This window comes from Mesoplodon mirus (genome assembly GCF_964341445.2).
Source record: "Mesoplodon mirus genome assembly, chromosome: 3".
NCBI classification, from domain to species: domain Eukaryota; kingdom Metazoa; phylum Chordata; class Mammalia; order Artiodactyla; family Ziphiidae; genus Mesoplodon; species Mesoplodon mirus.
Genome location: NC_138978.1, coordinates 68,807,792 through 68,879,880, shown reverse-complemented (window position 1 = coordinate 68,879,880; position 72,089 = coordinate 68,807,792). Strand labels below are relative to the sequence as shown.

The window sequence follows — 72,089 nt, the reverse complement described above, 5'->3', positions numbered from 1 at the left end:
GTGTGACTTTGGTAAATCACTTGACCAATCTAAGCTCCAATCCCCTCATCTTTAATGTGGAAACAGGAAGAGTATTTTCTTCAAAGATGTTTTGAGGACTAGATAAGACAATGCACAGGTCTTGGGGACACTTTTGATAAATGACAGCTATAGCTTTTGCTGCCTCTTGCAGTAAACATACAGGAGCAGCCCCACATGGGGGAGGGCTAAAGCTTTCCAGTGATGCCTGTGACTGAGGGGCCCAATCTGTCTAATTCTGGGGCCTATTACTAGGAAGCCTGTTGCTGTTGCACATATAACTCAAGTTCTCTAATGATAGCAGAGCAGAATGCCTGTTCCCTAAGGGCAGCTGGCTCCCAAGTGAAAACCATTCCCAGCACTCCTCCTAACATCATTCATCTAGTATCCCTATTTCTGTAGGGAGGAGTAAAGGGTGGGGCAATCAGTCAGAAGAATATAGAACAAGTTCCTTCACATGAAAACCAGGAATGGTGAAAAAGAAAAAAGTAAGAAAGGAAGGGAGGGAGGGAGGGAGGGAGGAAGGAAGGAAAAGAAAACCAGGAATGGTGAAGACACATTCTATCTGCTGCCATGTACTGTAGCACTTTATCATGTCCCACCTTGAATAAGGAGTTGCTGGGGTAGAGTTGGGGGGATTTCTCTAGAGGAAATGTCATTTATCCTGAAACAAGAAATAGGATGGATTTTGAATCTGAGATTTCAGTGCAGAGTTATGGGAAGGAGCTGACTCTAGGCTCCAGGACGTTGCAGACATGTCTTGGGGAAAATGGTTATAGGGTATGTATATGTGTGTGTGTATGTATGTGTGTGTGTGTGTGTGTGTGTGTGTGTGTGTGTGTGTAAAATAGAGAAGCTATTGAACCAGGCATATAAAATGATTTAGAACCTGGCTTTATGGGGGTAGGGAGATTCTATAACTGAGTACACCCAGAGTAGGGGTTCAGAAGAGAGGCATCCTCTTCTCCTCTATACTGGGAGAACCCTCAGCTGCACCAGGGACAGGAGCAGCGGCCTGATGTCACCGCCCTTCTTCAGTGCACAGGGGTTGTGTGAGGCTCCAGGACTACCAGGCTGGGGGTGGGAGTTCAGGACCAAATCACTAGGCTTCAATGTTTCAGTGATGTCATGTGGCACAGCAGCCAAAAGAATGGGAGTTTTCAACAGAAGAAAAAGTGTTCTCTCTCCAGAACCATACTAATAGAGAACTCCTTAGACTGAGGAAGTGTAAGTGAGATTCTAGAAGCTACCATGATAGGAAGGAAGAAGGACACACTTGTTGTATTTAGGATGAGGTATCAGAGTTATTTCATTTGGATACTTAAAAGATCAGATCCTTTTTTTAAGTTCCCTGAGTTGGTAACTTAGGGTGGTTTCTTATTTACACCTCAGTATTTTGGAGACAGGATAGCATAATGATTAAGAATATATATTCTGGAGCTAAACTGCCTGGATTTAAACCCTGGTTCTGTCACTTACAAGCATTGTGACTTGTGCTTCAGTCTCCTCAAATGTGAAATCAGACTGGTAATAATGAACTCATGGGATGTAGGGAGGAGTGAAGAAAGCTAATGTATATAGTGCCTGACACATAATAAGTGCTCACTAAATGTCAGGTAGTAATATTGCCTTGTTATTTTTTTTTCCCTAGAGATCTTGCTTTCCCCAGTGGAAACGGAGGCTCCCAAAAGGTTCCCAGAACAGGCTTGAGTATGCTTACAATCAGCTCTTAATGATGGAGCCCTTTCTTCAAAAGAAAGAGACTGAGATGAAAAGAAACAGAATGCCAGAATTCAGAGTTTGATATTAGTGTTTCCAGCTGAGGGTTATTTTGAAGTACAAGCAGATAGTGTCACAAAGGCTTGGGAGCAGCTCAGTGATCTCACAGAGACATCACTGGCAAGCATATTATTTAGCAGAACCAGGCAGGGGCCCCAAGAGATCCAGGTGGGGGCCCCAAGCTAGATTATTTTTGTTTCCATTTCTAAGGTGAAGCTGGAAGGGAGGGGAACTTGGATTCAGAGTAAAATGAGGGCACTGGATGGAATGATTTCTAAAGACTGTTCCAGAATTCTGCAAGGCACTGAGTCTGCGATCATGACTAAAAGAAGGGAGATTAAAAAATATTCAAGGCAGGAGAATTGAGGCAGATGCTCAGGAAAATATATCCCTACCAAATTCCTGCTGAGCCTCAGAATACCCTTGTAAGGGAAATGATGGGACTTTCATACTCAGCGTTACGTAAAATAAAGTGAAGCACATAAAGTTGGGGGAAAAACTTACACTGGTAGAGATAAGATTTTTATCCAGCTAGTCTCTCCTCATTTCACCATGGCTTAAAGTTATGTTCTATCAAAGGAAGCTTTAAAAGAATTTGGATGGACACGCTCAACAGTGGCTATAATCAAATTATTCCTATTGTCTTTTCAAATCCCCTGTTTGAGCGATAGCTATTAGGCCTAGATTTACAAGGGTAAAATAATTCATGAAATATATTCAAGTGTGACTGTCAGGAGATCTTAGGACTAATGTAATGGTCCCACATGTCTCTAAAAAGCAGTCCAAATAGTTGTGATATGCAGTATAGTTTGTGTGCTATAAGGTAATGAAATTAGATTGTAAAACTCCATATGATGGATAAGGATATTAAAATGGAATTAAAGTATTGTTGCAAGAGAGGAATTCTTGTGCTTCAAGAGATGAAAGATGGGGGAAGCTTTGGCAAGTCCAGGGATGAGACAAGCAGCTGCTATACAAATCTCTTCGCTATTACTCTATCAGAGCAACCCTCAAGTTTCCAGTTCAGGATCTCTTGCCCTACACAAACACCAATAATTCTGCCAAGATGTTGGCTCAACATTCAATGTAAGAGCTGAAGCCTCTCAATTCAGTCCCTCAGCAAAGCCTCAGATTCATCATGCTCCTTCTCTCTTAGCCAGTCTGTGTCCCTAAGATGGTCTTTGTCACCCTGCTTATCATTCTTTCTGTGGAGGAAAGGAAGGGAAATCTTATAAGGTATCAACTGAAATCTGAGATAAGATAGCAGTCTTTTCCTAGTGCTGGCTTTCTACTCACACCAGACTTCAGCATCTTAAAGCACAGCACATTTTTAAAAAGCAAAGTAAAATTGTTAATTGTTAAGCATTAATGTTATAACTCCAGCTTGGGCAATCTTGAGGCACAGAGGACATGCCTGTTAACACTGATTCCCTTTATCTCCAGCTATCAGCCTCTTTGGGAAAGGGATTCTCATGTGAGAATGACCTCTGACAAGACCAACTATACTGGTTCCTTACCATTTTGGAAGAAGTGGTTATACCCACGCAGGTTAGCACACCAGGTAGAGAAAATACACATTAAAAACAAAAATGGGCCCCACCTCTCAGTCACTTAGTGACTCAGATTTCCTACCTGAAAATTACAAAACTGGCACGAGCCAGTGTCTCTGACTCACCAAAATGTCTGAATATTTGAAAATATGTGGATGTGGGGCACCAAGTACACTCATCCAGAGGACTGACTCACATTTTTGGCAGCTGGGTAATGCCAAACAGCATCTCGGTCAAAGATTTCATGGAATTAAAAAAAAGTCAGCAAAAGTGATTTTTGGCATAAACAAAACAGACCCAATTGTTTGTTATAATTTTGTGAACCCCCGGGGCTGATTTAGCTCTGGGTGTGCCTTGGTTGGTTTGCTTCCAGGACACCTGCCTCACTTCCTCAACCTTTACTATAACACGTGCAGTAAAAAAAAAAAAAAAAAAAAAAAAAAAATCTAAAAGCTGGGTTCAAATTCCAGCCTACTAGGAAAGATTTTTGGCCACGCTGAACCTCAACTGTATCATCTGTAAAGTGGGAATGAGAATAACTTACCCTGTGGTACTGTTGTGAGGAGTAAACACACAACACAGCTTTCCCCCTCACAGCATACCCTCAATAAATAAATAGTAGCTTAATGAGGGCAAACACAGTGTGAATTAGCACCTGCAGAGGCAGAATCAGTTATCAGGAACCTGCTGTTTAAAGTCCCTCCTACTGTCCCAGGGCTTGCCAAAAGTGTGATCTCTGACCATTTGCTGCAGAAACCCTCAGGGTGCGTATAAGAGAGACTTCCGGTCCCCATCCCAGATGTGGCAAATCAGAATCCCTGGGAATCACCATTTCTAATGTCTCCCTAGTCTTCAGATGATTGTTTAGTATCTTAAAATTTGAGAACCACTGAATTAGAGTGCTAGTTAAAATGTATTACCCCTTTTAGTCATTGGTTGGTAAAGAAATAGACGAGTTATAAGTTTCAATGATTTTAAAGCACTCTCCGCAGTTCCTGAGTCCTGAGGTCCACAGATCCTTTGAAAGATTAGATAATATGGTCAATTGAGGGATGTTAAAAGCTAGTCAAGGTAGTTCGTAGGGAAGCTTTATATTTTTCCTTGACTTGCTGGTCAACTGAGTAATTCTGGGCTATTATTTAGGCCCAATGGGCAGCACTTACCCAATTCCCCAGACTATTAACCACAGTTTTATATTATTTGCTCATTTAGCTTGCTTAATAAAACTCCAACTACTGTAGAAGATGCCTGGTCTAAAATCCACTTACTCTTAGACTCAATAGTCCTAAAGAAACTCTTGACCCAGGATCACTGAAGTCTTGAACTTACAGTTGAACAGAGAAAAATTATTTAGCAGCCATGAGACACTGGGCTAGTGCAGGTGCATGTTAGCACAAAGGTGAGAGTCTGAACAGCAAACACTAGCCATTTGGTCGGCAATGGATAAGTGTGGCCCTGGAGTATCTGATGAAAAAGTAAAAATAGAGTTGGCAGAGCTGTCAGGCTACCACTGTTCATCTAGCAGTGAAACCAGGGAAGCACCACGAAGCCTGAAAAGTGAGCCAGTTTCACTGGCAAAGACTAGGAGCTCCCCCTCAGCATTAGTGGAGCCTTTATTAAATGGGCCCCACAGCTGAGTAGTGATATGGAGAATTTGGAGAAGGGCCATGAAGAGCAATCAAGATCAATCAGGCATCAGAGGAATAAATTCTTTGAGGGTTTGTCTTCCTTTAGATCACAGTGAAGGAGTTGTGGGCTGGGAGGGTGAGTGTGAGGGGGAGATTAACAGTGCATTTAGATGGCTAAGTGGCAGTTAGGAGTGAAAATATTTCTACTAAGAAGATCAAAAGAAAAAGCTTGGGGTGGACTTCAGCAGAAATTGGGCCGAAAATTGAAGACCTGGTTGTGAGGGAGAGGGTTATTCTCTTTGAGTGTGTTAGGGAAAGCTCTAATGCCGCTTTCCCACTTCAGAGCACCCTCTCTCCTCCACCTCCCTCTTGCCTCATCCCCTCACTCCAGTAGCTGCCACCCGTTCTTCATTTAGGGCCAACAATATGCCAAATATGGGGCTAACTGCCTTACATTTCCATCTCATTTAATCTTCACAGACACCCTGCAAGGAGGGGAGCGGAGTGCTCATTTATAGAAAACAGGTTCCATGAGATTAAGCAACTTTCTCAGAGTCATACAGTCAGAAAGTGGCAGACCCCGATGTGTCTTATTCCAAATCTCTAAGCACTTTTTTACCCTGTCCACTTGCCCATAGCCCAGAAGGCTAGCGTGGCTGGAAGCAAGAGAGTGAGGCAAGGGTTGGAAATGAGGACAGAAATATGATGGGGTGGGGGTGGCCACCTGATGGTAAGTGCCCTACAAGGCCATGGAGGATGCTGGATTTTCTTCTGAATATGAAAGGACTGGAGGGTTTTGAGCAGAAAAACACTAATCTAGGTTTTAAATAGATCTGTATTTTAGGGGAGAAGGGGCAAAAACCAAGAAAATAGTTGTGTGTATACTTTAATAGTCCAGATGTGAGAAGGTGGCTTGCACTAGGTGTGAGTGGTAAAGACGTAGGGAAGTGGGTGGATTCTGGAGACATTTCAAGAGTAAAAACAGCATGTGATGACTTGGTAAGTGATATGCCCAAGGTCACATAGGTAATAAGGCTGGACTAGGCTGGAGTTGGAACAAGGCTCTATCTGACACCAAACCCTGTGACCTTTCCCTAACTACAGTGAGCCATGCCACAGGTTCCTGAGAAAGGGATTTCCTGAACCTGAGGCCAAAATATAGTTTCTAGCTTGTAAAACTTACGACTCAGTTGTGTGTGAGTGTCTGTATATGTAACCTGTATGTCTATGGCCTCTTCTCCTCACATACCAAAAAAGAGGAGAGGTGACAGCAGATTATCCAGAACACAGATAAAGAAACAATTACCAACCCTCTATCCAAACATTTTAGCCCACTCTGATGACTACTAGAGTGAGGTCAGCTGACGCCTAGAATAGCTACCATGGGCATGGTGAAAGGTAAATGTTATGTTTTAAGCTGTACTAGGTAGAGGATGGGAGGAGCCACTTAACAGAAATGAAGAGACCCCGTGGCCACATTTACACAGCAAAAGCCAAGTGGAAGATTGAGCAATTACTCAGTAAGTGCAGGCTGGGGAGTCAGCCAATTTGGGTAACTCCGATAAAAGCATGTGCTTTGGATGCTTTCTCTTGCCTGAATTACTCAATAATGGTGCAACTGTCTATTTTGCTTAGTTGAAGAGAACAAGAAACAGGTCCATCTGAGTCAGAGACCTTCCGTGGACCATGGTGCAGCCCAGGCTGAGGAACCAGCAGGGGAAGGCTGCCCACAGGAGCCTGCCTCCAAGCTGGGACAATGTAGTGAGCCTTGCTAAAGAGCTTGCCCTGTCAGTGTCCTCTGCTAGGTTCTACAGACCCTAAAATGAACAGACTTTATTCTGATGTTTCTCAAAGTCTAGTCTTGAGACAAACTTGAGAAAGAATAATTGTAATAATGTGTGTGAAGTATAGAGGTAGTCTTTTAGGAAATGACAGGAACACAAAGGCGGCAACTGACCTGCACTGGGATGGGCTGGGGAACAGTTGGGAAGGCTCCCTGGAGGACATGATGCCAGGGAGGTGGGGGGGGGGTCCTGCAAGATGAAGAGTTAGTAGCTAGGAAGAGAGAAATGGGAAGGGAGAGGGAAGGCTAATGTGAAAGCTGGTGGCATTTTTTCCTTTGGTGATAAGAGTTTACCCCAAAATAATATTCAACAGATAATATTCAGGCTTTACTATGCAGCAGACACCTTACTAAGCACTTTATAGGCATTGTCTTATTGCATCTTCACAATAACCATTTGGGAAGGGCACTGTTATAATCTTATTCTGTTTTGTGTATGAGAAAACTGAGGCACAGAACAGTTCAATAACTTGCCCACAGTCACACAAGTGGGGTGTAGCAAAACCAGGACTTCAGGCTATATGACTTCAGAGTCTTTGCGATGCTTGTCCCTGTCCTGGTTTTGTCTGTAACATGGCTTCTGTAGCCCTCGGTGCTGCCGTGCAGTTTCCACACATGTCCATAACAGATCAGAATAAACTCATGCTTCACTGAGGCCAGAAGTCTGCTCTCAGGGTAGAACTCTAGCAGGCAAATGACACACAGAGGCAGCAACTTCGCCTTTGACCTGCCTGCTCAGCACCGCCTCAACTCTGCCCTCTTTGCTGCCTGGTACCTTGTCCCCTGCCTTATGTGAGCTCAGGATGCTCCTCAGCACCCATGAATTCCTGGCAGACTCAGGCTCTCTCCACTTAGTTTCACCACAGTCTCTTTCCTTCCATCCTAACAGGAATACAAGCCCATCGGAGGGTGGGATCTGCGTCTTGGTTAGAATTTTCCTGATTCCTCTCTCACCTTCCTTCCATTACTGATCTCCTACAAGTGCCATGCTCTGCTAAGGAGTCTGTGAAGCCAGCTTTGCCCACCAAGACTCCTGAGACATGTTTTTATCATTTTCATAAAAAGCACCAGACCATGTTCCGAAAGATAAATGATTAACTAAGAATTACACATGGTCTCACTTGGAGGAGTTTCAACCAAAGATGAAATTTTGTGGTTCAGAACCATGCTGGCAAAGTAACAGACTTACTCCAGTGCATCTCAAAGAAATGAGCTAATAACTAGTAGTGGTTCTCTAGAGACTTTACCCTTGTTCCAGGAAATACATATTCTGAAATTGAATTTGTAGCAATGATTTCCATTTTCACATGTAGCAACATCATTCCTTTAGATTTAAAAACTATTTTTGGAAACATTCACATCACCTCTGCAAGATAAGTTATATATAGATTTCATCTACCCAAATCACAGAAGGTGACATCTCTAGTTGCCTGAAAAGCTTTCTAAGATGAAGAAGGGATTCATGTGGACAATGAAAGATGTTTTCCATTTGTACTGAGGTTAAGAGGAAAACTTCATTTGAGAATATGGAACTCATTACCAGTATAGATGCTCCACCTCTGACATTATTTAAAGAAATGGATAGGGCACTGCCCTTCTGGGGTTGCTTGGGGTTGGGCAGTGCTTGCCAGACTTGCGGTGCTCTAATAGCCCATCCTCAGTTTGCCTGACCTCCTGCTACTAGCCCCACCCTACTAAATTAATAGATCATGTTTTTACCATGTCTTTTCCATTTATCATCTCACGTTAGTCTCATAAAAATCTTCCTTTTACTGTTGAGGAAACCGGCATCCAGGGAGGCTAAGTGTCCTTGTTCTACAGTTCACTGGTGTCAGAAATTGCTAAAACCGGGTGTCCCACATCTTAAGCTAAATGGTGTAAAAAGAATATAAAATGCAAAAGGTATATAAAAAATATTTGCTGAAGGAAGAATATTTCGAGAATTTAAGAAGAGTTCTTTTGGAATTTGAAGTTATTCTAGGATGCTCAAGCATGAGTATTATGCTAATTATTTTCCTACCCACCTCATTCAATCAATGAATTCAGTGAATGTTTACTACATTACACTGTGAATGCAATGGGAAAGCAAGTCCCTCGCAGGACTCACTATCCCTTACTTCTTAACATGCTCCCTCCTTTTGTCCTGTGATATCCCCCCCCACACACACACACACGGTCCACCCCTAAACTCTGCTCTTAGCCCCCACCAAGTACAGATCCTTGGTAGATCCTTAGTAAGTACTGTTGATACAATTAGAGAGGGAGAAGGGCATTTCCTGCAGGGGGCTTCACATCCTCTCAGCCTATGAAAGTCTATCTTCCTTGGAGCTGCTTATGAAACTCAAGCAATTGGGAACCACTTACAAATTTATTCTCCTGAGATCTCTACAGAGTTATAAAAACAATCTGATGCTCTGGAGAACTCTTGCATATTAAAACTAAAGGCCTAAATACGTTAATCAAAGTTCCCTAAATTTTAATTCCCTCGTCTGCTGAATGGGGACACAATGATGCACAGAAAAACATTTGAAAAGCATGAAGGGCTTTGTTAAAAAAAAAAAAAAAGAAGATACCAACAAAATCATCAACAAAGCTAATAGAATATGTTATAAAGAGTTCCAGGTGCTAAAGTAAAATATTTGATGTCAAGTAAACGATACCTCAGCTGAACAAATGCTAAAGAATGTTCACTTAGCCATGTATGCAGAACAACTGAAGGAAGAAAGGTCATAAAAGTGGTTGCTTGTGTTTAACTTTACCCCTTTTACAAGAAACTAGATCTCTGAAATGTAAATTAAAATTTCTTATCAAGTAATAAATAAGGCTTTTAAAATTATCTTTTTGACTATCATATTGGAAAAATAATCGATATTAATTCCACTGGTAGGCAAGATGAACAAGTGCTCTGGAAAACACCTCAAACACTGCTAGTGGACATGTAAATTAGTATAGCATTCTGGAAACAATTAATGAATTTCAAGAGTCTTAAAACTATTCATGCACATCTATTCCACTTCTAAGAATTCATAGTGGGGAAATAAGAATATGAATAAAAGGGTGGCTATCGAATGCTCATCATGGTGTTACCTAATATATAGTGAATGCTTCAATTACAGAAGTTAAGAAGATGGTATCTGGAGTCACTCTGCAGCTAGATTCAAATCCTGGCTTTGTTACTTCTCACTGATATACTGGACGTACTACTTTTAATTTCCACAATCACAAAATAAGGGTTATAGTAACAAAAACTGTTTCATGAGGTGGTTGTAAATATTGAACAAAATATATTTAAGGCTCTCAGGACAAACTGAAAGTGCTCACAATGTTAGATTATGTTCATTATAATGAAAAATTATAAACAATCTACATATATAATTGTTTTTTCCAAGCAATGTAGTGCTATGTATCAATTAAAATGATGTTGTAGATGAGTAGTTCACTTTGAAAGATGATTATTATATTAAAGGGGAAAAGCAGGCTATAAAATAGTTTCTACTATGTGATTGAATCCAAGCAGATATTTATTAGACATTATCCAGTGTACTTGTTTTGAATTCAGGTCCATTTCGTCTCTAAAAATTTGGTTGTATTTCAAAAGAGCAAAATCAAATAGTGCTAATTTCAGTTCCTTTATCTCCTGGAATGGAGATCATTGAGAATTTTTCCTGGGCTAATATACTTTTGGTACTTAGTGTATTGCAATCCAAATGACTTCTCTTCTAAATAATAAAGTAGAATCATTTCTTTCACTAACAGGTAAAGTCCTTCATGCCACAACACAGTCCCAAGATCCCATTTAGTCTCATAAAGCTACTAGAGTAATTATATACATAATTTACCAAGTCAAGAAATACTACAGCTATAAGTTTTCAAATGCTCATAACAATTTTTAACAGCATGAACTATAATTCTAACAATATGTATTATGAGATATTCAAAACACATGTACTTTAAAGTAATGTGGAATTTAAGAATGACATTTGCATAATGTACAATTACTGCTAAATGTTAAAGCTACCCTGTCTTACTAAGAAGAATCACTTAAGGGTATTGACTTAGTGTGACTTCACTTTTAATGTCTGTATTGGTGAATTCAATTGATTGCAGAGCAAGAAAGTTATCTTTACCCTCTTACAGCTCATGAATCTCTGAATGCCTAAGAGAAAACTTATTTGTTACCCAGGTCTTTGCTAGTCAAACAATAAAACGTCTTCCTCCAAGCCTCACAATAGTCGTTTGATCACCCTCTAATTTCAAGCAAATAAGTACTGTGCCTACACACTTACACTGAGTATTACTAATATATAAATAATTCAGTTTTTCCCTAATTTAAAGTTATAAACTAGGACCTCTGACTTCCACTGACAGAAATGAAAACATAGTCATATATTTGTATCACATGCAAAATTTTTTTTCGTATTTTCTTATCTATCATATTTTATTATTAACAACTTTATATGCTGGATATATAAGTCTCATTCATTTTGACAGCTTTGAACCTTTCTGTTATGGAAAGTTTACTTCAACTTTGGGCATTCATCCTTGGAACTAAAAAGGGTAGTGATGTGGTTCGTAAAATTTCTCTGAACACTCAGAGGGTGGTGAGCATAGGAAAAACACAAAAGAGAGAAGAGGAGGAACACTCACAATCAAGCACCTCCCAAGCTAAATGGTGCCAATTATATGCAGCTGGGAAATGCTATAAGCTGATAACAGTGCAGAGGTTGGCTAGACTACAAGTGCTTTCCTCCACATCTGGTAAAGGTAAAGCTGACCTCACCACTTTGTGCCTGGGACAGGTAAACAAAAACACAAGGAGATTAGCATCAATTTCACAAGATCGGATGGAGTGACTACTGGCTATGTTTTTTGTTTTTTGGCCAGAAGGATTCTAACTGGAGTAGAAAGTTTAAAAAAAAAAAAACACTTTTTTTCCTCCTTTCTCCCATAGTATAGTGAAACTTAGGATTGTTGCTTCTGGTTTGAGGTAGATAGTAAGTTACTGACATCCACGTGACTGCTTTCTGGTTGCTTTTATGATTACTAGAATAGAATTACAAATACTCCACTATTACTTCCAGTCCTCAGCCAGATGTGAATTCGCCAAGTTAAAGATGCAAACTTAAGATTCTTAAGATTTTTTTCTCACTACCTTTTTTTTCCCTGATTGGTATATAAAAGACAAGAAGTGAATATTGATTAAATTCTTTAAACCCCAAAATTAGTGAGGGTGGCACTACTTACTTTTGTATTTCCAAGACAAGTGTCCACTGCTACATAGGATAAAGTCCTGAGGTTTAGATTTCAGCTCTCAGAATCACAATCCCTAAAGAGGGTTCACTAGGAAGAAAAAGTAAAGAGTCTCTGCTCTAGAAGCGTTGATCACAAACTCCAAATATTTCTAGTCCTCCTTTTTCAACCCTGAAGAAAAATATTCCTATGGCCCACATTTCATTTCTGATTTGGTACAGCCCAAAAGGTCATTTTGAAAAGTGCTCTGCCTTTTCTTTCACATTAATTTTATTAGATAGTTCAAAAGGGACAATCTGCCAAATTAGAGATTTTCATGTATTCTTTTGTTGAGTAAGTGCAACCATCTACAAATAAGTTTTCTATTAAAATGTACTCACAACACAGCTCAAAACAAAATGACTTTTTAAAATTAAGAATTATTATATTTGAAAGAGGCTAAAGTCAACTTACTGCTGAAAACACACACACACACAAAGGATTAATTGGTTGAAACTTTCACAAGAATGGAAAATGTTTAATAAACTTAGAATGATGGGCTTATTAAACTATAGTGTTATTTACAGCCATAGTTCATCAACCACAAACACAATAATGTGTTTGCATGGCATGCTACAACAGAAGCTTTATTCAGTTCATTCAGAAAACATTGGCAAAATAAATTTCAGTTGCAAATTCACAGATACAAGCTTCAAAGTATAAAGCTGTATATAACAAAAAATACAGGTAATATTTAAACAATAACTTACAGATACAAACTAATGATACACTACAATTTCACAAAGGATTGTAAACATTTTGCACACTTGTCAGTCCTTTCTTTTAGGCAAAGTGCTCTTTTGATGACAAATAAATTAACAGATACATACTCGAGTGAACTATTTCCGTACAATACAAAAAAAAGTTTTGATTTGTTTTCTTCTTGTAAACATAAGTTTTACAAAAAAATGAAGAATCAATAAAAGTGTCTTGCAGGCCAACTAGAGATACATACCTGGGCAGCAAACTGATGTTGGAAATGCTTTGGATGTTAAATAAAAAATTAACATTAATATATTTTCAATGGTATTTTATACATAATAAATGACAAGTTTATATACTTAATCATTTCTATCCCTGAAAAAAGGAATTAGGTATGACTTATTGGCAGTTGTGTCATTGAATGGGGTAACAAGGGCTGGAGTCCAAGGGTTGTTGGTGAATGAGCTACAAAATAGAAAGAAATTTGTGGATCAGTTTTGTAGGGTAAATAAAACTGATTTTAAAAACAAACAAAAAACAATCCAAGGCAATGTTCTCTCACTACTGATTTTATAGCTGAGGGCACTAAGCTACACTCATTCCACTGACCTCAGCAGGAGCATTAGCTTATTCGGCACACTGAGTATAGTATTAAATGAGAATCCAGGAATGGTTTACCCCAAAATCTTTATTTGGGGTCACAAGCTTTTGCCACTTTACTGTCCTCCATCCATACCCCATTCACTGCACTTTACCCTGCAGCTAGAAACACGTGAGCTTTGCCTGCATAGACGTTGCTAGCTTTCATATGAAGGTGCCTCTACAGGGTGACCCCTACCCCAAATTCTCATTTATGAATGCTGAGCTGCCTCTTCCCTAAACATACATCAAAACACATTTGACTTGGGCAACACTACAGTCATTCATGTGAACACACACAACTTTAATCCTAGTATAGGTAAATGCATCAATGGTACAAGCTCTGCTTTTTTCTTTAATCAAACCTTAAAATGAACTTTCCACTCTCAGTATGAACTATGTTGCTTCAAACCAAATGTCCCTCTAAGAGCAATTAAGAAAGCTGGACAACATTTTTGGAAATCTATTTGAAGGCATCTGAAAGATACCCAGGTAGTGAGAACTTGCAAAGTCAAGTCCCAGAGAAGGAGAGAAATAAAATGAGGCTACATTTCCTCCACAAGTTTAGTGACAATTTTAAAAGAAAAGGAGTGTGAGAGGCTGAGGCATTTAGCAAAGTTTTCAGGAGTTACACTTTGGGTGGTGGGGAATAAATATGAAAAATCAGGGACCACTGAAGAGAAGTCCTCATTAAAAGTGACAGACACAAAACAAAACGTAAGCTTTTTTGGGGATCCCAAGAGGCTAGTTCCAAAGAGTAGTGACCCCGAAATACACCAGCCCTTGTGAGGACTGATGCCTGACTGGATATACAATGGAGAAAAGACAGTCTCTTCAATAAGTGGTGCTGGGAAAACTGGACAGCTACATGTAAAACAATGAAATTAGAACACTCCCTAACACCATACACAAAAATAAACTCAAAATGGATTCAAGACCTAAATGTAAGACTGGACACTATAAAACTCTTAGAGGAAAACATAGGAAGAACACTCTTTGACATAAATCACAGCGAGGTCTTTTTTGATCCACCTCTTAGAGTATTGGGAATAAAAACAAAAATAAACAAATGGGACCTAATGAAACTTAAAAGCTTTTGCACAGCAAAGGAAACCATAAACAAGACGAAAAGACAACCCTCAGGATGGGAGAAAATATTTGCAGACGAATCAACGGACAAAGGATTAATCTCCAAAATATATAAACAGCTCATGCAGCTCAATATTAAAAAAACAAACAACCCAATCCAAAAATGGGCAGAAGGCCTAAATAGACATTTCTCCAAAGAAGACAAACAGATGGTCAAGAAGCACATGAAAAGCTGCTCAACAACACTAAGTATTAGAGAAATGCAAATCAAAACTATAATGAGGTATCACCTCACACCAGTTAGAATGGGGATCATCTGAAAATCTACAAACAATAAATGCTGGAGAGGGTGTGGAGAAAAGGGAACCCTCTTGCACTGTTGGTGGGAATGTAAACTGACACAGCCACTATGGAGAACAGTATGGAGGTTCCTTAAAAAACTAAAAAAAGAATTACCATATGATCCAGCAATCTCACTACTGGGCATATACCCAGAGAAAACCATAATTCAAAAAGACACGTGCACCCCAATGTTCACTGCAGCACTATTTACAATAGCCAGGTCATGGAAGCAACCTAAATGCCCACTGACAGATGAATGGATAAAGATGTGGTACATATATACAATGGAATACTACTCAGCCATCAAAAGGAATGAAATTGGGTCATTTCTAGAGATGTGGATGGATCTAGAGACTGTCATACAGAGTGAAGTAAGTCAGAAAGAGCAAGACAAATATCGCATATTAACACATATATGTGGAACCTAGAAAAACGATACAGATGACCAGTTTGCAGGGCAGAAATTGAGACACAGATGTAGAGAACAAACGTATGGACACCAAGGGAGGAAAGCAGCATGGGGAGGGGGTGGGGGTGTGATGAATTGGGAGATTGGGATTGACATGTATACACTGATGTGTATAAAATGGGTGACTAATAAGAACCTGCTGTATAAAAAAAATAAATAAAACAAAATTCAAAAAAAAAAATGACAGACACAAAACAAAACAAAATGTAAGCTTTTTGGGGGGATCCCAAAAGGCTAGTTCCAAGGAGTAGTGACCCTGAAATACACCAGCCCTTGTGAGAACTGATGCCTGATTGGATTAAGTTGATCTTACTCTGACCTAACTGCCTGCCAAAGGCAAAACTAAATCCTCTCTGGTGGAAGATATTAACCAGAGCCTCAAATTATTTCTAGTTTTCATACCTAACATCTGAAGTGCAATAAAAAACAACAAGGCAAATAAGACATGACTTGAATGAAAACAAAGAGGAAAAAACAATAGAACAGACACACAAAATACTGGAGTTGTCAGATATGTCCCTTAATGTAACTATAATTAATATAACAATTTTGTTAAGGAATAAAGTGATAAAATAGATAATTCTGGCACAGAAGTGGAAACTATATAAAAGAATGAAATGGAAATTCTAAAAATTGAAAACACAATAACTGAAATTAAGAACTCAGTGGATGAGTTTTACAGTATAGGCAGAGAGAGAATTAGTGAACTGGAAGATAGGTCAGAAGAATATCTAGACTGGAACATGGATGGTCAAAATGCTGGAAAATATGGACTTTTTCAATAAGGGTAGAAACCATAGTTGAAGAGACAAAATCTGATCCTTTTGCATAGTGAAATACATCAAACTACCTATTCAAGAAGCATTTTTAGGCACACTATACTAAAACTGAAAACCAAACATAAAGAGAAAAGCTGGGGAAAAAAAGAGATTCACTTTTACAGGGGCAAGAATAAGACCAACAGCTGACTTCAACAATAAGTGGTATCAAGTTAATTAACTATCTATATTCCAAACAACAGAAACAATGGAAGCAAGAAGACAATGTAATTCATACTGCCGAAGTGTTGAAAGAAAACAACTGCCAACTTAGATTTCCACATACAGAGGAAAAACCATTTACAACTGCATCAAAACAAAAACTTATGAATAAACGTAACAAAAGATGTGCAAGATTACTAAACAGAAAACTCTAGAATATAAGAAAGCATTTGAAGATGACCTAAATAAATAGAAAGACAGACTAAGATCATGGTATGGAAGACAATATTATTAAGATAGCAGTTTCCTACAAACGGATCTAATAGATTATATCAAAATCTCAATTGTTTTCTCTTTTTTGGTGGAAAAATTTATGGCAATACAAATAAACAGCAAAGTAGGACAAGGTTGGACTACTGGATATCAAGAATATAGGCCTAGCATTATTAAAACAATTAGGTATTGATATAAAAATAAATAGACCAATAAAACAGAACAGAGGGTACAGAAATTGACACATAAATTATATGGACACTTGATTTATGAAGTGTGGCACAGCAAAGCAGCTGAGAAATTGGTACTTTCATAAGCATAACAAAAACTTTGCTCTTTATTTTACACCACATACAAAATTCAGTTGTAGATGGACTGTAAGTCTAAATGTCAAAGGTAAAACAAATTTAACAAAATTTCTGGAAGATAACATAGGAGAAATATCTTCATTATCTTTGAGTAGGAACAATTTCTGAACAGGTCACAAGAAAAGCACTCCCCATGAAGGAAAAAAACTGATGAAATGAACTACATTAAAATTAGGAACTTGTGCTCAATTAAACATACTCTTAAGAGAGGAGAAAAAGCAAACCACAGAATAGGAGATATCTGCAACACATATAATCATCAAAAAACTTATTTATATTCAACATATAGCCAAAACTAGAACAAATCAAGGAAAAAACAAAACAGACAAGCCAATAGACCAACAAGCAAAAGACATGAATAAGCTCTTCACAAAAAGGATATACAAATGCCCAATGAAAAAATGCTCAGTCTCATCAGTGATGAGGGAAAAGCAAATGAAAATAATGAGATAACACTACACAACTAAATTGGCTAAATTAAGAAGTCACACCATACCAAGTGTTAGCGAGGATGTGGAGCACCTTGAACTCTCATGTGCTGCTGGTCTCAGTGTAAACTGGTTCAACCACTATTGGAAACTCTTTGGCAGAATCAACTAAAATTGAACATATGTGTAGCCAGGACCCTATGTTCTACTCCCAGGTATATACCAAATCAAACTGTGAATTAATGTGCACCAAAAGGCATGTACAATAAGGTCCATAGCAGCATATACATAACTGGAAATAACGCAAATGTCTATCAACCCTAAAGTGGATTGTGGTATATTCCTACAGTGGAATTCTGTATAACAATGAAAACAAACATATCACTGATTCTTGCAACAATACAGATGAATCTCACAAACACTGTAGTTGAAGGAAGTGAGACACAAGAATACATTCTGCATGGTTCGATTCATATAAAGCTCAAAAACAGGCAAAACTAGAACATGATTTTAGAAGTCCACACAATATTACTTTGGAGGAAGAGCATAATGATCGGGAGGGGACATAAGAGAGGCTTCCAGGGTGCTAACTGCGTTTTACTACTTCATCTGGGTAGTACTTACACGGATATGTTCATTTTATTAATTCATCAAGCTGAATACTTATGTGTGCACTTTTCTATATGCATGTTTTGCTTCAATAAAAAAGTTTCTTTAACAAAACTCAGTAAACCCCAATCTAAAAATCTGAGTGTGAATACTTTCTCTGACCATAGGAAAATAAATTATTTAAATATTTATCAGGTGAAAACAAAAAGAATGTTTTTCCTAAGTTAAAATCAAGCACTATGAGTCATTATCAATATTTGTATTTTAGCCATAAGGTGAGTGTTAAACTTGTCCCTTAAAAGGCAGTCACAGAAATAAGAATGTTGGGTAGTTCTTCTCCCTACTACACCCACCCCCGACAATATTTTTCAGCTACTACTGAGGTAATAGTTAAAAATGTGAATAGTATATCAATAATATACTATTAGAAGGTACCAGTAATTGATTGCTTGGGAGGCAGCTGTTAAATATTAGGATACCTACCATCCATATAACTATGCAGCGCAGTTAACATTGTCCCATCTTGGGGCACATAGGCAGAATAAGCCATTTCTTCTAACATGGGTGGAGACAGCCTGGAGGGCGGGACTGCTGTGACTGGGGCAGAGGAGGAGTGATTAGGACTGACGTGTTTCTTGTGGCGTGCTCTACAGTTCTGAAACCACACCTGAGGGAGGAGAAAAGCAATGTAGCTATGTCACATTATCAGTTGAGTACATTACCAGTTCAGTTTACCAAGGAATGCAACCTCATTCTACCATATAAGTGCAGCATAAATCTAAATAAGCTTTCTAAAAAAGAATTCTGTAGACACAAGAGAAACAATTTTGCACAGTTATCAATGGTCATTTTCTTTGCCCAAATAATAATTATTTGTTGATTTACTTAAAAACTGATTCTATACTAAGCCAGCATCTTCCAAAATAAAAATGGGGTAAGGGATTCAAAATTCCAGAAAAGTTTCCTTGGTTTTACTACTGGCATTTGGGACAAAAAAGGAAAACAGAAAAAGCCCTTTCATCAGAAAATTTTTAAAAATGCGCTACTAAATGTACTCTCAGACACCTGCTGGACTTATTTTAAATCTTTTTTCAAATGACTAAAATCCCTACTGAGAGCTTAAAGCTTTCTACAAACCTCTTGATTCAGTTATTCCAGTCACACTGTAACCTGCTGAGTTCAATTTCTCTTAGTAAATACATAGGCTATTCTCTAAGAAGCAGGTTAAGGTCAGGCTTATAATAAGAAACAACTAGTGATATTTAAGCAGAATAAAATAACAAACACATCCACTGGTGAAACAGTTCACCAAATGTAAAGAGCTAACCAGCCTGTCATCCACTTTATCACAGAAATAAAGGAAGCATATTCTGGGTAAGCAGAGTTTTACGTGCAGGTCAGGGTAAGTAAGGCTAGACTGCCCAGAATGCTTCCAGTATCTAAGCTACGTGCATTTGAGCTCTCTGCTCTTAGATAAAACTTGCCTACAGAGTGTTTCTCTATTAAAATATTATAGTATTTATTTGCTATCACTCAGAACAATTCTGTCATAAGAAGCCAGAGAAGTGGAGGGATAAAAACTTTAAGGAAATTAGGGTAAGAACATTTGGGGATCAGGGGCGAAGGCTAGGGGCATAAGTCTCTACCTAGGGCTGGTAGGTAGGTACTTGATGGCACTAGGGAATCAGGGCTGAATAACATGGAACAGAAAGAAGCTACAAAAAAGATTTATGTGAAAAAGTTGCCCTGATATCAAAAGGCACACCTTGTCCTTGGGACTCACAAACAGAAGGCTGCAAAGTATAAACTCAAGGGGTTAAAACCAAAGGAACAAAACCCAATAATACAATGGCCTCTGAGCACGTGGCTGAGTGGTAGCACCTGAGGTATATTTCAGGAACAAGCTTAGGCATGTATCAAGGAAAAGGAGTGAGAACTCACAGCCTTCTCCCCCATCTTCTGGAGCGTTAGTTAGACTCTTAGGTACCTATACAGAGACTTTACCCAAAGTCTTCAGTCACAGTTCCTCCACAGGCTCCTTAACAGGTGCCACTGCTGTCACCCACCCAGCCAAGAAGACACACTCACACATTCTCCAACTTGTAAGCAGGAACTGCTGTCACCTGCCTTTTCCCCTGACAGTGCCCAGAAGACAAGCACCCCAGAGGACTACATATAACCTAAAACACATGGTGCTATGATTCCCAGAGTTTCTTCAAAGTATCTTATGTCTCCAATAAATTATATATTGGATGGAAACTGTTCAGTTATTTTTAAAAATCTCAGACTTTGTAAATAAAGATGAAGAAAGCATGACATAAACAGTAGAATGACTACCTTAATGCTAATTCAAATAACTCCTTGGAAAGATCAACAGGTAATTAAGCAGAGAGAGATTTGAAAACACAAAGTGTCATGTAACTTGCACAGCAAAACATAGTTGAAGATTCCAGACATCAGAAAACAACTTCTGACAAGAGGACTACCTAGCTTCAGGAATAAAATACAGTCCTTTTGACTCTCCTCACTGACTTAAAATTTCCTCCTTCTGCTTTCAAACCTCTAACAAGGGTTACAATTTCTTATGAGCAACATACTCTTTTAAAAAATTTGAGTTCTAAATTGAAAAATACATAAGCTGAAAGCAGGCCATGTAGGCATTCTGCAAAAGAAAAGACTAATGCATAAGATGAATCTCTTAGAAAACCCAAAGAGTCAAATATGAGAACTTAATGTATGAAAAAGATGGAATTTTAAATTATTGGGAAATCAGTATTGGCATAATATTGATTTAGAGGAAGCTGGCTAATAGTTTGGGAGAAAAGAAATAGAAAAATCCCTACTTTACAATGTGTAACCAAAAGTAAATTCCAGATAAATTAGGGTTTAGGTGTAAATAATTGTGACCGTAAATGTTTAAGGAAACAAAAGCCAATGTTGATATACTCTCTAGGTGGAGCCAAAGCTATGAGAAGAAAATATTAAGAGATTTGAATACAAAACAATGTAAAATTTCTATGTGGAAAAAATAAGTGAAAGGGAAACTGATGAACTATGAAAGTTTAACTATGATAAACAATAAACATCAGTACGATAAAGAGAAAATAAATAACCCAATAGAAAAGAGCACTAAAAAATACAAATTTTATTTTCAAAATAAGCACACATGTTAAGGTTTACTGACAATAAAAGAAATATACATGAAAACAATGACGTTTTCTGACTGCCAGATTGGAAAGGATGTAAAAGAATGACAGCTTTTAGGATTTACGTGCGTTGGGGAAGGGGAAATTTCACACATAGGTCCTGGTAGAATACATTAGTCATGAACTTTCTGCAAGGCGATTTTTGTACTATCAGTCAAAGGCCCAAAAATGTTTTATCTTTTGACTCAACAATCCCACTTTTAGAAATTTATCCTACAGACACTACCGAACAAACGTGCAAGGTATACACACAGTGTTGTTCACTACAGCATTTTTATGATAGCAAAAAATTGGAAATAAATAAACTGTGCTATGCTCAATATGTGTAGCAATAAAAATGATGTAGATCTTAATATGGAAAGAGAACTTTGAGCACACTGACTGGAAGAAATAGCAATGTTTTATCATGTTTCTGTAAGATACACAATTCATAATTCACCTCTCTGAAAGGGTATGTGAACAGTGATTGTATCTGGATGCAAAGTGTGAAAAGTAAAATCATCCATCTTTATTCTGTGATTTCAGCTCAATGACGATCTGCTCTGTTATAATGTCTCACTATGCAGCCTTTAGCTAGTAAAGGTGAGACCTGTACTTACACCCTGTATAAGAACATTACTTCTACCTAATCTTTGGGTAGCCTAGTTTGTATATTAGAATCAAGGCCTAGTAATCAAATCTCTTTTCTTTAACTTTTCTGAAGTGTGCCCAATACTAGGAAGTAGGCTGGGCCAAGAGGTTATGACTACTATTTGAGATCACTGTAATTAATCCTTCAAAAATACTGTGACGGACTATATATTTGAATTGCTAGTACTCCTTCCTTTGCCATCTTATCAAAAATATTTAAATTCAATCCTCACATATTAAAAGCCACCATCCAACAGCATATTCTCCAAGTTCTAGTGCTTGAAATGAAGTTAACTTGCTCATAATACTGGTGACCTAAATACCTGGAAATTACATGACAGATGTCTGTCTGCGGTCTTTATTTCTTCAAATAATAAGAAAAGCTCTCAGAAAACCCTCCATTTTCCTTTCCTTCCAACTTCAAAATAATCTAAAACATAATAATCATGAATCTGACTTAGCTACAGCAGTCACTGTCATTGAATGTATAGAGTCTTAGATTACAAGGACCCCTCAGACCATTAAGTTTGAACTACCTCAACAAAGAAGCTTCACTTCCAGGTACAGGGACTCACTACCTCGATGGTAGCCTATGCCATTTTTGTAGCTTTACATACTGAGAAAATTCTTGATAGTGAGTGAAATCTGTTTCTTTCCTACATTCCCTTGCAGACACCCGATCCTGCTGCCTGTGGGACAGCCTTTCACATACGTTTAAAGACACCTATTCTGTTTATACTATTCCTTCCCTTACCATCTCTGGACCTTTTTTCCAGATAAATATCCCTGTTGCTGTTAATACCAGCACATAATTTCTAGACTTTCATGACCTTAACCTTCCTGTAAAGGGAGCACTCTTTTCACATTGGTTCCCTGTTAGTCCCTTTCTAAAATTTGGCACTCTGAAACAAACACAATACCCTGGACATTTGAAAAATACTGAGGTCATGGGACTTGCCTCTTCAGAGAGCCTCATTACACTGCACTCAACCAAATCCACTGGGAATCTAGGTCTTTGGAGAAGATACAATATCATCAGGTCTTTCCCACTGACTTCTTGGTATAAATGATTTAATTATGAAATACTTCAGGCTTAATAAACTGAAGAATGAATACCTGTTTACCAATCACCCAATTTAAGAAGTAAAACACTATATGTGCAGTGTTGGACTTAACCTTTTTTCTCCCCACTGAACTTCATCTCGATAGTTATGGTCACTAGCATTATTAAACCTTTACACCTTTTTTAACCTTAAATATTATTTAAAATTATTTTCCACTTCCCTGACCTGAGGGAAGTAGAAAATCTTGACAGTTGACCACTTCCATCTTGAACCCACCTAACTCCTTGGCCCTCCATGATGCTTCTATGCCAGATTCATTCCTTGATTGACTATAATGGTCCAATTCAAACAGCTCTCTCCATAAAGTCCGTTCTTCCCTTTTTATTGTCCATGATCTCTTTCTAAAGGATCTTACCCAATTTCATGGGACTGGATCTCTCTGTTTGAGTCCTGTTCATCCTTTAAAATACCTGTTTATATGCTCAACTGCTACCATCATTGTCTGATTATCACAGCTAGAAGGGAATTCAACTCCCTCCCAACTACCAAACCCGTTTTTAAAACAACCTATAATATTTCTGTCAATAGCACCACTCCCATGGATACTTTGACTTCAAATTTGAGTCATCTTTGATGTCTCTCTGCTTCCCCATTACAGTATCCAGGTCCTTTTCTTGTCTCTCTAGCATCCAGTACCTGGCATCAGTGTTCAGTCAATAAAATGTTTTCGGATGAATTCTAGGCCACTACCTCAGTTAAATCTCTTTTCAAAAAAATCACTATTTTGCTGGGCATCACTCCGAATCTGTCAATCTCTATGCAGGCTCTCCCAACTCTAATTCTTCCCACGTACTGTCACCAGACCTTTCTTCCTAAACCCATGTAAAATCTCTTCCTAAAATCTCTTCCTGCTCAAAAGAGAACTCTACATGTACAGCCTCTCCAAGTTCAGCTCCAATAATTCCATCCCCCACAATCTGCAAACACAAATCTTATCTGTCAACAGATTTGCTCTAACTCATCCTTCCCTAGTTTTGTTTACATCACTCCCTCTACCAGGATCTTTAACAAAGGCCAGAGATATCCCACCTCTTGCCCACCCCTCCCCCACTCACTCACATACAAAATAATAGAAAAGAAGAAAAAAATTCTGGCCTCAGAACCAGATCTAGCTTGGAACCACAGTTGTCTTTTTAGCCTGAGGATCCTTAGGGTTGCTCTGAGCAATGAATGAATGATCAACAAATGGAAGCCTAGACCAAGCAGGCTAATTATCAGGTTTAAAAAAAAATTGGTTAGAGTGTGAAGAGACCTAAAATGGCAAGCTAATACTTTGATGTTTCTTCACAAAACAAACAATGACAACAACAAAAAACTAAACAAAACTCCCCCCAACAATTTACACTTTTAAAGACCTACAATAACTGGATTGTTTGTTTTTTTGATATTGAGCTCCATGAGCTGTTTGTATATTTTGGAGATTAATCCTTTGTCTGTTGTTTCATTATGCTAATATGCATATATAGAATCTTAAAAAAAATATGGTACTGATAAACCTAGTTGCAGGGCAGGAATAAAGATGTAGACATAGAGAATGGACTTGAGGACATGGGGTGGCAGGGCAAAGCTGGGGTAAAGTGAGAGTAGCATCGACATACATACACTACCGAATGTAAAATAGTTGGCTGGTGGGAAGCAGCAGCATAGCACAGGGAGATCAGCTCGGTGCTTTACGATGACCTAGAGGGGTGGGATAGGGAGGATGGAAGGGAGGCTCAAGAGGGAGGGGATATGGGGACATGTGTATGCATATGGCTGATTTGCTTTGTTGTGCAACAGAAACTAACACAGTACTGTGAAGTAATTATACTCCAATAAAGATCTATTAAAAAAAAAGCTAAACACAGAATTACCATATGATCTAGCAATTCCATTCCTAGGTATATATCTAAAGGAATTGAAAGCAAGCGTTCAAACAGATACTTGTGTGCTGATACGTACAGCAGCATTATTCATAATAGCCAAAAAGTGGAAATGACCCAAATATTCGTCCATGGACAAATAAAATGTGGTACATACATTGGAATATTATCCAACCATAAAAAGGAATGAAGTACTGATACATGTTACAACCTGGATGAACATTATGCCAAGTGAAATAAACCAGATACCAAAAGGGGAAAAAAAAAAAAAGACCTAGAACTTTTAACATCTCTTGATTAACCTTTAAAATAATCACCTGTATCACACGTCTGCTCAAGCCTGTCCTTTCTGCCAGTTTCTGGAGGGTCTGTGCATCTGGGTTGTTGTCCTGAGCAAATTGTGCTTGCATAACCTGTTTTTTAAAAAAGTGCAGGTAGTAAATAGCTAAAAATAAGAAGCTCAATCTTATGCATTTTGATGACAGGAGAGATAAGACATGCACAAGAAAATGGGATACTTGCATTTTATTACTTGAAAATCAATATGGGGAAGTATGTATAAAAAAAGAATGCATATTGTGTACATTTATACACAAGTTGCTATGTTGAAATCTTTAAAAAAATCTATTTCAACATAAAAACTTGTCTCTCAACTATGCTGTTAAAAATAAGCTCAACTTTTCTTCCATTCTGACAACCCACAAATAAAATGCATAATAGTATAAGTCTCTTTACTATTTTTTCCATTTTGTTAAAAATTGCTAGCATTAAAAAACTTAAAAAATATTTTTTTTATCTTCAGCCTCTACTGAGCAAAACAGGTTCAAGGCCCCTACCACAATTTTTATCAGTGCAAAAGTAGACAGTGCAACAGATGGATTCCACTTAATTGTAATGACTCCATCATTAATTGTTTTGAGCACTTGCTTTATGCAAAGGAACATCTGGGATCTTAAAAAGAGACACCCATCAGCCCACTGAATAAGAATTTCCTGAGATCTAACATTTATAGATGGAAAAGCTCCCAAGTGATTCTGGTCTCAACTTCCTAGGAGAAGATATACACATGCCAATAATTAGCAACAATACAAGCTAAAGTGAGAGGTGAGGAGTTGGGATGGGAGGAGGGAGGAGGAGTACCAGAATAAAAGCACACGCCAAGGGCTTTGGATTCTTTCAGAAAAGGAGATCACGGAAATCAAGTGGGATATTTGAATTTTATTACTTAAAAGTCAATAGAGGGAAGTATTATAAAATATAAAGAAAGTATTATAAGAATGAGAAAGGGCAGTCTGGCACCCAACATGATTGTGCATGTCTGTGGGCATGTGATGGGGGTAATCTACCTAATGACCTTAAGTCCTGCTGACCTTGACACCATTTCCAGGAGGCAAGATTAACTGCATTCTCCACTATGCTCCTCAAATAATACTATCTTTTGCCACTGCACTTGTCACTGGGTAGCTAGCTAATGTGTTAGCAAGTCGAGCTCTCCATAGCAGATAGTGAGTTTCTTGAGGGCAAAGGGACTGTCTTATTCTTCATATCCGCAGGAGTTAATCCCCCTTCCTGTCACACAGTGAAGACTTTGTGACGTGATGAACCTCGACAATGTGAGGAAAATCTGAAGATAGTGTGGAGAATAAGACCGATGTTGTTCCAGGAAACCTTATGAAGTTTACAAATTATATAATTTTTTTCAGTTAAGTTCTCGCTGACAGTGACTCTTCCAGAATAAGGTATTCCTGGCTTCCTATCCAACTACACTTGTCCACACACTCGCTGTAAACAGCACATGTATTTTTGCTTTAAAAAAAGTGGGCAGAATCAGCCTAAAAGTTTATAATCTCGCCCAGCTCACTTCTTTCTTCCTCTCCTACTCCAAACGTGTTAACTTTAATATCTTCATGTGCAAACAGAGTTGTGTTTATACGTAGTTGAACATGTAACATCTCAAAGAGAAAACAGAATGAACAAATTAATTATCTTTGTTTTTTAATTTTTCAAGCAGAAAAGCTGAACAGATATTTGAAGATTTGTTTGTAAGGCCATTATTGATAATTTATAAAACAAAAACAGCATGGTTTTCACAAATGCATTTCAAATTCACAAGTTTAATAATGGAAGTAAATTACATTTACTAAAGCAATTTCTCATTAAGGAATAAAGGAAAACTTAAATCAACACTGATGGTTTAAAGCTGGAATATGCTAAAGGAAAAGTAAGATGTGTTCATCAGTGTTGAGTCTCACAAAAGAACCCTTTTTAATTTTAACTTGGTTTCATTACTCTCTGGTCACTAATGATGCCAAAACCCACCCTACTCCTTTTCTGAGCTCTTTTAACATGGTCAAGAACAAGCCTCTGTAGACACATCATTTTAAGGCCAGAATGTCTACCAGAAATGTGAGGAGTCTGCATAGTAGCAGCTGACCAACTTGATCTGAAAGTAGATTAAAGTAGGTGCTAACCCTGGCATGTTTAACATTAATAATCATTGAGCAAATACTTCCAATTACAATAAGCAAACCATAGTATTGCCGGAACTTTTAAAATACAATTTATACAAATGAGACAATATTTGAAATATTTTTGGTAACACAAAATAGTACTCTATTCTGAAAGTCAAACTATTTTTTCTTCCCATAAGCTTCTAAAGAAGAATTTGGGAAATTTGTTTGTTTCTCCTATTTTAAGTCTTATAAGTCCAAACCAGGTAGTCTTTGAATAGTCTTGACTTACTGATCACCTATATTTTATTGTTTTGCTAAATTCAAGCACTACTTAAATATATTCAGCTGTCTGAAAAGTAGGACAATTTGACAATGAGGTACACTGCCTGATTTATTAGAGGTTCTGGCAGAGTATAATGATTCAACTTATCCTAGATTCCTAAGCTACAAAGAACACTTGAGGACCAGGATTGTGTCTCATTTGTTTCAGCCATTCCTGGCACAGATAGATGCTAATAAATACTGAATAAATGAGAACATGCTTTGAAAGTATATAATTTCTGCTTTCATTTTTAAAAACCTATGATTCTGATATAAAGTTTTAAAACATGATTCAGATACATTTTCATATAATAATGCATGGCTTAAATAGTTTATGCACATTTGCAATTTAAAACTATAAGGCTATCTACAAGATTCAGAATCTCACTCTTGTTTTAGATGACACTGCCATTAAGTGGAGTTTTGTTAAGGCACGGTTCTACTCATGGTCTCCTGGGAGGCCAAGTAAAATGAAAAGACCAGAGGTTTGGGGAGCAGGGTCCAAATCTCTTCTCTGACATTCCCTTGGTGGTCTGCCCTGGGGGAGTCCCTACACTTCTTGGATGAGGCTACCTATATCAACGAATTTTAAGAGATAAAAGAAGATAATGTAGAGAAAATGTCTGGCATAAGACTTGGTATACAAAGACCCCCACAAATATTATTCCCTTTCTATTTAATTAGTGCCTCTATCTTCCTATATGAGATTGTATATCTACCTAAAGTGTTTTCAAATTTTCACAGTTATCCTTTTACAAATAAATTTTTATATTGAACTAAAGCTATCAGCCTTATGATTATTAAAGTTATAGCCAGGCTTTCATGGAAACAGCCCACTTTATAAACAGAACATATTTATATTAGAGATTATATTTTAACTCAGACACCTTTTAACTACTGGGTATTTTGCTGCCAGATCTCCCACAGTTATTCATATCTCCTAACCTGGGGCTTTAGGTGATCTTCATTACAACCAAATGAGGCACCCAGAAAAGCAAGGTTCAAACAGATATCTCTTTCAACTGCCTTATCTTTCATTTCCTACTTACTGACCATACAGTCTATGCCTAAATTAAGAAATCAAAAACAATCTTTTGGAAATTTTTTAGAATAGATCTAGATTTTAATGCTAGATTGCTTCCAATGCCATTAAGTTCCCTTGGAATATTTGTGTCATATCAAGGCTTCTTTCTTAATCATTCTCAAAATAAAAATCCTCTCTTTTACTGCATTCATCTTAAATACTGCCAAGTATTAGAATACTATAAGTGAGTTTTCAAAATATTACCTTCATTTCTTAACATTGTATAAATATCCTTTCAAGTCTGAGCTAAGATGGATACTATGTGTAAAGCACCCAGCCATACATGGTAGGCGCTTTACAGATGTTACCTCTCCTTAACATAAAACAAATACTTCAGTCACATTAACCTTTTAGAAAATGTGATTTCTTTATCTGAAAAAAAATGCCAGAAAGAATCATTGTATGCGTAGACTTAAATATAAAGCAAGGAGTAATTATTTCATTACTTTCAAGACAATTTGTATAACCAGAACTTATGACAATTATATTAAGGGCAACTAAGTTGAAAATAATCCCTCCCTTTTCAGGGAACATAATGAACCTTTAGCATCAAATTATAGAATTACTCCCTCTACCCCTCTTTAAAAACAAGAAGGGTCTACTTGATTGGAGTCAATCGGTAGACTCCTATTTATGGTAAAGCGTTTACAATTCTTTCCTACTCAGAAAATGTACAATCTTGTCCATTAAAAGACTCAATGTGGTTTGTTAAAAAGATGAACACATTAGTGTCCCACAGACCTACATACTGAGCGTCTCTTTCTGTTAAGAGTCCCCAAATATTTTATCTTCTAGCTCAATTACATGTAGTAATGTAAATACCTGGGTTAAAGTAATTTTTATCAGGAAGTCAGAACAGATCAACATTTTGTTTCCACTTTGATGTTAATGCTAACAGACCCCAGGGAGACGAACTTGAATGACGAGTTCATATCACATCATGACTCTCGAAATATTGATAAACAATATTTAGGGCAATGTTTTCGTACATCTAACAAGTTAGTTTTCACAAAAAGCATAGGCTAACCTTTCTGAAAACAAAAATGTTTTAAGACAGCATAGAGATTGTTTTTTGTTTGGCTTTGTTAGTTTGGGTTTGGTGGGGGTTTTTTGTTTTTTTTTTTTAGGTGGGGAAGGGCTTCAAAAACTCAAATTCATTGTCATGTCTACCTGGAGCTGATCTGCTGTAAAGCTTGTTCGAGCTCTTTTTGCTGGTTTTGGATGATTGACATCTTGCTCTGTGAGGAGGGCGCCTTCGACACTAATCCCATTACCTGCATTTAAAAAACACACCATTCATACAATAATAGGTTGCTATATGAACAATCATACAATAATAGGTTGCTGTATGAACAATCATACAATAATAGGTTTCTTGCATCTCTTGGCTTGGTATGAAACTGTATACATCTTCTAGTTTGCCAAATCCCTTAAGCTTTAGAACATACTAGAAACATACTGTGGAAACAATATTCCATTTGTAGGCTTGTATATTTAGTCAAAAGTGCACCAATTTGGAAGTGCACATCTAAGGCTCATCCTTACAAAGGCAAATACAAGGAAACAATGGTTACAAAAAGTAAAACAGAACCCTAAACTCAAGGCTGCTTCCTGAGAATATGGCACAAGGCAAATACATATGCCATGGCTTTTCTTGTAAATAAACAGATGGAGACCATCACTAACAGTAGAGGGCTTAATGAGTTTCACCACAATTACACTGCACAAAGTAATGCTTTAAGACGACCTTAGGAAAAATCGTTATTGTCCCTGTGTTCACTGTCCCAAAAGATTCAAAAGTATTTTAAGTATATATTTACCATTTTCCACTTCTCTTTTTAAATTATCCAGCATGCAGTCATAATGCACTCTGCAGAGGACTTTCTCTTCTACCAAAGCAAACTCCTCTCCTGTGGAAAGTTGCCTTTTGCAAGAAAAGCAGGCAAAGCACGCCAAGTGATAGACATTCCCCTTGGCCCTCCGGACCCAGTCAGTAGAATGGATGTGCCTCCCACAACGAGAGCAGCGAGTTCCATACCTTCTACATAAATAGAAGGGTGGGAGATGAAGATTTTAATGCTTGGTGAGATATTCATCAGTCTAAGATTAAATTAACACATTATTTACTCATTGGATTAACCCAAGTATTTAAATCTTTTGAAAAGGAAACAGGAATCAATTATTTTTTTAAAAGTCATATGGTACACAATCGAGACTTGAGATGGGATCATAATTCAAACCTGTTTATAAAACAAAAACTTCTCATTGTTACTCTAAAGGAGAAAAGAATTTTTTTTCTTTTAAAATAAATGACATAGGAGTTTCAGTATCCTTCTTGTAACAAATATCAGTGCATTTATAAATTACCTAGAGACTCAACATAACACACACACATACACACACACGCTCGATACTGAAACCTAAAAATACAAAAGCATACCACTGAAGATATAAATAATGACTTCTTAAAACCTAGTTGAGATAATTAGAAAATGCTCTAAACATTTTTTTAAAGTTAAAACATTTTAAATTGATATTATCAAAGAATGAATAGAACAGAAATTGTTCACTTTGGTGTGAGGAAATCTCAGAAACCTTAGTGAAGGAAAACTCAGAAATGTTTCCTTTGGTGAACAAGCTGTTGCAATACCATCCACAAGAGGAGGGGAAATATTACCTAAAACTTTTAGACACATATCTGGACATTAAATGCAAGTTAATCTTAACAAAATGCCAGATGTAAAGATTTCTTTTTTCTCTCAGTCCTAGTGACCAGACACTCTCTGTCATATCTCCTACCACAATTGCAGTCATAACCTGGCATATCCACATTAAACTAGATAAGTATATGTGTCTGTGTCTATTCCTTAACATATCTTTAGAGGTATTGCCAGTTTTTAAGTTAATCTGAAAAACTGAATCATAAAAATAAATTTCAGAATAAAATATGAAGTATAAAAAAATCCTGAAGAACTAGACTTTCAATAAGTCTCTGAAACCAAACATTTCAAGGGGCTTTAAATTACCAAAAAAAAAAAAAAAATTAAGATTAGCATATTCTAAGTGAAAGAGGAGGCAAACTGCTACTATTTTTGAGGAAACAGAGAGCAAACCTGATGAAAAATATATATTTTGGGTAATTATAAAATTCTATGACTTTATAAAATAAAGGACTCTGGATTTCATGAAGTGCTTTAAATTACCTAGCAATTTTATTCAAATCAATCACTAAACTCTCTTAAATCAGTTTTTGAAATTGAGTATAAATAACATAATTAGTATTACAAACTTCAGTATGTACTATTAACTTCCCAATTTCACAATGAACATTCTTCTTCGTTTGGAAATGCAAATAGGGAAAAAATGTGATAATTTTAAAAAGTCATGCTTAAGGATGATTTCAATTTCGAGATAGAATTTAATTCTTAATGGATAGCTATCTTAGAAGAAACTTTACATTTAAACTATTATAAAGAGACCATGTGGAGAAAATGTTACATTTAATATCCTAGGCAAATACAGTCTCACAAAACAAAGATCAAAGAACGGACAAAAGAAACAGGAGTTTTAGACAGAATACGTAATTAGACTTGGTGTATTTCCGATACTGGAATGGTCAATTCTTCTGAATAATATGGTTTAATCACAGTTTCCAAACTGCTGGCATTTTATAGGTATATTATGAGGGGTCATTCTATAGTAAACTGGAAAAAACAAAACAAAACCTTGATTTTTTTCCCCCATAATTACTTCATTTTTGTCTTGCTACTCCCCCTGAACAAAGGGCTTTGTTATAATATAAGTCATCTTATATTTCATACTTTATATCTCTGCACAGCAAAGAAAATTCCCTGTTTTTAATACCTAAAACTTTCATTTGCCAAAGTGGAAATAATTATTTAAAATTAATTTTTGTATACTGAGTTCCTAAAACACATAAGCATGCTAATTTTATTTGTTTTAATACAAATTATACCTCAAAAATATGAAGCATTCTCATTTTGAAATCCACTATATAAGAAAAAGTGGGCTTCAGTAAATAAAACTGGACAAGAAAGGCTATTTACAAAATTCTCTTTGTGTAATACCTTCTTGGAGTATCTACTTACTAAAAAAAAAAAGTTTCGGTGTACCTGAAATAATCAAGTTTGCAGAAAATGTCTTTGTCTTTAATATAACAGCTGGTATGCCTTCCTAAGGAGGTCCTGCAGACACTACAGGAGAGACACCGAACATGCCAGCACAGGTCATTCACCTGTGAAGAAGAAGGGGTTAGGATGAGAAGCCATTCTAATACCACACTTAAGAGTATCCTTCATTGGTTTTCTGTATCAGGCAATTTTAAAAGCTGGCCCCTTAATATTTTAACACATGCTCTGAATGTTTCTATCTAAGAGGTGTCATTTACACAAATACGCATCTAGATATATTCTCTTTTAGACCTCAACCATAAAATCACAGTAGCATATTATACACTTTCTGTTTAATTTTTTAAATATACTTTTGAAAACACTCAGGTTTTTTTTTAATTGAATGTCTATTCAGGTTTTTTGTTTGTTTTTGTTTTGTTTTGTTATTGAACGTCTATGAACAGGGAAAATTTTGGCCACTTTAAAGTCCTACATACTGGTTTTATATTCTTTTCCTTGACCAAATTCTTCCCACCATGAAACATGGTAGCTGAAGAATTCAAGCCACATCCCTTCTCAATCTACTTTTTAGTTAAAGTGAGAAAGAAAATGGAAAAGAAGCTTTGTAAGAAATACTTACCCGTGTAAAGAAGCCAGGCAATCCATTTTACTTACAAAACAGAAATTCCTAAGGTAGATTTAAATGTTGAAATGGCCAAAGCCCTGGCTCCTGTCTAACATTAAATAATCAAAACATAAAGCATTGGTAACCTTACTTTAATGATTTGGTTACTAGAGGAAAAAAATAAATCTATTATAAGCGGTTCTAAAAAGGCACCCAACTATTTGCCATTTATACTTCAGGAAGTAAGACATTAAATGCTTTGATTTAATTTAATAAATCTCAGCACTTTATATTCTATATAGGAGCATGAAACATTGTCAAATCAGGGGACAAATCATAAATAGCCTTACCTTAAACTGTTACTATCATAGTATAAGTGGCACATCTTTAGCCTTCAAAAACGAAGATGTGTATTGAATTGAATTTGCCTGTAATGCAGGCTCCTAAATTTTGCTCTTGTTAAATGGACACAAGAACTAGGCTTATGCTTAATTAAATTTCATTTAAAAGAATGGCAATGATGCAAAAACACCAGTTATACTCTACAAATGGATCTAATGCCTAATATAAGAATTAGGAAATTGGAAAAATGAGAAATTGTGAAATACAGCTTTTGCTACACTATTTCATAATAAAGACTATCTTGTCCAATGATTCTATTATATTAGAGCTACTGTTCAACATATTTTTCTGTGATATGAAATATAAAGGGTCCTTCGAAGCTGAAGAAAGTTTCACTAGCTTCTAATTACAGTTATGTGTCTCTTTCCAAAGCACTAATGAGAGTATCATTTTAGTGAAATTTTAAGTTTTGGTCTTGCTATAAAAGAACTACACGCTCACCATACAAGAAAACAGGGAAAATAGCAATAGGAAACAATAGCAAAAAAATCTGAGGAAATTGAAATAAAAAAAATTAACAATGGTGAATGCTGTCCTATTAATTAGAGATGCATTTTCTTTCTATTTTTTTCCTCAAACAGGCCCAATTAAGTTAAAGTGTAGAAATACAGATTTCCTTTAGTATTCCACTGTTTAAGGCCTTCTGCATTTTGATGTTATCCAGGCTCTTTTTTTTTTTTTTAAGCAAGGCTAGATGCAGGCTTCAGGGCAGAGTCATGGCCATTCTCTAGTTCCCTAAAGCCAGATGTAATGCCTGGTTTGCCACCTTTCCTCAAAGTTTACTTAAAAAAAAAATCTCCTTCATCTTCCATTTCTTTTCCAGAGATGAAAGTAAGGTGAACAGAGAAAATTCTGGTGACTATAAACCTTTCCTGATGGCTAGCATCGATCCAATCTCTGTATGTATACATATATAGGACCAAGCCAGAAAAAACTCACTCAAACGACAGGGCACTGAAGTATTAGATGGGGCAACAGATGCATCTAACTCCTCTCATTTTTTTTTGTTCTAACTCCATGTAACTTGCCTCACAATATGGTGTTTTTCTATATTAAACAGTTATACCCTCAAATATTCTATTAGGTCTAACAATTATTTTTCACCAGTGACTCAAATTGAATTCAAACTTATCTGGAAGAATAAGCACACAAAATGGGGGCAAAAAAGTTAAGATCTCAGTTTTTAATCATAAAGTGTCAAACTTTTGTTAGAACTAGTTTACTATATAATAAGCAGCAGCTAGTTTTCTTGTACATATATTAATATGTACAAAAAGGGGTGGACTAAGACTGTATGTAGAAGACTTCATTGAGGAAGGAAAGTTACAAAAGAAAGCTTTAAAAGACTCTTTAGATAACTTAGATTATTTTATACAATACAAATATATAACATAAACATATGTTAACATATAAAAGATGAACACTAGAAATGATTTTATCTATTTCAGAGGATATGTTGAGTCACTTTATAATAACTTTTTTCTTTATCCTCTCTGCTGTGTAGTGGATCCATTATAGATCCATCAGAAACATTCTTAAAGATTAAGCTAATGATTGAGAGGGCTCATTGAAAATAAGAAACTAGTTTTGATCCAAAAGATGGTTTTTAAATATCCAAAAAGGCTCAGGTGTGGAAACACTGAAATGTGAATGTTAAGAATGTAGATTTAAAGAGAAAGCCAGCTTTAAGAATCAACCACCAATTAAGTAAATTAGTCACTTTTTAAACATTTTCGCCAAAACTCCTTTTGGTGCTTTATCTGGGTTGTATCTACAGGGTATCATTCCAACTTCCCAGATGAAGCAGCTTTGTATGTTAAGGGAGAAATTTAAAGAAACTCACTAATTTGCTTTTTGAATTCATATTCTCCATAATGAATTCTTTTGAAAAACTGGGGTGGTGGGGGAGGTGAGAATAGAAAGTGAACTGGTTTGCTACTAAGTCAGTGTAGGAGAGATCATTATCTTAAATAGTGGTTTTAAAAAGCTATTGAAATTGAAATTCCAAGGTATTAGAATTAAGACACAAGGGACTATGATCCTTCATGCAATGACATGGGTAACTAGCCTGCCAGAGTTTGTACTCCAAAACTCCCCCACAATATCTTGAGAGAAGTAAAACAAATCGAGACAGTCAACTCTCAAACCACTTGAAGCACTTCATCCCAAGTATTTTTCTTTCTTTCTGTTTTGTATAAATTTACATCAATTTCCATTTTTTCCACTAAGCACTGAAGATGACATTAAAAAAAAATCATTCGGTGGCCCTGAAGTATTAAACCTTAATGAGAGGAGGAAGATATTGAAAATGGTTTTCATTTAAATGCTACTACGAACTATTACTCTGGAAAAGCCTCAGGTTAGTGTAAATAAACATAAGACTGTAAAATATCTATCCAGAAAAGACCCTACCCTTTAAGGCACTTGACAATGGTTCTCACCAAAGGAGACACTGAAAAGGGGAAATCGATCAACATATACAGACCTGGAGTCCTCATAAGCAGGCAGACGTGTGGGTGTTATTGGGGGTGGAGGGACCATAACCTGAGGCTCAGTAAAAATAATCGGGCAGGACCCTGTTTCCAGAATGGGTAAGCGTTTCCCCACTTCTGTTCCTCTACAAGTAGGTGGCTAACTCCAGCACATCCACCCAGGGTATCGGCATGTCTAGACCAGGATGGGTCACACGTAAGCAGTTTTGCAACAGCGGGTATTCTAAGATTTCTTCTCCCACTCTTTCCCACCGCATGAGTTGTCCCTGACTGGGCCGTAGTGCTGAGAAAGTCTACAATCTCCAGCGAGAACTTGAGTGGAAAAGAGAGGGAAAATAAACTTTTCTCTTCTCCCAGAGCTCCCGGGGAACCCCGCTGCCCCTGGGCCTCGCGGCTCCGCCCTACCTTGAGAAGGTACTTGTCCACGATCTCCAGGCCGCAGCTGTTGCACACACACTTGCCAGGGGGGCAGACGGAGCCCGAGGCCATGGACCGGGGCGAGGACGACGGGGACAGTGGGGCCGAGGAGGAGCACGAGTCCTCGTCCCCCACTCCCTCGGGGCTCACCTGCAGGAAGCCACGAGGCGCGGTCTCAGGCGGTTCTAGACCCCTCCTTCTTTCCCCATCCCACAGACCCACGGGGGCTCCCTCACAGCCTCCCCTCCCTTACCCCAAACCACCCTCAGTTCCTGAGGTCCCGCTTCTCGCCCTCTCCCCTCGGGTCCATGCTCCCACCACGCCCCCGCCGGGGCTGCAGACCACTGACCTCAAGGACCTGGGGCGCCTGGCGGCCCTGCGCAGCCCGCCACACTGGCTCAGCTTCTCCCCCCGCCCCAGAACCCCTCTCCACCCGCTCCCCGAGGGGCCAACTGCACCCGGGGAGGAGCGCGGGGACAGCAGCCCTTCGTCCTTGGGCTGCCTCCCCACGGCCCGGCTCGCCACCACCCGGGTCCCTACCCACTCACCAGTCCCTCTTCCCCGGCGCCTTTCCGAGTCCTCCCGGCCGCCAGGGCTGCAGTCCGCCCGCACTCCTCCGACATGAGCCCCTGGCACTGAGGAGGTGAGGGCGGGGAAGTGGGGAGGAACAGAGACGAGAAGTTCAGAGCCGGCACATGCGGCCCAGAGCTTCAGCTTCTCCGCACGCGGGGCGGGCTAATGAAGGCCCACGTTGCTCCGGGCCGCACGTGCAGCCGTCTGGGCGCCTGGGCCCGCGCGCGCCTGGCAAGCCGACGCCGACGCAGCCTCCCTTGCAGGCAGCGGGCGGCGGCGGCGGCGGCGCAGCCTCAGCGCGCGACTAGGCGGCCACCGGAGCACCAAGGGCTCGCCCGGCGCGCGGCCGCCCTCTCGGGGCTCCGGGTCCCCGCGCTCACCGTAGCACGTCGGTTCCCCGCCCCCCTGCCGGGGGTAACAAGTTAATAACAATCATCCCGGCACAAAGCAGTTTCTTTCTAAACGTCAATCACAGCGGAGCGGGGATCACCCGGCTAAAGGGGGTGCATGGGGGTGGGGTGAAGTGGGAGAGAAGAAAAGAGGACTTGAGGAGGGGGTGGGGGTAGGAACTTGATTTCTTTAATAGCCTCAATTAAAAGAGCAAGACACATATATATTTTTAAAAGGGGGCTTTTTGAATTGGATAGCCCGAAAGGTGAAGAGGTTTAATAGGATACTTGAAAGCTAATTACAGCGGGATTTAAGAAGCCTGGTGTTTGTTCCGATGACAATTTGAATGAAAATGCTTCAGATTAAACCGAGCCAGCAGCTCTTTCGTAAACTTACAGTAATTAGAGCTGCGAGTGATTTATACTCGTTTCTTTAAGGTGTAAATTGCCACTTATTGCTTGTTAAGTCAACATTTGAGCTACTAAAGGATTATTTTTAGCTAGCGCAAAAAGCGGGTCGAATAATGGAAAATATCCAGCTGAATTTAATTTGTGTCATTAAAAAAAAAAGCAAAAAAAAAAAACTCACCCAACCTCGGTCAAAATGTTTTAAAGCAACAACGCGCATTACTCAAGTGTTTCCAAGCCTTTGTAGGAGTTTTGTTCTTAAACGAAAACGCAGCCGCTCTGGGCTTTTTTCTGCCTTCGTTTACGGAAACTCTAGCTTGGGGGGCGGGGGGGGGTCCCGGAACTCGAACGGCCCACACTTCTGCATTTGTCTCTTCGCCTCCCTCTTTCCCTCACTCTGGTAGCACCAGAAGAGATACTGTCAGAGCCCCCCGGTCCCTCCGCCGGGACCCTCGGGTGCGCTCCCTACTCGGGACCCAGCGCCACAGACACAAAGAGTTTAGGCAGAAGAGCCCCGAGTTCGCCGAGTGTTCCCCGCCAGCGTCGGCGCGAGGACAAAGTCAGCGGTGCCCAGTGCGGGTCCGGCGGAGGCGCTCAAACAGGCTGCAGATGATTTTCAAACCTAAAACGCGAGATACGCCGCGGCTCCTGCCTCCAGAGTTAGGTGAGAGTTTGTCAGTTTTCCCCCATCTTCTCGAAGAATGGTGTGACTCGAGAGCCCTGGGGTTGGCTTCTTTCGGTTTTTTAAAGTAAAATGGCCTTCCTAGCCCGCCATAGGATCCAGAGGCCTTCCAGGAGTCACGTCTGCTTTTATTTTGCTGTGGGGCCGCGGCAGCGCGGACCGCCCTACGGCCAGAGGGGCTCCTTAGGCCCGGCAAGCATCCGCCGGCGGCTGGGAGAGGGAAGCCGCGCCTCTGTTCCTTCCCACCCCACAGCCGCCTGGACCTCCCGACTCACTCTCCCGACCGCCCTTTCACCACTGCAAACACAACAAAAGCACGACTCACATGTACCCGAGAGCGCCTTAGGCTTGAGGCTTCGTCTCCCAAATTACGGTCTCCATGGCCTCAGGTTAAGTGAGCTTGTGGGGAGGGGAGGCAATGATTACTGACTAACGCTACTACGTAAGGAAAAAAAACCCAAAACTGCCAGGTTTGAAGATGAGGCCGTTACAGGTAATTTCTGAACCTCATTTAGGAGCGCAAACAGCTCGCAGGAAACTGCGATTCAGCTGGTCTGGCCAGGCGTCAGGTCGCTCACCTTCTCGGGAGGAACTGCCAGCTCCGGCACGTCCTTTTCTTCTAGTTTACACACAAACATCTGCTCGCTTTTCCAATACATGGCACTGCTAGGGCTGCTTATCACATACCAACTCCAGAGGGTCAGAGGCTGTCCGTGTCTGCCGATCTGGCCCGCCTCCCCAGCCCCAGCGCACTAATAAAAGCTGACACCGAGAAGAGAAAGAATGCTACAAGTCTTCGTCCAAAGAGGCCGCTGTGACCGTAAAGACTCTGATGGACTGCTCTTAAGATTGTTTCCCAACTTCATTGAGGTCTGTCCCTCTAGGAAAAGGAAAAAAAGAGTTTTGGTTTTCCAGAGGGTGGAACCTTACATGAAGGGAGGGAAGAGGGTGTGGGGGGAAAAGTCTTTTCCTGGAGGAATAGCCTCACCTCATTACGAAAAACCCGCCTTCTCTACAAGTCAAGATCTTTATCAGGACAAGCCAACTTACTCCAGATTTAGTATTAAGAAGAAGAAGAAAACACGAAAAAACCAAAACATTGGGAATGGCCTGTTAACTTTTGACTTAAAAAAAAAAAAAACTCCTCTCTGCATTTGCCGTGGCTTTTTGATTCTCACTCCCCAACCAAAACCTAAACAAAGATTCAGGTTACATCTCTTTCTGCAGCAAGCTGAAGGGGAAGCGGAGGTCTGGGTGACTTGAATGTTTCAGTCATTCTGAAACGAGCAGCTCCCCTGTCTAGCTGAGGACAGAGACGGCTCCCTGGAAACCTGGGGGCAGACTTATCTAGAGGTTCGCACTCCCTCTGAGAAAAGTTTTCTTATTAAGATAAAGAAGGAACATCTGAGCAGCACAAAAGCTTATGATTTGCGACTAGATTTGAAATCAAGGCTACAAGAAAGACAAAAAGTATGTTGCTAATAGTATTGCTCTTTCATCTCATCCTAGGCAAAATTTAAGCCATAGAAGCGGCCAGCTCCTGCCTCAAATTTTGGCGGCGGGTTTGTTGGGGGGAAGGGGGGTGAGAGGGGGGTCTCAGAATACCGTAATTTTGATTAGGATTGGAGGGTGTGTTTAAATAACTTATTTATGGTATAAATTTTACTTCATTATGTAGTGTACAAAGAGGAATTTGGTAAGGCTAACAATTTTTATTTCCAATTTTCCCTTTTTGAGAAAACAAAGCAAGCTTCTGAAACAGTAATATAAGAATATTTAAGAGTTTGTTTCTTAATGGCCTTTAACAAAATCATATGATGTTGCTTCGATAAGATATATATGTTTATAATATTGTCTCCTTGCCTTATTGTCTAGAAGAGGAAGATGGAAGTGCTCCCGCCCAGACCCGTCAGCAGCAGGCTAGAGCAAGGGCAGTGGGCAAAGACAGGTAGACTTTACTGTGATGAAGTGAGCCCACGTAACAGCCTGGGACCAAGCAACGACTGCACATTTAGTTTTTCCTCCATTACATTTCTCTCCCATAAACACGAGGATCTCTAGAGCATTTTCCTAACGCCATTGTTTTTTTAACGCACAGCTGCGCCCACGTTAATATTAGCTATCCCTCTGCAGGTCCTCTCTGGGAGCTCTCGCTTAAATTTACGCAGTGGGGGGAGGGGGGCGCTATGATTAATCTGTGCCCTCTTACAGAATTGAAGGCTTGGAGTGGACCGACTTCTCGAAAAGCTAACCTGTACTTGAGAACAGAAAGACTTGTGTTTCTCATCAAGTGCAAAAATTAGTATTTTTTGAAAAATCCACATAATGCATTTTCCATGAAATAGCATCGGTCTCGAGATGGCTCTTCTGAATGGAAAGTCGTGTAGAATGTTGACTACCAGGCCGTGTATAGAGCAGGAATGAAAGTGGAATTACAAATAAAGACCCAATTCGGAGACTTAGTTACAGTTTCTATGCGTGAGGGTCTGCAAACTGAATCTGGGGTACTGTTTGGCTGCTATCTGGGAGAATAAGTCGCGCAGGTCATTTGGAGATCCGGGGAGAGCTGGAGTTGTTTTTGGAAGTAGGGCGGGGGCGCGGGCGTTTATGCGGTCTTTCCAGCCCCCCCACCCCCGCCTAATCAGGCGGCTCTCAATCAGATTTTCAAAATACTAATCTTGATCTAAGAGCTCTTATCGCTGCATAAGTGGAGGAAATGATTCATTTTTAGAGGCTTCTGGGCTTAGGGAAGAAGAATGGTAGTCAGACATAAGACCTAAAAGACTGGTGTGGCGGCCGCTTTACTCCTGGCGCCCGGCACGACGCGGACGTTTCCCGCAGGGTAATTGCGCGCACCCAGCCTTGCTCAGTAGGCCTGCAGGTGATGAGTTTCTGAGTCCCAGGCGGTGTAGGCCTTTGGCTGGAGGTCGTGTGTGGAGGCGGGAGGAGGAGGAGGATGCGCAGGTGTTTGCTATGAATGTCAGGGCTGAGCTTCCCTCTCGCCCTCGACCCAACCACCCTGTGACCCCTTGCCAAGGGCAAGCATACCGAGGGGTCATTCCTGCACAGTGGCCCCAACTCCTCGGAGCTCGCGTCACACCTCTTACCCAGGCTCCTCCTCGGCTCCGGAAAAGGAAGGGTTCGCCTGATGCTTTGCAGAGTACCTCTTCCTACGTTACGTGCTTGTGCTAAAAGTCAGGACTCTTTTTGTCTTCGTAATGAGGTTTTTAGCTCGAACTCCAACTGAGACCAATTTTGGTCGAACACGGACAGACCAAAAAAACATCATCATGTGTGTCTGCAGGTGGGTGAGGATTCGCTGCGTTGGGGCGGTTCCTACCTACTAACTTGAAATTTCTGGAATGCCACCTCTCCTTAAATGAAAATATGAGACCTCAAGCCCACCCAGGGGGCAACCAACACCTCTGGAGGGCAGGGCTCTTTGCAAGGGTGGGAGAAAGAAAGCCAGAGACTTGGGAGTGCATCCTGTCCCGGGCTTTGCGGTGCCCAGCTAGTTGGGAGGCGCAGGGTGTCTCCCTAAAGCCTGAGGGGGTCAGGGAAGGGGTCTGGGTAGAGTCAGGCCTTGATTGGAGGTCCAGGGCTGGAGAGCTGGAAAACCAACCCGCTCTGACCCCCGCAGCTTCCACTCACGGCGAAGAGCTGCCTAATTGGGCTACGAGCAGCTGCGAAATTTGTAATCGCCTAATAAGCCTTCCACCTCGGTAATTCTTATTCAAAGGCATAAAACTGATATTTTCACACTCGGCTTGCACCACAGGAGCCGTTTATAAACATCCTTCATCAGTGGGATGAAATTAAGCCTGCATTGACAAGAGGTCTCTGGAACTCGATACTTAAAAGCAATAGATCCGAATTAGCAAATTATTACTTTAAGGAGGGAAAGTCCCCACAAACTTGACTATTCAACCCATTGCCTCTGAGCTCCTCGCGGTGAGTAACCACATGTTTGACGGAACTTAACCTGGAGTTTCCGCGGTACTCAAGCAATCTTAGGGATCTCGCTTCCTGAATCCGCGCCCGCCCCGGCTCCCAGCCCTCCCACCAGCCTTTGAGGACGCGCTCGAGTCAGGCCTGTGTAGACTTGGGAGAGACGCTACTGGGGCCCGGACGAAAACGCTGTCAAAAGAGACGTGTCCAGGACTCCTGGGCCTGCAGGCGCAAAGCCAGCGCCAGCTCTTGGGGCCCTGCACTTTCCCGAGCCGGCGGCTCTCGCTGACCGCACCCCTACCCCCAGGTACCCGCGCCGGGGGTCGGCCAGAGGACTGTCGGAGCGTGGAGGTGGGGAAGACCTCTGTGCCGGGTAAGGAGACACAGCTTGTGGGTGATTCTTGCAGTGACCTCTTTACCCGTAAGCGGGAAAGCTCTCAGCCAAGAGCCCTCTGAAACTGCGGAGGTCACACTTGGTTCAGGGTATCCTTTGATTTTTGCCCACCTTGTCTAACCATTATTAATATTGATCTGGAAAGGGACGGAAAGAAATAGCTTCCAGAGGTTTGTTTCCCCCCCACACACACAAATTTGCCCAGCTCAGAAGCCCCCTTAGAGATCGCGGAGTGGGAAATACGCTCACCTTGGGACTTACCGGTCCCAGGCTCCTTTTCAGACCTCGTCACCCAGTTTCCGAGGAAAAGGGAAGGGCACGTTTATTCATGCCAGCGGAGGTCGCCCAAGGGTGGCGCGGGCCTCCGTCTGGGACCCACCAGTCTCTCCCCCACTGCGGACCGAGGCTGGAGGGGCTTCCCGGCGAGGCTAGCGTGCTCGGCGCGGGACAGCTGGAGTGCACGGCGCTCAGACCCAGCCTCCGCTCTCCGGCCCCGCCGGGAATCTGTTCCGCTATATGCTGTCGGATGCGCCCGCTGGGGCCAGTTGTCACCAGCAGTTCTAGAAACCCAATAACCAAAAACCGAGTCCTGCTTCCAAGAGGGTTGTACGTGTAGATTCGGTGTTCCTTGTCAGGCGGTGCGCTCGACCCCCTCCTCCCCCTTTCCCTCCTGAGCTCAAGTAAACTCGCCAGGTCCGTTGCGGCAGGAGAGAGCGGAAGTGTTTCTCGCCTGATAGGACGGATGGTAAGAGAGAGGGAATTAGAAGCCATATACAGCCCGAAATTAGGCAGGGCGCAGTCTGGGACGCTCCCGGGCTAAATGCTACTGCGCAAAGCGCAGACGTCCACTACACCCTTTACTCGTTGTGACATTTCCAAGCCGACGATCTCGCCTTAAGCACGCTTGTGGTTTGGAGCTGCTGATTTTATATGCATTTTATCGTTCAGAATGAGCAACAGGGCAGGACCAGCGGAAACCCGATTCTAGCCTATTTCTACAGACCTCTGCTCACGCAACGCTGTAAGTGCCAAACTACGAGTTGGAGAGAAACAACAACAACAACTCACTAACTCCCTTCTCCCCGGCGTTTTCCTACACATCCTAGGCCACCAAACTGATCTAGCTTGGAGCTCACTAATCTAGAAAGAGGACGGAAACCAATCCCCGCAGGCTTCCCGTCCTCCACTCCCCGCCCCCGCCTCGTTTCCCAGGGATCCCTGAGAGTTAACTAAAACCCAGCAAGGGAGGCAGGAGAGCCAAACTTGATACGAGTGCAAAAACGTGGGCGCCTGACGGTGTTTTTTGGGTGGAGTGGGGGAGGAGTAGTGGTGGCACGGAGCTGTGTGAGCCTACCATTCGCAGGAGTCGATCCGGTTTTGATAAGAGAACTTGCAGCTCCAGTGGTTAGCCAGTGTGAGTGCACCCATAAAAGCCCACGCAGCTCTACCCGCAACCTCAGTGTCGAGGTTTCTCCCCCGGCAACACTTCCATGTCCCATTGTTGCTTATCAGATGTATCTTGTAAAATGATAATTTTTAAAAAGCCTGAGGAATAATCTTGAGCCATAATTTTTCAACTTAACTTTTTATATGGATTTCTGCCACGGGAGATTGGTTCTTGTAATTGTGGCAGTGTTTTCTTCCTCTCCTCCCCTTCTCCCTTCCTCCTTGCCTGCCTGCCTTCATGGGAGATCAGGGTTTAAGAGCTAGGCAATGTGTTATACTGAGAGCACGGTTTTTGAAGTTAGTCAAACCTGTACTGGATTTTCGAGTAATTTATTTAACAACTTAACAACTTGGTTTTCTCATCAGTAAAATGGGGATGACAGCACTAATGATATTGAATGTGTACACCGACAGGCACAGTAGATTCTCAATGAATGCAGTCTTCTTCCTCTCCTCCACGTCTTCCTTCACCACCCTACAGATGTCCGGAAGCAGAGGCGTCACCAAAGGATTCATTCCCCAGGTGAAGGGGACAGGCCATGCTCCTCAGCACTGACCTTGATTCCAGTTGACCATTTCGAGTAGTTCACCTGATCTGGTCGCCAATGCCGGAGGAGCCTCTCAGTGATGCAGGGCCTCTGGAGAAGAACGCACAGCTGCGAGACACCTCTAACCATGGCATCTCGGCCCGAGGACGCACCCGAACTTTTCCTCCCACTGCTTTATTTGGGGGTTAATCTGGCGCATTTAAATGTTTGGTACCCTGCCTTCTGTCAGTTTGTGCAAACTTCTGAATATTGTGAAAGTGGCAATACTCATAGCTGTTGCTTTTTGTCAAATGCCCCACTGGCGCCGAGGGGCATAATCGTACTTCAGTAACTTGCCTAAGGCCATTTTACCAGGCTGAGTTGGAATTCGAACCCAGACGCCGGATGCTAAGGCCCGACTTTCCTTCTTTTTTGAAAGCCCGCGTCTTAACCATTCCGCTATGTTGTCCTTTTTGGGGTGAGTTCAGAAAAGGACAATTTCATTCAACGGATTCATTTACCCCAACTGCAGATGGTTTTTTACGTAGTCCAGTTGACCTGGGTTGCGGCTCCAGTGAAGGTGGTCCACCTGCCAGCCCCTTGCCCCCGCCCGCTTCCGGCTGAGTTGCAGTTAGTGGGCAACTGCCTGGAGTCGGGTATCTGGCGGGAAAGAGCTCCCTCCCCCCCACCTTTACTCTGCGGTTCCGAGGTTTAAAAGCATAGAATGGTTTGGAGTGTCTAATAAGACAACTACAAAGGGGAAAAGGGAGTTGAGATTTTAAATCGGTGGTAAAATCTTTCTCCTTTTCTTAGCAAGTTACAGAATCTGATGACTAATCATCAGCGAGTGGATCAAAACCCGGATTGAACAAGTGACCACAGCTCTCTGTACCTCCTGCGGTGCAAAGGCCAGCACCCACTTACGGAACTTTCCTTTGGACTTCCACTAAAGTGGAGTCTGCAGAAGCTTCGTTGCTCAGCTCCGGCTGTGCAAAGGTCATCTCGCCACACCCTCTATCACTACTCCGGAGAAGTCCTTAGAAATAGTTTTCCCCAAAACAGACAGGTGAATAAAGTCGACCCCAACAGATCTTACGCAGCTCCAGGCTTCAGGTACTCCAGAGGCAGGAACCATGTGCTGTTCTGACTCTCTGGAACCTAGTTCAGTGTCTGGCACCAGGCGATAAAGGATGGCTTTTTGAATGGGAAAAAGGTATGTGCTGGCAGGTACAGAGGGTGTCACGCCTTTCTCTGTATTGGTAGTTCTAGCTTCCTATTTCTTTACATTGGCACCTTGTTGCCCAGGACCCAAGACCCAAAATCTTTTAATCCCTTAAATCGAAGCGAGGAAGGGCACAGATATTCTGAAAATTTAAATTGAGGGAATTGCCGGGCTCCACTTTTCTTCTAGGAAGAGGGTCTTAAAATGGTTCATTTTGCACCTTAACTGTCCTTCAGACCTCAGTGTTTGCAATTGGAAGCCTACTCTGGGTGCCTCAGAGACCATCCAGGTCTGAGCCTCAGTTATAGAGGAGGACGCTAATGGGATTAGGAATTGGAACATATTGGACCCCAGAAGCCCGGGTAAGCCTACATGGACTCACTCTGACTGCACACATGGAAATGCTGTGTGTGTTGGCCTGACATAAGTTGACATAAGTTTTGACTTGCCCCAGGGCAAAAAGGGAGCCTGCGGTGGACAGTCAGGATGGGAGCTGAGGTCACTGAGAGCCAGATGCTGATGCTGTCAGGCTTCCCTGGCTTGGAAAGGAGATGCACCCCTGTTTACAGTCTGCAAAATTACAGAAGAAGGTGGAGGTGAGGTGCGGGTGATGTATAGTCTTAAGCTAGGTAGATCCCCCTCTCTGTGCCACCCAACCCGTCTCAAGCAAGGACCGCTCCAGAGCAGGAACAGTAGCCATGGGACTCTGCAACTAGGGTCCCGAAGTCCTGGAAAAGGGCTGGAAGAGTTCTCGTGGCCTGGGATGACTGCACCAGCCCCGTGGTGTTGAATTTACTGCGACACCAAGAGGAAAGCACTAGGGCTTTATCTTGAAGACTGGGGTCTCTTGGTAGACGCACCAAGAAGGTTTGCAAACTCAGCCACAGCCGCTGCAGGCAAAGAAATGTGTGTGTGTGTGTGGGGGGAATCCCTTTAAAAGAGTGTAATTCCTTCTCATTTCCTTCAAATAGCTGCCCCTTCCTCTGGAGGGACTCAGAGCAGCTTTTTTTAAAAGGGCACCTACACATTGCACTACCTTTCAGGAATAACGCCTTGACGTGCTCAGCACTTAGTTTGCCTTTATTATTGCTTTTGAGTTTCAAAGTCATCCAAAACAATAAGCAGCCGTTTCTGGTGAAGGTTTAAATAAATACAATGCCTTTTCAAGGTTTCTTCTTCCTCCTCCTTTCAAAATACTTCTGCCCTAATAATTAATTTTAGGGATATTATGGGAGAAACCTCTCGCATTATAAAATATACATGGACTGATCTGGAAGTCTGTCTTTTAAAGGTCAGCGTGCAAAAATATTAGGCAGTTAATAAACTAAGCCACAATTCCTGATTCTTTACACAGTCCCCCATCCCCAGCCAGGCCGAGATATCTTTTTTCCTAAAAAGGCTTTGTATTTTTAGAGACGAATATGTGCATGTATGTAGGTACTCTTCTATAATAAGAAATACCATTTACTGTTTAGCTTCACCTAGATTTCACATGTGTTGTCACGAATATTCTTCACAATCATCAAGGAGGTAGATATTATTATGCCCAGTTCACAGGCGGCGAGCCTAAAGCTCAGAGAGGAGACAAGTTCTCAAGGCAAATTAGCAAGAGTCAGGATGCAAACCGATTCCAAGGTCTTAACCATTGTACTATATATAAAGGATATTTGGTGAGCCTGGCAGAGTATGAAGCCAAGTGCCCCCTTCTGGCTGGTTGGAAGTGTGGCTCCTCCCTTGCTTCTGGAGTCCCAGAAGCCTGAATTCTCTTAGGAGCTGGCAGGGGGGAGAGGGGGACGGCAAGGCTTGAGGAGCCCGACTGCCGCCGCTGTCAGTTACTTAGGGCTCAGAAGCGTGCGTGGAGCCCGAGGGGGGAGGGGAGGAAGGGCTAGAGGGGCGGGAAGCTGCCGGGGGAGGGGAAGGAGGTAGATCTCATGCTGGGCGAACACTTTCTCATCGCCAGGTCGTAAATATTGTTGCATTTCCTTGGTAACCTCCAAGCCCCAGGCGCAGGCCTGCAGGCAGCCTCCCGAGGGGGCTGAGGCCCTTCCCTGCCGGCACCGGCCTGGGCCTGCTCGGCCGGCGCCTGCCTTCGGAGGCGACCTCCCCAGAATGGCCCTGGAGCCCCGAAGGCCCTCGCGGCGTTCGGGCCGTGGTCCCCGGCCCCTTGGCCTTGGTCCTCAGCCCCTTGGCCTTGATCAGAGGCGGGCGGCGGCCCCGGGGCAGGCCGGGAACGTTCCGGCCGCTCGGTGCACCCCGGGAGGCTCCGAGGCGGCGCAAGCAGGGAGGGCGACGAGGGCGAGCGCCCCAGCGACGTGCCCCGGTCCCAAAGCAGGCGGGGACCCTGCGTGAACCCTCACATCACTAATCCAAGCTCCGGGAGAAGGCGGGAGGAAGGTGGCCCTGGCTCCGAGCGCCCGAATGCCCACCCCAGGCCAGGCTCTGAAGTCAGGCTGGTCGCCCTGGTGGGTTTGACCACCACCCTCCTCGCGCCCTTTTCCGTGGGCGACCATAGGGCGGAAGCTTTGGTTTCAAATGCGAAACATTCGTCTCCTGGAATCATATCTGGATTCCAGAGGATGTTAAGACTTTTCTTTCCCGAAAAAGTCAGCGCCTGGAGGAGACCCAAGGCCCAAGGCCTTCTGCCCCTCAGCTGTATCTGCCCGTAAATAGGTAGGTAATTCTTATTCAACCCTTCCAGCCCCCAGAGGGCACACCTTAGCATCTCACAGAAAGCTGTTACAGAGGAGGAAAAACCTAAAATCCAAGCCTGCAACAAAGCAGGCCGTGGGGCCTCGGCTGTGGGGCGAGGCCCGACTAGGTCAAAGCAAAGTGTGCCTTTACTGATCAGTAAAGCGGACAGGCTCGAAATGCCCGGGTCGGGAATGCAGGCTGGCTCGGGACAGACGACAGAGAGTCGCGTCGTGGACTGGTTTTCCTCCAGGCCTGGCGTCTACGCAGGCAGGCCAAGGCCCTGGTGATCTAGGCCCTAGGATTTTGAACCTGACCTGCGTTTGGGAGGGGCAGGTTCTGGCCTCAGGGAGGGCGTTTCTAGGGATTCGAGTTTCTTCTACTTGGTCTTAGTTTCTGTGCCAGCCATAGACACTTGGCCCTTTTAATACTGCTGTGCCATGCTTGGGCAAATACTTGTAATGAGCAGGCACTTGTGTATAGCTCTGATAAAAGGTGTGTGTGTGTCTGTGTGTGTGTGTGTGTGTGTGAGAGAGAGAGAGAGAGAGGGGGGGGAGGGAGGGAGGGGGAGAGAGGGGGGGGGAGAGGGAGGGACGGAGGTGGCGGGGGAGAGAGAGATTTTTCTGGGCTGATGAGAATATTTGCAGTTCCAAATGATGGATAGGGACTCTTAGATCCTCTAAACTTCCTAGGTTAATGCAAAAACCTATTTCCTTTTTATATGATCACTTTTTTAAAACATGCATGAAAAATTATATTCTTAATTTCGGCCTCCCTGTTAGAGGTTTAATACCAACCATAAGAGGAAGCCAAAGGGAAAATATTTGTATGCCTACCTTGGTCTGGAAAAATATCAGTAGCATTTCTTATTTGACAAGGAAATGCGTTTGCTCACTCTTTTTCTTTCCCTTTCTTTTTCAGTTGGCACAGGGATCGTTTTTATTATATATCCCATGTTTATTGTTTCTGTTTGGTACTTTGGTCATTTGCAGCACATCTGTTTCTGATATTGGTCTTGTGTTAAGCACACACTATTGTGTTAGTAAGATTTTACACCATCTGTTTAAGAAAATTCTTGCCAGTGCTATTTGATGCCCAGTTGAACTTTAGCCAAACTTCTTCATTTTATAATGTTCTCTCAGTCCTGAGCATATATATAATAAACTTTAATGAAATTATGCTTCTATAGTTGCTGACAGACATCAGAAACACATATGCCCAGGTCAACAGCAGTTTAGCTAATGTTAGATAGGAGGAACAATATTAAGGTAGTAAAGATGTTGAAAAAGAAAAATATTTAGAAATAAAACTATTAAATTTAGATCAAATAATCATCCAAATAAACAACTGCTACATACACGCACACACACACACATACACACACACACACAAGAATCTTGATGTGGCTATTGGGAGTTAATGTGTATTTCTGATGATTTATGTATTTCTTCATTATATATATTAAACTTGGCAATTTGTATTTTTGACGTTATTCCCAAGGGTATAACAACTGGTTTAAAATGTAATAAAGTAGAATAACATTATAATGTGACTATATAAAATATATACTAAATTATATTAAATACATACAGATAAACTTAATAATTGAGCCTAACTAAAATTATATATCTATATATACATATAGATACTTTATCATGAGGTCACTCATAAAGGTTTTTCACTGTATTATCAAAAGGTAACAGGCAATGTTGGCCACATCTGACCTCTTTAAAAATAGAGCTGCTATTTAGGGAATTCCCTGGTCGTCCAGTGGTTAGGACTCCGCACTCTCACTGCCAAGGGCCCTGGGTGTGACCAAAAAAAAAAAAAAAAAAAAAAAGTAGAGCTATTTATGACAATTCAAAAAAAATTAAAATATCTATATTTGATGGCTAAGCATATATATCTAATAGTGGCATAAGGCTAGAATTGGCTTGAAAAAGTGAATACTGGCTGTATGTTTTCAAATATCTTTTCTAGAACGCAACACTCCTATTGATACATTGACCTATTTTGTTTACACCCAATGTGCATACCCCAGTGTAAAGCCTTAAAAATGGTAATTCCACATGATACTTTAGTTATAAGCACAGAAATATAAAGCTTGACACTTGGGTTAATAAACTTCTGACATTCATTCCTGAAAATCAGCATTCTTCAATTGACAGAGACATTTCCTTTGATTGAGTTATGCCCAAAACAGATTGTCACAGTCTTTCAGTTGTTACCTGGACAGACTGCTTTTGTGGTAGATGCTATGATTAAAGATGTGTCCATTAGATAACTGCTTAGGGGGCTATAGTCTCTTTCTATTTGTTTCTTTAGGAAAACAAATCTTTGTTTTAGTATATTTAATTTCTAAATAAAATGTATCCATATTAATGTGGGTAATTGACATTATTTAATCAAGAGAGTTGGAATTCAGTACTGTGTTTCTGTGAGATAAATCTGGTTATAGAACTGGAACCAGTCTCATAACATTTCTGTCTATATATACTTCTAAAAAAATTTTTATCAAGATCTACATTTTCCTTAAACTGTTAACTTAGATGTGTCAAATTTAACCTATAAATTTCTTTTTAATAACTGATATTACAAAAAAATCAAACCTTATGAATCTTCACATGTCTGGCTCCAATTAATCTGCTTAGACTATTTAATGGAAAAAATAACAAACCTAATTTTGTCAATCTGCAGTTCTGCACAAATATTCTGTGTGCCTCTTTAAGGTCAAATGCCTTTTCCTATACATATTTAATGCATAATTATCCTCATGTAAAACCTCGGATTAGAAGAATAATTAACTAGATGCATTTTCTTAAAAGATTATTTTTTGGTTACATCAGTATAAAAGTGGGAGGTATAAAAGTGGGATGGTCTCAAAATGATGTCAATGATTATTGAAAGGAAACTATATACATCTTTGGAGTTCAATTCATCAAGCATCTACAAATTACCAGGTGCTGTGGATACAAAGAAGAGTAAGACATGGGTCGTCCTTGCTCTCAGAAAATTCCCAATCCATTAAAAAGACTGACAAAAATAGAACTAGCTCATCCCTGCAGTTCTATAATGATTTCTGTCTATTCCTTGGGCTTTGAATTGGTAAAGTGTCAGATGATCTTATCATAGTACTTTCTATAGGTTTTAAATTTAAAAAAACTTTATAGAATTCATATGGAATGAAAGTGAATAAAAGCAGACTATCCCCAGAATGCTATATGGATCTGAGAGAACCAAGACTTTTGGTACTTTTTCAGGTGTGGGAAGGGGACAGCATTTACTTGCTATTCCTGAAACATCTGCTCAATTATTTTGAGTCTTGCATCATAGTTATTCTTCAGTCTGTTGTAGAATCTGTTGAAAGAGTAGTAGTGGGATGCCGTATTGGAGCTAGAAAAAATTTTAGGTTTGTTTAATTCCAAAATCTGGAACAGCTCTTTTCCTCTTGCCTTCTCCCTCTCCCCTACAAAATAATTTTATATTTTTATCACCGAAAAATTTTATAGGTGATTGGGAAGGGAGAGAAGGATTCTACAAAGACTATCATTTAAGGCACTGGATGATCGAGGTCAATATTGGCTATTTTTTTCCAACACATATTTACTAACTTTGGGAATTAATTATCCCAAAACTACAAGACTGAGCTTATTTTTCATACAAACAATTTGGGATTAAGTGTTTAGCAGATTTTTTTAAAAAGTTGAATGTTTTTGTTTACAGAATGTTTTGTTGGGAATTTAGAGTAAAAAAATGCAGATGTAAAGTTTCTTGAGCACTTCAAAGAATTACAGCCAAGTTAATTTTAATTACTCTAATACTTTTAGAGATTAAAGTATAATTTTTTTCTTTTATTATACATTGATGAAAAATATCAGGAGAGAAAGGAGCAATCATTTGATTGAATTAATTGAATGCCTTTTACCCTTGAGGAAACATTGCATTTTAATTGTCTTCTGTCTAATCATGGTTTTTGGAGTAAGTCTACATTATGTTTTCCTTTTAGAGGATATTGCATCTCATTTGCCTCATCATAATCACAGATTTATTTATATGATCAGTTGATTCTTACTGGCTGTTGTACATTTCATTTCTGATTCTCTCCATTTTCCTCAACTCCTTGCTTCTTAGGAAGGCAAAATGCTGATGTGAAAACTTTTACAGTTGGAATCTGCTGACCTGTATGCCAATTTTAGCCCCTTCTCTTTTTAGTTAGTTGTGTGATGACCTTGGGGAAATCACTTAACTTTCTAAGCCCCAGTTTCTGCATTTTTTTGGGGGGGAGATAGGGGTCATCAGACTAAGCCATCATTGAAAATCTTTCTAGCTTTTAATGGTAAATCACTGTTCACAGAGTTTTAAGAACTTTTCTTAAACCAGCTTTGAAATCTTAGTTATGACAGTCCTCCAGAAGGAAATTTTTCTTCAGTTTATATTCCTGTTTAAGAGTATCATCACGTCATAGTTTATTTACTGAAATCAAGTTGAGGCTGAACTCTGGTCTCTAACCAGCATCGGTTCCTTCCACAAAGCTAGATTAAATTATTTAAAGAGAAGTTAACTCTGACTCCAGCCCAGAGTATGGATCCAAGTCTAGCAGAATGAGAAATCCCCAAACAGGCTTCCTCATTCTTCTGTTTCTTTTCCCTCAACGTTTAAAACCTACCTTAAATGCTGCTTTCTCCTTGAGCATTTTCATTCAAGTTGGAGGCGATTTCTCTTTTCGTTGAGCAGCCACATTCATCGAGTTGGGCAGTTGCTTGGCTATATAGTGTCCATTGTAGGCACAGCTGAATGTGATTCTCCTAATGCTGTAGCTCTGGCATCCTATTTTTGTTGATTCGTCCTTAGGTTTGGTGTTAAATAAACCCCAGTAATGATGAAGATGAGGCAGAGCTAGAAACTGGTAATGTGATCTGATAGGTCATTTGTTAATGAGCTCAACATATTTAACTGGTGTCTTTTAATTCTAGCAGACATCTCACCCATCATGAGTGTGACATGTATTTTTTGGTTTGTTTTCTGGTAGTCATAATGACTTTGGACTGAAATGGCCATCCTAAATTCAGGTCTCCTTAGTGGATATTTTCAGGGCAGTGGACTAAAGTCAAGGATGAAGACTGTGGCCATGGAAGAGGCTAAAGGGAACTAGGACACTGTAGGCTTGGTTTGGAAAGTGATGATATTTTACTTTCCAAAATATAAGTTTTATTAAAAAGTTATCCAACATATTTCCTGACATTAATTATGTTGATATAAAACATTGGCATGGCTAACTTTTTTTAGGTGGTGGACAACTCAAGAACAGCTGGGTAGAACTGAAGTCCCATCATCCTGTCTGGCTGAGATCCATAGCCCATTTCACAACTGCAGGGGATTACTTCCATTCTCCCCAAGGTATAGCTTATTTCCATGTAGAATAATTCCATATATATATATATTTTTTCAACTCATATAGAATTGTGTATGAATTGATCTAATTGATTATCAATATCTATTGCCAAATATTAATAGGTGAGAGGGATAAACATTGCAGTTGCCTTACTGACATCTTTTTTATTCCATCATTCAGTAGCTGTGTATTTTGATTAGGATTGGCTCTAACCCTAGGTCCAGGAGTGGCAAACTAATGGAGGTAAACCAGTTGTCACTGTGATTTTTAAAAATTGAATTATAATTAATCTAAACTGTTATATTAGTTTCAGGTGTGCAACCTTACTGTGATTAATTCAGGGATGGTTACAGAAACTTAAGCTCCATGAAGATATGTAATCTGTTTTGTTCATGGCTGTAATCCCAGTGCCAAGAATAGTACCTGACATACAGTAGATGATCAATGAATATACGTTGAAAGAATAAAGGAAGCAAATTGTCTGATCAAAATGACTCTTGGGAGTTTTGTTCGATCCTCAGAATGTTGGAGAGTCCCTATTTTCCATAGATATAAACTAGGAAGCCTGTAGCAAATGTATCCATCTTGTGGCCATGAAAGAAATACCCAAAGATGAAACTGACATATGGAGGAGAGAGGAGGGCAAAGCTGAGAAAATGAGTAAGAAAAAGAGCCTCTGTGTTAACCTGTACCTCTACTTTACCTCTATGGTTTAAACTACCTTGAATTAGATATTTTTGATTTGACCAAGAGCATCCTAAATGATATATGGAGAACAGTTGAAGGTATATAACTAAGACCAGTTAGCACATTCATTAGCTCTTCCTGTACACACTGATTCTTGAGGCTAAGAGTTTAAAGACTTGAATACAAAACTACCATCAGACAATCTGACTGAATTAGAGTTTTTGGTAAAAACTCCAAGACATGTGAGATCTAAACAGTTTTCATGTTGTGGTTGAGCCAGACTGCCTTTAACAAATCAACAAGTAGTTTTAAAAATATAATTCAGTTTTTCTAGATCCAGAGGCTTAGTGAGTATTAGGTAATACATAGAAAACTGGATATGTTCCTTTTAGGTAAATTTTGTTATGTGCTTTTTACCTTCCCTGAATTTGATATAATAAAAGCACATGTATTTCGAACACAGTGGTATACATAGTGCTAAATAAAACACTTAAAGTGGTTTTAATCTAACTATAATATAGAATATAGCTTATATATCAGAAATAAGGCATCTCTCATCCACCTTTTTGTTATATATTAAAGATCTATTTTTAAAATTCTTAAGTCTATAGTAGAATTGTAGCCTTAGGCTTGCCTCCAAAACATAATTACTAATTTTTAACACAAATCTGTAGTGATCTGAGCTTAACCTGAAGTTGTCTATAGTTTTCATTGCATATGACAGAATATTAATAAGAACTCAAAATTTAAACTTTGAAAGCTGTGCTCTGGAATGCTATCTGAAAACTAAGGAGGGTATTGGGAGAGAGGTGTTGGGGCTTATGATAGCCATACAATGATTACCTTTCATGATCTGATCTGCACATTCTGATTTAAATACCTTACCTTTGTGCTTGACGGGTATTTTGTACATTTCTCTGTCTGCTACCCTGTATCCAGATGGCCTTATCTGATTCCCTTACTAGCTTGAAAACTTTTTGAGGGCAGTGACCATGTCTTATGGAACTTGATAATCCTGGTGTCTAAATAGTGGCTATACTGTGTTTGTTGAACAAATGAATAGATCAGTGAATAAACGAATGGCTATTCTTTTTGATGGGATCTCAATGCAAATAAATTTAGTGACCCAGTAGTAATATGAATGTATGTAGAGGCTCAATAAAATACAACAGGGAGTGGTAGGCCTGTGACATACCTTGCTTATGCACATTCAGATTAATTTTGGTTTTAAACAAGTTGAGTGTCAAGACACAAAGATTGCTAGTTTGGGATTCCTGCATTAGGTCTTTTTAAAAAAAATCTGAAGTTAGAGTTGAAAGAATCAGCTATGCTACTTACTAGCCTTGTGACCTTTCCATGTCTCTTTTTTATTTAGAAAATGAAGGTAGTAATGACTTCTTTGACTAACTTAAAGGGTCACCATGGTGATCAAATGAGATAGTGTATCAGAGATGTCTACAACTTTAAGTAACCTTTTGAATTTCTAGAGCATAAATTGTGGAGCATATTCTAAATGCAAACAAACAAAAAAAGCCACAGTGATAAGGGCTCATTAGCACTTAGGGATTATATGAGAAAATCTGATAATGGTTTCTGTTGTAATTCATATCTAAACTGAAGTGACTTGATTTTGGTAGATAGTGTGCAACCTAGGGATTTAGAACTGCTTGGGGCTTTCTAAAGAGTTTATAAGGTGCGGTCCAAAAAGACTTCCTACTAAGAGAAGACACATTGGGAAGTCTTGGTGGAATGGCTGCTTGAACTAAAGTTATGAACCTACAGACTACATTGCTCCTCTCAAATTTGTACTGATTGTTGGTCTTCCCTTCTAGTCCTTCAGGAAGGCAAAATCTAAAGCCCTAATGTGGGGAAGGAAAAAGCTGTGGCACTAAGGTTCTTCTTCCCTCAAGAGGAAGAATAAGTAGATGGAACTGGTTTTTAAAAACATACAGAGTATAGATAATCTAAGTGATAAGCAGAGCAGTAGTGGACCTTTTCTTCTGTCAGCAAGAGAATGGAAAATATGGCTCATGGATATTCACTCAGGTATTTATTGAGCACCTGTTATGTGCCAAGCACTGTGACAGGCACTGGGGGCACACTGATGAACAGAACAGACACAGTCTTTCCTGATCCCTTGATGCTTCCAGGCAGTTGGCTGACATAGACATTTAACAACTTATTCTACAAATAATTTTTCCCACAGATGGGAGTAGATGATACTGCAAAGTATTTATGAACCAGTTTTCTAATGTAGAATAATATAATTCTTTCATCTTTCCTCCCCAAACTAATTTTCATACATTCTCCAAAATAAATTTTAAAGTGCTTCTTTGTTTATCTTCCTCAAGTTTACCACTAAGTCTGATTATTTAAGGATGTAGAATTTAATTCAACACTGAAAGTAGACATGGGCAAATTCTCCAAAATCTCAAACTAAATAAAACAAATAATTGAAAAGCAAAAGAATTAAGAACAAAACCAAGTTGTGATAGTTTATTTTATTTTATTTATTTTTTGCTGTGCTGGGTCGTTGTTGCTGTGCACAGGCTTTTCTCTGGTTGCAGCAAGCGGGGACTACTCCTCGTTGAGGCGCATGGGCTTCTCATTGCAGTGGCTTCTCTTGTCGCAGAGCACAGGCTCTAGGCGCGCGGGCTTCAGTAGTTGTGGCACGTCGGCTCTAGAGCGCAGGCTCAGTAGTTGTGGCGCATGGGCATAGTTGCTCCGTGGCATGTGGGATCTTCCCGGACCAGGGCTTGAGCCCATGTCCCCTGCATTTGCTAATGCAGCCATCAGGGAAGCCCATGATAGTTTAACTGTAAACATTTTTGAAAACTTTTTAATTTAAATAAATCTTACTGGGTGTTTTAAAGGAAAAAGTGTATTAAAACATATTTCTCTTTATTACTTACCCTTATTTATCTCATTCGTAGTAAGTAATCAATAAATATTTGTTGCATAAATGAGTAAATTCATGGTCAGACTCTGAAGGATGTAGAAATACAGTGAGAAAAAAATGATATTTTACTTCCCTCCTACAGGCTATGACCTTATGAAGCTGATGACTGTAGTTTTAATTTAAAAAAAAAAAGCAACCCACAAACAACAATATAAAAAAACCTGATAGTCTATGTGGCAGGAAGAATTTTAAAAAAAAAGCAAAAAATAAAATAACCAAAACAACTCCAAGGCAAATAAACACTATTAGAAGTTGCTGGCTTCAGAGTTAGTTGTAAATCCCAAAATGCCCGATCTTAAGTATTTACTACCTATCTCACTTTCTGCACAAACATGCTATTTACAAAACTGTATTGCAAAGAGGTTTTCCACATCTGTCAATTATTTCTAGCTACTAGCTAATCTGGTAGTTTAGATCAGAGAAAATTAAATAATCAGACTGGCTTGCTTATCATGATGCAGCTGAAGCTTCCAATTTTTAGGAAAGTCTTTTGTACTTCTGAGTAACCATCAAATCACCAATTCCACTATTTTTTACTTTACAAAATATTTTTAAGCTGTTGGGTATGTAACTAAGTCATTAATTCAGAGTGTTTTAATTTTAATCCTGATAAAGGATTTAGATTTTTTTTTTTTTTTTTTTGCTATACTTTCTCCTAAATGCTTTTGAGAATTTGCTTTGGGGTATTGCCTTTTTTCTCTATATTGAGTTACTGTTCACTTGGTTTTTTTTTGCTTTCCAACTTGTAGAGTTACATAGGGCAAATATTCCTGATAGATTACTTTTTCCTGGTTCCTAAGAAATAAGAATATATTAAAATAAATTTTGATGTTATTAATTTTGATGTAAAGAGAGAAAAATTATGGATATTTGTATTTTAAAGTAAAGCATAGTAGTCTCTTATTTTTGTGAATGTCTCTTAAAATGCACATCTACCCTAAATAGAACAAAGAGGAAATTAAAAACTCCAACTTTAAAGCTTTTGAAAATGATGAAATTCAGGGGGTAAATATTTATTACTGATATTTGTTAACCAGAAATTCAGAATGAGTCAGACTTAAGCTTTGCTATTTGAAATTTTCTACTGTATGTTCCATTCATCTAGACCTTTTTCACTGTTTTAATTGTGGGGGGGTGTGTTTTAAAAACTTTACAATAAATGTCTCTGTCTTCAGGTATCTGCCTCTCTTTTGCTTAGACTCTGGTTTTGAGTCTTTAATGGTGAGATTAAGTGGGAAGGTATGTAGTTCTCCTCTAGCATGGGGACTGAGTTCTAGAACACACATTTAGGGTGGAGGAGTCTCCTGGACTTACACGGCACTTTCTGCTTTTGTTTTTGTTTTGGTTCAGGTTCTTTTTACAATTTGCTTATGTAAGGCTTACCAGTTGGCAAACTCTTAGGCTCTTGGATGGTCAGCAGTTGTGATGGCAATAGGTAATTGACCAAAGGCATATGTATTAGTATTTCTAAAGACTTCCCAGAATATTGGTGGATTTTTTTTTTTTTTTTTTTTTTTTTGTGGTACGCGGGCCTCTCACTGTTGTGGCCTCTCCCATTGCAGAGCACAGGCTCCGGACGCACAGGCTCAGCGGCCATGGCTCACAGGCCCAGCCGCTCCGCGGCATGTGGGATCTTCCCGGACCGGGGCAACGAACCTGTGTCCCCTGCATCGGCAGGCGGACTCTCAACCGCTGCGCCACCAGGGAAGCCCTATTGGTGGATTTTAAAGTAAGCTATTAATATACAATACATGAAGTTTTAAACATGTTCACTGCTGACCCTTTTAAGTTAAGGTTCTAGTATCTTTTCTTTTTCCTCTTAGTAAAACTTTAAGTATAGGAAAGTGCTTTGTTACAAATTGAGCGTTTTACAAGTAAATACTATATTTGACACACTAAAAATGTTCACAAGTAACTAATTATTTCACATCTTTTAAGTTCAATGAAAATGTGATGGGTAAAGTACCAATATGTCTTCCAGCCAGTGCTACTATTAGGTCTACCTAGGATATTATAGTTTAATCAGCATTTTGTCTTTAGAAAGAATTGCTAGGCATCTGGGGGGAAGGGAAAATAAAGTAAAAACACTCTCATACTCAAGTTTAACCTATTTTGGCTGCCTGGCTATTGTATCTGTTGCTAAATGTGACTGGTTTGTTTTTTGTTTTTGTTTTTATTTTTTAAGAGAATGCCAAGCCAAAAGTCTCAGCAAGATTTAAATTACAAGTAAAACATCTCAAATTTTAGAGCATTTCTTTCTTACTCGTCTCTTTGGAGAACAAAAAAATATTTAAAATAATACTGTTGATAAAACATCTTAAATTATCAAAGAGAAATACTAAATAGATATTTATGAATGACTAAAGTAATTTCAGGAATAACCAAAATTTCATTTAAATTACACAAATGACAAGTTGATTTTTTTTTCCATTTGGAAAAAATATTTCAAAACAGTCGCATTGTAGAAAATGTTCTAGTATTTTTAGAAGATTGGTCAGTAATCTCTTGAATTTATTATCTCTGAATGTATAAAAGTAATTCTTCAGAATTAGAGTGTAAATAAGGTGGATTTTAATAGACTCTTAGTTCCAAGTACATCATTTTTATCCTTTATTTTTGATAAAGAATTTGGAAAGTGAGCCTTTATTCAAGGTTAAACAGCAAGGAGTTTCAGTATTTTTTTGTTGTTTTACTAACACCTTGATTCTCCATGTTAAGCTGCTCTTATGGTGAAGGGAAATACAGTATTAAGGCAGCAAAGAGTAACTTCTGTTACGGATCTAGCAAAGTAAAATATTTTTCTGGGAAAAATAATATTAAAACAAATACTTTTTAAAATTTGTGATATATAGTTTTGAATATTTTCTGTGTAGACCAATGAAATAATTACTAAAATTAAATTGAAAAAAAAGAGACTAGAAATTATGAGTTTATTTCCCTCCTGATAAGCTACATATTAAACAGTCTTTGTATTAAAGAAGTAATACTTTTAAATTTAAGCTTTTCTTACAGTAACAATAAATAATAAAATACTAGTATATATTTTATAAATTTATTTATTTATTTTTGGCTGTGTTGGGTCTTCGTTTCTATGTGACCGCTTTCTCCAGTTGCAGCGAGCGGCGGCCACTCTTCATCGTGGTGCGCGGGCCTCTCACTGTTGCGGCCTCTCCCGTGGTGGAGCACAGGCTTCAGACGCGCAGGCTCAGTAGTTGTGGCTCACGGGCCTAGCCGCTCTGCGGCATGTGGGATCTTCCAAACCAGGGCTCGAACCCATGTCCCCTACATTGGCAGGCAGATTCTTAACTACTGCACCACCAGGGAAGCCCCGATACTAGTATATATTTTAAAACTATTAAAATATACAGTTTCATTCCTCATAATTAATATACTTAAACAAATTAAGTTGCATATTGCATAATTAACATATGGGGGAATTATAAATATAGTTGACATTTATAATCCTTTGTTAATTATATTTGTATCTGTTAACAGAATAATATAATGCATATTCATTAAGATTATAGGTCTTTATAAACATATTGGAATTAAAATTTCAGGTTAAAATTTAGGCATTAGTTTTATATGAATTCGTCTGTGTGACCACAAATAAGAAGTGAATCTGTTCCAAAATGTTGAAAGCCAATGTCAAAGCAAAAAAAAAATAACAACAAAAAAACGAACAAAAAACTTGACAAAGGCATTTTGAAATAATTGATGTGTTCAATCAAACTACAAAGACACTGCAATGAAGAGCCTAGGTTATTTTATTTTCTTTTGCATTTCATAAGGTATGCCAGCACTGGATACATTTTTACATTTTATAATTTGAAATAATGAGTTATGTTTAGACAAAGTAACAGAGCATTCAGAGTTGGCAACTTTACTTTTTATTTTCTTAGCTGCATTCCATCTGTTTTGTCAAAGGCATGGTTCCAGCAGTTTCATGATGTCCAAATCATTATACACAAAGCTTTTCTATGTGTATGTGAATCAGGATAGATTTGTTTTATGTTTGACTTACTTTGGAGAAAAGAACAGGAATGATTGTGAGGTACTTAGATGATTAAGAAATGCTTGGAGAGAAAGCCATACATGGATCCCTGGTTATAATAATTTTTTAAAAAGTGTAATTTTGAGCCAAAATATTTGTTATTTATGAACTATTTGATTCCATTAATTATAATAGTAGATATGATGACTTCATGGCTTCATTTTAAGGACTATTAACAGTTTCCCCCAATAGATGTGAACATGTAGTGCTATGTTAAGCAGAGTTTTTTTTGTTTTTTGTTTTTCCCTCATGAAGGTAAATCAGAAAAAAATGTTTTGGGACTAATTAAAAATTGTTTTATTTTTTAAACTATAATTATGGTATATGTACTCATTATAATAAAATTAAAATATTAAACATACAAATAAAAAAACCGATACATCTCACACGCAGACTGTGTTACATTTTTAAATGATAGAAGGTTGTTTTTCACTTTGTTGGATCTCATGGAAAAAGTGTATATTCTTAAAATGCATTTTGTTGATTTCATTGTTAATGAGAAAAATGGCTCTGCTTTCAGCCAGTAAAATTTGATATGTGAGCATATTTGTGTGGAACAACATGGAAGTTTTCCAATCTTTTATGAAAGAAATTAGAGAGAGCCATATCTTGAAGTTAGGTTCCATGAGTGTTGACCTTTTACCATTTCCCTACCTTCAGTTTATTACTGATAGAGAATATTTGAGTTAGCTTTAATTTGCATCATATTTTTTCAACCAGGAAAAACATCTAAATAATTAAGAATTGCTTTATTTCTGAAAATAATCTGGATTGTTTGGGCAAGGTTTTACCTAATGCATTCTAATATGTATGCTTGGTTAAACTTTTATGAGTGAAACATTTATGGGTAGTGGTACTTCTTATGTAGAAATTCTTTTTCATCAGCCAACTTGGTTAGCAATAAATTGAAAGTAATATATTTTACTTATAAAATGAATGATCCGGGCCTCCCTGGTGGCGCAGTGGTTGGGAGTCCGCCTGCCGATGCAGGGGATACGGGTTCGTGCCCCGGTCTGGGAGGATCCCATATGCCGCGGAGCGGCTGGGCCCGTGGGCCGTGGCCGCTGGGCCTGCGCGTCCGGAGCCTGTGCTCCGCGGCGGGGGAGGCCACAACAGTGAGAGGCCCGCATACCGCAAAAAAAAAAAAAAAAAAAAAAAAAAAAAAAAAATGAATGATCCAAATTCCTTTCTCAAGTAGATTTTTTTTTTTTTTTTTTTTTTTTTGCTGTACGCGGGCCTCTCACTGCTGTGGCCTCTCCCGTTGTGGAGCACAGGCTCCAGACACACAGGCTCCGCGGCCATGGCTCGCGGGCCCAGCCGCTCCGCGGCACGCGGGATCCTCCGGGACCGGGGCACGAACCCGTGTCCCCTGCATCGGCAGGCGGACTCTCAACCACTGCGCCACCAGGGAAGCCCTCTCAAGTAGATTTTTAAGTGTATTTTTTACTCCAAATTTGCTAAACTCCCCAAAGCATCAAAATAAGAGGGCATAAATAATAACTTAATTTGGTTAGCTTTTTATAATTTACAAAATAATTTTCAAAATATATAATAAAAGACTTTGTGGAGCTAGAAAGACATTCCTTTATTTGAGAATTTTGTTTAATCATCATAAATGCCTATATTGACCTAATATCCGTGTCTATTATTTAAATAACTTTCTTTTATAATCTTGAGTGAATTTTTAAAAATAAATGTATTTATTTTAGGCTGCGTTGAGTCTTCGTTGCTGCGTGTGGGCTTTCTCTAGTTGTGGCGAGTGGGGGCTACTCTTCGTTGCGGTGTGCGGGCTTCTCATTGAGGTGGCTTCTCTTGATGCAGAGCACAGGTTCTAGGCGCACGGGTTTCAGTAGTTGTGGCACATGGGCTCAGTAGTTGTGGCTCGTGGTCTCTATAGCACAGGCTCAGTAGTTGTGGCGCACAGGCTTAGTTGCTCCACGGTATGTGGGATCGTCCCGGACCAGGGATTGAACCCATGTCCCCTGCATTGGCAGGCGGATTCTTAACCACTGCACCACCAAGGAAGTCCCTTGAGTGAATTAAATAGTATTTTTGTGAAATCTATTCCCTACTATTAATGTAATGGATGGAGGAGCTTTGCCAAATTTATTTAGATTTTTCTCCATTAAAAGAAAAATCATTGTTTGAAAACTTGTTTCCTTATTTTGCTCTTTCATAATTAAGGATGCTGTAGAGACCTGAAGTTGATGCTGTACATTGTTTCTTATCTTCTGGAAATGCTTTTATGCTCAACTGGCCATAAAAGAAATCCTTATATGAGTTTCCAGATCTAATAGTATCTCTGTACGTTCACAGGTTTTCTTAAGTGAAAACCCCATGTGAAACTCTGCTAATTTAGAGTTGATAATTGTGTAAGTGGAAGTTAGCCTTTCTTAAGGGAGAGTACTCATGAGTAATTTATACAGTATTATTTTAGTAATATTTAAAATGTTTCAGTGAATTTTTTGATGTACTATGATATGTTAAAATTTGTCTTGTGTACTATTTAAACAATAAGTTTTCTAACAGGATGAAATAAATTTTCAATGAATGTGACAAAGAATTGATAACTTTGTTCAGTAAAGAGCTCATAAAACTCTATAAGAGGGCCTCCCTGGTGGCGCAGTGGTTGAGAGTCCGCCTGCCGATGCAGGGGATACGGGTTCGTGCCCCGGTCTGGGAGGATCCCATATGCCGCGGAGCGGCTGGGCCCGTGAGCCGTGGCCGCTGGGCCTGCGCGTCCGGAGCCTGTGCTCCGCAACGGGAGAGGCCACAACAGTGAGAGGCCCGCATACCGCAAAAAAAAAAAAAAAAAAAAAAAAAGAAAACTCTATAAGAAAAATAAGTAGTCTCATAAATAAATGGGCAAAAAACATGACTGTTTTGTAATAGAGGAAATACAAATGGTTGAGAAACATGAAAAAAATTTCAACCTCAAATATATCTGAAAAATACAAATAATAGAGTAATGAGATTATTTATTACTCAAATCAGATTAGCAAATCATAAAGGTATGTTATGATGGTAAGGGTGAAGGTCAACTATACCCTTGCTGGAAGTAAAAAGTGATTCAGCTTTTAACAATATGTGTAAAAAAGCTTAATAAAATGTTTATAATGAAGTATTTTCCTTTTTATAGTCTGTGCAAAGGAAATAATATAAAAATTCTCACTAAGGTTTATACACTAGGATGTTTGTCTCAGCCTTTTGTATATAAAGGAAAAATTGTAAACAATCTAAATTCTCAGGGACATGGTTAGGTAAATTATGCTTCATTCAAATGATGGAACATAATGCAGTCATTAATAATAAATAAAAATGATTTTATTGCCTTATGAAAACACTTCTGATATGTTAGATGAGAAAAACTGGATGCAAAAGTAAATATACAAGATAGTTCACATTATAATGAGAAAAAAGACTGGGCAGAAATATGACAGAATGTAGTTGCACAAGGAAGAAAGTTACGGGTATTTTTTTCCTACTGCTTTTTTATTTACTACTATTAACCAATGAGAATTATCTCACTTTTAAATTAGGGAGGAGGGACCATATGCTTTGCCTCAGCTATCTCATATCTAGAAATCTATTCTGAGGAAATAATCCTAAATATTGACTTAGATTTGTGCAAAAGAAGTACAACTTTTTGTTGTCATTAATAGCATGCTATTTGAATCAAGCAAGATATTCAAAATAGATGAATCATTAAGATGTGGTATATTTATATAATGGAATATTATATAGTTATTAAAGTTGTTTTTCTGAAGAAATTTTCACATGAGAAAATTTTATGATGTAATTAAGTAAAATAAGATGTCATGTATAAAGTATGATCTCAACTATATGCAAAATAACATTTGGAGAGAAAACAAGAATAGAATGAAATGTGTCAAAATGTTGGTGATTTTTATTTTTTTCTTTAAATGTTTTTGCCTCTTCCACATTTTTTCAAAATGTATCTTCAATTACTTTTTCAGTCAGGAATACATAGGAGTTGGAATTTTTAATCAGCAAGTTTTTAAAAGATTTAGCTTGGGTGAAATTTGTTATCCTGAAAGTAATTATTTAAATAATAACTTGTATATTACTTATAACTTAAGTAATATCTTGAAAAGTAATAACTTGCAAAATAATAACAGCTTTTAAGTTTCAAATCAGACTTTTACCAGTAGAGAAGACTATTTTCTCTTAACCTAAATTGGGGAGGTATTCTTGTAGAAGCATGTAATTTCATTAGTAACAAATAACTGGTAGTTTATTAGAATTTTGATAGCTGAGTCGCACTGTTGAAAAACATACTCGAAGAAAAGTAGAAAACCAAATCAGGAAGGCTAGCACATGTGCCTCTCAGCATGGTTTCATGCTTCTCACTAAATCAAAGTTCCACAGTATCATGGATAACTTTTTAAAATAGTCGTGACTATCATAGATGAGTCTTATTTTGCGTAAAAGTGCAGTCTCATGGGGGAAGGTGTAGAAGGTGGCTGTTTCACTGTCCTAGCTCCATGACCATGGGGAGCTATTGATGGTGCCTACTGTGGTGTCAAAGGTACAGCAAACCCTATTTTCAAACAATACAGGATAGTGTTGGGCCCTCCCTGGTAAAGGTTAGGAAGATAGACCCACCTGACTGGGTACCATAGATTGTAGCTAGTTACAGAGTCTAAAAAATTTAGAGGTTCTTATCAAAGAATAATTATTTCTACCCATATAACATGCCAGGGATGGCTGGCAAGATCAACATTTCACAGCCTGTTCACATTCCTATGGTATAGAATCATCAGAAGTATTATCTTGGGGACTTCCCTGGTGGTGCAGTGGTTAAGAATCCACCTGCCAATACAGGGGACATAGGTTTGAGCCCTGGTCAGGGAAGATCCCACATGCCGAGGAGCAACTAAGCCCAAGTGCCACAGCTGCTAAGCCTGCGCTCTAGAGCCCGCGTGCCACAACTACTGAAGCCCGTGTGCCTAGAGCCTGTGCTCCACAACAAGAGAAGCCACCTCAATGAGAATCCCGCGTACCACAACTAGAGAAAGCCCACGAGCAGCAATGAAGACCCAACATAGCCAAAGATAAATAAATAAATTTATTAAAAAAAAAGTATTATCTTGGAATGTCAAGCACATTAATAAACATGTAATTTTCAGAATACATCAGTGGTCATGATAAAGAACTAATACACTTCTGCTTTTTAAAAAGATGATTTAAAAGGGAAATTTGGGCAAAAGGAGTAAATAAAATAGTTTTTGCTTCATTTAAAAATCCATTTGAAATGAAAATATATAGTACCATAATAAGCATGAGGCATCTACTCATAAATAAGACATCTTAATTTGAAAGTACTAGAATTAGATGTTCCTACTTATTTCTTCCTTAGTCACTTTGTTTATAGATGAATAAATGTATGCTATAAACATATGTTCATTTAAGATATATATTGATGTAAAATCAGTTCAGATAATCACAAGCCATATCTTCCTATCTCATCTCAGAAGCATACAATAAAATTTAAACTACCCAAGTTACCAAAATCAACTTTATTTCTTTTTAAAGAAATTACAGATCTTGAAAAGAAACATGGTTTCTGATAGTGGGGGACCAAGATTTTGAGAGTTCATAAATATCTAGTGGGGGAACTTGTAAAAGAAATATCTGTTATTACATATCACACTAAATGTTTTTCTCAAATTTAGTTCCATTTTCTTTCTTTCTACAAAAAAAGAGGCCTGAATCAATGTAAAAAATCCCATTCGCAACCTCCAAAAGCAAAAAACAAAAAAACCCCAATTTTGTTCATATGATATTTCCCTTGAGGTCTTAATCGGTTTAGTCTGTAGGATTTCCTTTTTGGGTGACATTATCAGAAGAAATTACCCTGTACCATTACCTTTGGTCAATGAAGTTTGACAGGCTTTCCTTCTCTCTCATCTGCATCTAAGTGGAGGTTGCAAGCAATTCCCTGAGACAGGAAGGTGTCGTCTAGACGTGACCCTTTGAAGTTTCTTTTGCTTCCATCTTCAGCTCACTGAAATTTCATTTTGGAGGGTCATCAACCTTAAACACTCAGAGCCTGTGGATGATGCTGCTTTATTTATTATAACCATTCACTGTACTACTCTGTACTGGAGAAAAAGTCAGGCTACCTATGGAATTTGCCTGGAATTCATTCAGTATCACCCTTGGTGGCCCTTACTTGGGCAGTGGCTTCAAGCCAGGGAAGAATACAGGGAGAAGCTGGGAAGAAAACTTCGCAAATTGGGAAGGTCCACGGGAGTGTATCTCAGTCATGCAATAGTAATTTTCGATTTGTTTTGTTTTTCTGAGGAACAGAGCATTCATTGCAAATTCGCAGTTTAAAACTGGTAATAATCAATAATGACAGAAAAGAATGGTGCTCCAGCCAATTTCTTAACTAATTTTTAAAGCTTGCATTGTTTTTGTTTTTTTTTTCTTCTTACATTACCCCCATAAAGCAATATAGTTGAATTCTCTTGATACTAGCACATTGGGCAAAGTTTCAAAAGAGTGGAAGTTTTTCACTTTAGGAAAAATGCTCATTTCTTACAATGTACCCCAATTTCCAATGGATGCAGTAGATTGTGGATAAGGGGTTGCATAGTCTTTAGCATAGTCCTTTACTTGTTCATTGTGAGTACAACATTAAAGAAATGGTAACCTTAATAAACCCTGAGATTCCTTTAGACTTTTACCTAGAAACTAATAACAACTTCCAGAAGTCAGTCTTACAGCCAAACAGTACTTATTGGGAGGGGTGGGGGAGATGGGGGTTGAATGATGGTTGCATAATAATTCTAGATTTTTTCTTTTCCTGATAAAAGGATAAACTTTAGTGTTTCTTATTACATACCCATTTTGTTTGTTTTAATATCAGTTAACTGTCCTGCGTGTGTTCTTCATGCTGTAGGAAAAAGCTTTATTCACTTCAAATTTATTTCTGCCTTGTTTGGGTTGCAGTTTTAGGAAGTGGTCAGTTTCCTAAAACCTTTTTTTAAGTAGGGCTTTACAGTTACTCTGCAAAGGCCTTAATTCCAATAGGGAAACTTACCAATAAGTTAGACAACATGGTGGGAACAGGATCTTAGAAAGCCCCAAGAAATGCACTTATATTTTTCAGGTAGTGATCTGGGTCTCTTAGTATCACATAATTGAACTGAGTCCTAAGATTTAGAAAAATGATGTTTTGGATCGATTCTTACCAAATAGGAGTTAAAAGGAAGAGAGGTTGCAGGACAAATACGGCTAGGCCAGAGAGAGCAGTTTTATGGAGTGCTCTATAGTTTAAAATGGCATTTTACCTATATATCATCTCACTTTGATTTTGATCCTAAAAATAATCCTTCTTAAGGATCAAATGGCCACTATCAAATTTCCATTTTTCAAGGTATGGAAACTGAGGCTTCTGCTTAGTAACATTCTTAAATTTGCAAAGTTAATAAAGGGCAAAGGATTAAAACGAGGTCTGATTGTAAGATCTTGCCGCTACACCAAAATTTAGTGAGGATTCCTTGGTGGGAAGGGAAGTATAGAAAAATTTCGTTTCTTGAGATTTGCCAAAGGCTAAACCTATGTAAAGCATCATTAAGCCTGAGAATAAGTCAATCTTCAAAGTGCAGAGCAAATGTGCATTGTTTTAAACACCCACAAATTGATTTATAAATGTTTTTTACATTCTTTAACAAAGCATTTTACAGATGTTCAGTTTTAATTTGATAGACTTTTTGCACATTTTCACTTGTATATATAACACTTCGATATGTCATAAATGTCCCCTCCAAATTATAACACATATCTTTAGGAGATGGTTTTCTAACTATTTTTCAGAATAAGTTACATGGCATGTAGGATAAAGTTTTAAAATCTGATATCTGTGGTTGGGGACTGAGAAAGGTAGATTCTTAAGACTCATAAGAGATGAAAAATTATACATTATAAATAGCTGAAAGAGTTGCTATGATTATTTTCTTTGTGATTCAAATGGGTAGGTTTGTTTTTATTGTGGATTCAATTATAGACTGAAATTTCTATTTTTGTTTATTTTTTAATTAATTAGAGCCTAGAAAAATTATTGTCTACATACTCTTAAAAACCCATCCATAAACCCAATAATGAAGTTTTAAAAAGTAAAATTTTATTATTTGTTGATTAAAATATTATATATCAATACTGTATGGTCACAAATATTTAAAACTAAGAGTAACGAAACTGAAAAAAAAGGATATAGTCAAACATTTTAATGATGAGATTGTGTGATTTTTTTTTTCTTTAAGGAGTTTGGTTTCTAATGTTTCAATAAAAAATTATTGTGCATAATTTTTATAACAATTTTTAAATAAAGACAAATATTAGGAAAAGAATTTAAATGTTGAGGATTTACCATGATATCATTTGTTTAATGATTTTCTAGTTACTATTATAATTTTTCCTCGCCCATTACAACTTACTATTTTCTGATTTTGAAAATCAATGGGATTCGTCATTAGTGCTTTATTGTCTAGCAGAACCAGAGGATTTCCACCAAAAAAAAAAAAAGGATCTCACTGTGATCCTGAATCATTCCAGTAATTTTATTGGGCCTCAAAGTGTTCTGAGCCTGGAGGAAACACTCTGTGTAAAACTTACAGACTCATCTGGTAGTGATTTGTCATTTACTACGTTTTAGACTTGCATCCAGGTCAGCTGTTGCCAAGAGAAGGCAGACGGGGGAATAAAATTATTATCAAGAAAAGACTTGGAGATACACTGAATGAAGCAAACTGAGATAAACTCAAACAAAATTAAGGGTGAAATGGACTCCCAGAAATAAAGGGGGTTAGAAAAAGAAGTGGACTCAATCCCTCTAGGCTAGTTTTCTTTTTTTTCCCCCTGTCCTTGCCATATCAAGTATTAGTCTTTAAATTTATTTAATTAACTGACAACTAGGAATAGATTTTCCTCTAACATTTCAGTCAGATCGATTCTGTGACCTGAAAATTTGCCCTTGTTGTTACTCCTTCACCACTGCTTTAGTAGTTTTTGTTTGTTTGTTTGTTTGTTTTGTTTGGCCACGTGGCATGTGGGATCCTAGTTCCCCAACCAGGGATTGAACCTGTGCCCCCTGCATTGGAAGTGTGGATTCTTAACCACTTGACCACCAGGGAAGTCCCTACTTTAGTAGTTTTAAATGTAATTTCTAGCAGGATTATCTCTTGAACTCACTATTCCTCAGACTCAGTCAATAAAATATGTAAATGAATAATGTAAAGAAGTTTAAGGAAAAGACATAGTTTAAATCTAAGAAGAAAACATTATGGGCTGAGAATTTTAAGTGTACTTGTAGGTCAAATTTGAGTCCTATAGTTTAAGTAAAAAGATACTGAATAAAGATAGAAATATATAGATAAATCCCTGTAATATACAACTCAACAATATTTGTAACACACTTGCAGTTAATGTTCAAAAATCTTTAGACTTGAAAAACATCCTTTAGGGGCTCACCAAACCTCAAGAGTTCTTTTGGCACTTTTAAATTGAGTAATTGTAATAATCACTATTATTTATTAGGTACTCTAAGTTGACACTATTTACTAAAAAGCTGAAGATAGAACTTGTGCATTCATTCAATAAATTTCGGTTGAATCTTTTGTCTTATGGGAGCTGTTATTAAAAAACAGACAATATCGATGATGACCAAGAGATAACAAATAGAAGACGGATAACTTGTTTACCTTGTGATCTGTCTGAAATGTAGAAGACTTCTCAGGATGATGACGACAGTTTATATATGCTCAAAACAAGTAAAATAATTTAGAATGTCAGATTGATTCATATGTCTAAAATAGTAGTTTGTATGAAATAGGTTAATTTTTGAGAGAATTGTTTACTTAAATTAAGAAGATATTGTATAGGGCCTTCCCTGGTGGCGCAGTGGTTAAGAACCCGCCTGCCAATGCAGGGGACACGGATTC

General features: G+C 39.1%; 1 protein-coding gene across 2 annotated transcripts; it reads right to left on the bottom strand.

Annotated features, from left to right (window-relative positions):
* Positions 1 to 13,197: 13,197 nt before the first annotated feature.
* On the bottom strand, positions 13,198 to 39,463 carry LHX8 (LIM homeobox 8; the record flags this gene model as incomplete). Of its 2 annotated transcripts, none has more annotated exons than XM_082615078.1 (9): positions 13,198 to 13,274; positions 18,490 to 18,673; positions 25,146 to 25,241; positions 29,857 to 29,960; positions 30,507 to 30,727; positions 32,820 to 32,941; positions 36,741 to 36,902; positions 37,301 to 37,387; positions 39,383 to 39,463. In XM_082615078.1, 9 exons carry the CDS (start codon positions 39,461 to 39,463, stop codon positions 13,198 to 13,200), a joined length of 1,134 nt encoding a protein of 377 aa, XP_082471204.1. The 2 variants fall into 2 exon arrangements, with proteins under 2 accessions (XP_082471204.1, XP_082471205.1); XM_082615079.1 differs by having other exon boundaries at positions 13,224 to 13,270.
* Positions 39,464 to 72,089: the final 32,626 nt, after the last annotated feature.